Source organism: Bidens hawaiensis, unplaced genomic scaffold, assembly GCF_021521415.1.
Source record: "Bidens hawaiensis isolate Kalapana, Puna unplaced genomic scaffold, B.hawaiensis_p1.1 tig00053109_1, whole genome shotgun sequence".
Lineage (NCBI taxonomy): Eukaryota > Viridiplantae > Streptophyta > Magnoliopsida > Asterales > Asteraceae > Bidens > Bidens hawaiensis.
In genome coordinates this window covers 1,410-73,498 of record NW_027506245.1, presented here as the reverse complement: position 1 = coordinate 73,498, position 72,089 = coordinate 1,410, and the positions used below count along the sequence as shown (strand labels likewise).

The 72,089-nt window shown below is 37.3% G+C and overlaps 2 protein-coding genes and 1 pseudogene across 2 annotated transcripts; all 3 read right to left on the bottom strand.

The window, feature by feature from the left end:
• Positions 1–31,234: 31,234 nt before the first annotated feature.
• LOC143617219 (RGG repeats nuclear RNA binding protein A-like) lies at positions 31,235–32,302 on the bottom strand. Its single transcript, XM_077089847.1, has 5 exons — positions 32,275–32,302; positions 31,863–32,171; positions 31,719–31,764; positions 31,482–31,614; positions 31,235–31,276 (listed from the first exon to the last, which is right to left on the bottom strand). Exons 1-5 carry the CDS (start codon positions 32,300–32,302, stop codon positions 31,235–31,237), a joined length of 558 nt encoding a protein of 185 aa, XP_076945962.1.
• A 10,992-nt stretch (positions 32,303–43,294) lies between these two features.
• Positions 43,295–47,639, bottom strand: LOC143617217 (RGG repeats nuclear RNA binding protein A-like). The gene is made up of 7 exons (XM_077089845.1): positions 47,443–47,639; positions 45,605–45,920; positions 45,447–45,512; positions 45,230–45,362; positions 44,422–44,580; positions 44,285–44,341; positions 43,295–43,707 (listed from the first exon to the last, which is right to left on the bottom strand). The coding sequence occupies exons 1-7, from the start codon at positions 47,612–47,614 to the stop codon at positions 43,522–43,524; spliced, it is 1,089 nt and encodes a 362-aa protein (XP_076945960.1). The 5' UTR covers positions 47,615–47,639; the 3' UTR covers positions 43,295–43,521.
• Positions 47,640–57,775: 10,136 nt separating this feature from the next.
• LOC143617218 (THO complex subunit 6-like) lies at positions 57,776–60,548 on the bottom strand (annotated as a pseudogene).
• Between the last annotated feature and the right edge of the window lie 11,541 nt (positions 60,549–72,089).

Sequence of the window (72,089 nt, the reverse complement as noted above, 5' to 3'; positions counted from 1 at the left end):
CTTAACCCAAAAAAAAACCTCTAGGTTCCTTTTCACATAGCTCTAAAGAACAGAGTTTAGCCTCTCATCAGGTTTAAATTTGAACTTGTCAATCTGTTGCTTCAATCTATCTTTCTTAATCTCATTTAGGTCAACATTCCCCTCAAACATATCAATTATTGCATCATACATTGCTTATGCTGAAGTGTGATGCTGAACACTTGTCAAAAACTCCATGGTAAACCCAACTTTAACATTGAAAGATCTTTCTCAGCTCTTCTTCTCATGGTTCTTTCATCTTCTTGGTTTGAAGTTTGTCAGTTGCATGTGTATATGGACCCTCTTTGATTGATAGCCAGATATCAGGATCATTATAATTCATAGCTGCCTCAAACATGAATTTCCATTTGATTTAATTTGACTATCCAATCAATCTAGGAATTTTGTTAATAGACACCTCTTGATCTAAATCCATTTTGTTTGATTTTTGTGAACTTTGATAATAAATTAAACAATATTTTTATTTTTTTGATTTTTAATTTTGGAAACAGAAATTAAACTAAAAACTACTGAAACTTTTAAATATCAACGAAATTTGTTCTGAAAATTTGTAGATCTGACCAGAAAAAGTCAGATATGTGCCAAACAAGTAGTTCAAAGGATTTAAAGCAAGATCTAAACAAAATGATAGTCAAACACAATGTAGATCTAAGATTAGAACTGCTTTCAACCTCAAATTTGCAGATCTGAAGCAAATAAACATAGAACAGCGATGTCACTAATCAATGGAACAACATTTAGTTGACGTCATCATTATGACATTCGTGACAAAACCAGGTATACCTTAACTATTGTGTAACGAGTAAACCATTAACTGGATGATACTGGTTGTGACTCGGATATATCATGGAGGGCATATATAAGTGATATATGTATAATAGTAACTAGCATGTTGATATTATAGCCCTACTATATGGAAAAACCAGTTAAAAGAAAAGACTTCCAAGTTAACAATATGCTATATTATTAAACGCAAACGCTAGTAACAAAACAAGCATGTTACCATCTGTCAAGCCGAAAAAAATTTATAAGATACTAATTTGAGATGTTTTAAGCAACTTATGAAAATATTTTTGATTTTTACAAGAAGTTAGTACGTTTTCTTTAATTTGCAAAATTAGGCCAAAAAAAAACACTTGTTTTTGCGTTGTTTATCGCACCCGAACTATTTTTCTTGCCAAAAACTAAACCCAAACTTAAAATGGACTCAGGAATTATCGTACGTACACACAAAACGAAGAAAAAGAAGGAAAAAAAGGGGCTTAGGCCCCCCTCCCCCAAATTCCGATCGAAATGAATGGTCCCACCCCCTTTGTTTCCTTACCGTATTAAACTTCCCTAAATCCCATATGATCAAAGTATCTTGCATTTTCATCTATTCAAGCTTTCTCTCTACCATTTTTATCAAAAATTTAAGGTAACCACTTGATCTAGTATGTTTTAAACATGATTATAATCAAAAGATTATAGTTTGATTAAGGAAAATGCTGATTAACCATGAAAAACTTTCAAAATGGAACAAAAACAGTTTTTGATGCTAAACATTTGTACTAATCTGAATCATGAACTTCTTTGGTGAAAAAAACGAATTAGAAGGTTTAAATCGCGTGTTTACAGATTAAAAACCTGGTTTAGATCCCTAACCAAAACCATATGTTATAAGGCTTGATTATTGATGTAACATGCTTGATGTTGTTGTACATAACTTGTAAATATATTATCTAGCTAGCCAAGAACCCGGAAATGCAAGAAAATGGCTTGAACAAACGAAAAACGCTAAGGTATTAACCGAAAAACTCGTTTAGGGGTTGTTTGGGTCTAGAATGTGACATGCTTATTGTTAGATCATGAAAATTTTCAGAGACATCAGTTGTTATATGAATTAGTCCCTGTTCAAATTTGAGAATGTTTTGATAAACTGGGAACATTTGGTGAATTTGTAACTATTTATTGAGATTTTATTATGAAAAATAACAAACTTTCTTGGAGAATTCTCAAAATTTTGTGAAGAACTCAGGTAAACTATATAAATTCACATATAAATTTTGGGGTCACTTTAAGAACCCTAGCTATAGTTTTTGGATTCTCATTTAATCGAATTTTATGGATTGTTTATTGCTCAAAAAGGTATTTTAGCTAAATAGTTTGGTTTTGGAAATTTTACAGGGATTTTATGAAGTTATTTAACCACTTAGAAAAATAATCGGATTTTTTAGGTATCGTTTGGTTTAAACGGATGAATTATTGATTAAAAATAACGTTTAGAATGAATTTTTATAAATTAATAAATAAGTTAATATTTTTAAAAATGCTCAGATAAAAAGTTGTGCTAATTTAAAGATGTTCAGATAAAAAGTTGTGCTAATTTGAAAGTTTAACAAATATAAATTTTGATAAAACCGGCAACTTTCTGATTAATGAACCTGCTAGGATATCAAAACAACAAAAGTGGTCAAATATCATAGTTTAGGATAAATTTAGTTAAACCCAACCTTCTGAAAGGAATTGGGACATGGAGGTGAATTGTGCGTGTTTTCCTCAACCCAGTCTTCAAAAAACGGAAACGAGCCCTGTAGCAAATTGGGACACCTAAACACTAATTTCTCTTTATAGTTTGAGTCATTTTATCAAACAACACATTTATTCAAGTTTGTGTGATCTTACCTATTTTTGAAACTGAAATGACCTATGATCTTGATGTAGATTACAATTAGGATCTCTGATTGTTACAGCTTGAATCTCAAAGTGTGAAATTAATTGAGATTGAACACACACAAGTAAACATTAAGCTCCATTTCATATATACCATGAAAGATTACAATATATGACAATTTGCACACTTTCTCTCTCTAGCCTCTCACTCTGACAATGATGTCAGGATCGTCAATCAGGTTTAAACCTTAGGAAGGTTGACAAAAACAAACAGATCTAACAACCCGAAGACCTATCGAATATTTCAGTGGAATCAGAATAATCAACCGATGGGAACGAAGGTGTGATAAAATGATTACGAAAAAATGGTAGTCGTTAATAACACAATCAAAGACAAGATTCACTGCATTTAATATGTCATTTAATGTAAGAGTGAAAGGAATGTCTAGGGATTCGTGACGGCGGCGGCGGTATGAGGAAACAAAGAGAATATTCTTTTGGAAATTTTTTCTCGTATTGAGTGCGCCTGTCGTCGTGCCCTACATGGAAACCTTGGATACTATTTATTGACCCTTACATTCCTTCTAAAATCCCTAATCATTACATAGTGAAAGACAAATAGAAATACAAGTGTAAGAGTCTTCGAGCATGATTTCTATCTTGCTTGAGTAGACTCAATATGAATTATATGCTCGATGAGTGTCTTCGAGCATACTTTACGTAGAATATTTTCACATAGAAAATATTCTCCTCTAGCATGCCTCATTCTTCTTGACTTATCCTTGCTTTGCTCGAACTTGTCCATCGAGCAAGCCTATTCTTCGTTATGTCTTCAGTTATGTCTTGGACTTATTAGCAATCTTCAGCATGCTCGGATGTAAAGCTTGCTCGGAACTGAACCATGCTCGAAGTCTATACTTCACAACATATGACATCTTCTTATTGCATCCATGCTCTTCACCATTGTGCTCGGACATCCTGTGCTCGGATCACTTTGGCTAAAACTTTAATGATTAAGTTGTTTGCTCGATTGGCAATCCATGCTCAATAGGAGAATACTCTTGCTCGGAGAAGTGTAGCTTGCTCGAAGCCTTCAACACTTAGAAGATTACACTAAAAGACCATGCTCGAGGTAGTAAACCATGTTCGATGATCTAAGCATGCTCGTAGTCCATACTTAGCTGATTTCTGTAGTAGGTTGAGAAGATTCCAATCTCCCTTGCTCAAATCCGACTCAACAATCTCCCCCTAGATTGGAATAAGCTTAGATGCACCAAAACATACCTGCATATAGTTACACATGTATCAGCTTTCCAAAGATAGTCAATTTTAAGCATAAGAGTCATTTCATTACACAAAGGAATTATGCCGTGTAGGCATTACACATCAAATTCATAAATTTTTCAAATTTCAAAACAAAATACATAATGACAAACAAAATAAAGATAAACATGAATAAATTCGATTATCCTTAAGCTCCATCCTGCTATCTTCTACTTAGACTCCTTTCAGCAGTTTTTTCTTTCTTGAGTTTTACAAAGGCAGCCTTTTGTTTGAATATTTCTAGCTCCACTCAATGTCTTGTAAGTCCTGGATGTGTATGAAGTGTAGATCTTCATCATACTCAACTACTGCAATCGTTCCTCCTGATGCATTTCTTAGTGATATTGAGTCTTTGTTTTTTTTTGTAGGTGAGATGGACTATATTGCTATTCTATTGCACTTGTGAGTTTGGCTCCACATGGCCAAGCACTCTTTCAAATTTTTTCGTTTACCACTAGAGCTGCTTGCCTGTGAATCTTTCTTTTCTTTGAGTCCCATAGAGAGAGCTCTGAAGTGTGAACTTCATTGATTCTTTTTCTTCTCCTCTCTCTTTCGACCTCACTGTGGGTTTCTCTACTCTTTTGTTTCAGAAATGGAAACCCTCATTCTGATTGTTCTTTTAAGAATTTTGAGAGGTCATTTCTTTGTTGTCCAGCAAATTGGCTTCTGTGTTGATTATCATAGAGGTCCAGTCATCCATTTTCTTCAATTGTTATTTTGAAAATTTCTCAAATCATCCCTAAAGATAATTAGAGTCCCTTCATTATCTTCGGTAATCACTCTTAAGGTCTTTGATCTTTTGTCAAAGTAGAGATGTGTGGGCAAGTTTAAATTCTTTGAAGATTCAGGCCTCACGATCTCTGACCTTACAGCAGTTCTGCTTGTTCTGATAGGTTGATTTTTCTTTGCTTCTTCAATCTCTGACTCTCCAAACCATTGTTTTATGGTATCATCTGTTTGCATCATTAATCTCCCTACATTTGCACCTCTTTTGCAGAGTATGCTTATCATATACGCCCTTTCTTCTTCTTGCTGTTTCAGTTTGGCTTCCCTAAGTTTTCTTTCAGTTTCTAGAAATAACCTCTGTTCTATATGATAGATTTCAAGGATTTGATCATGAGGCATATTGTCAAACTCATCTTCGGCCATCCCCTTCTCCATCATAATATCCTTCAATGTTTGCACCCTCTGTGGATCTTTAAACCATTCTCTAACCTCTGCTTCTTTCTTTTCAGCCTCTTCCTTTTCTTTTTGCATCTGCATTTTCAATTTTCTTTCCCTTTCACAATCGGCAATGCATTTTTTATCCTTGTGAGAATCCTTGACCATTTGTACCTTTTTCTTCAATTCTTCCAGGGATAAATTAATTAAGGAGTTCTACTCAAAACCATGTAATTGCAGAAATTTGATGTCTTTGTGTTTGCCTTTGAGTGATTCATATTCCTCTTCATCTCTTACCTTCTTTTCAATTCTTTCTTGTTGCTGTCAGATTCTTTCAACACTTTCTCTACCTTCTCCTTCTTCTTGGTTACTTCTTCTACAAAATTTGCAACATCATCTACAATGGAATTTTTGGTCCTTCGTCTCTTTTGGGTTCTTCTCTGACTCACAGACTGTAACAGCCCAGCTACCACCGCACCATAATATTGTCCGCTTTGGCCGGGACGTACCACCATCGCCTCACGGATTTGCTATTGGTTGCCCAAGTGGAGACTTCCCAGGAGGTCACCCATCCTGCTACTACTCCCACCTGAGCATGCTTAACTGTGGAGTTCTCCTCTCATCCACTACCATTAAGCGTCCAAAACGCGTTATGATGGGGAAGGTATCCACCTCCTTATAAAGAAGGCTTAGTTCTCCTCCCCAACCGATGTGGGATGTTACAATCCACCCCCATTAGGGGTCCAGCGTCCTCGCGGGACCTGGCACCACCGGTCCCGCCCTGTCTCTGATACCATCTGTAACAGCCCAGCTACCGCCGCACCATAATATTGTCCGCTTTGGCCGGGACGTACCACCATCGCCTCACGGATTTGCTTTTGGTTGCCCAAGTGGAGACTTTCCAGGAGGTCACCCATCCTGCTACTACTCCCACCTGAGCACACTCAACTGTGGAGTTCTCCTCTCATCCACTACCATTAAGCGTCCAAAACGCATTATGATGGGAAAGGTATCCACCTCCTTATAAAGAAGGCTTAGTTCTCCTCCCCAACCGATGTGGCACCTGTTAATTTCCGGTTTAAAGAATTAAAACATGTAAAGTATGTATGTTTCTCGGGAGTTATCCGGCATATTTCATCGGCCTTCTCATCAACCCGGTACGTTAAAATATGTAACTTTTCCACCAAGATGCTAACACTTTAAAACTTGAAGGGCCGAATGTGAAAATTGTTTATATCATAAACAATCTAACCCTAACCCACTCCACACTTCCGATCGGCAGCTTCCAAGACCCCCCCCCCTGTGATTTTTTCTTTTTCTGGCCAAGTCGTGAGTGTAAAACATCAATTAAAGGTTAGTCTAATGTCCATGCAAGTCTTTTTCACCATTAAACCCGTTATCGAACACGTTAGGGTTGAGTTTTGATAATAACAGTTTGCTGACAGATTCGTATACGTTTATTGTAGGGTCTGTAACGCGATGATAATCCATTTTTTTTATCGATTCTTAATTCCATCATGTTCTACTTTGAGTATAGTTTCCAGAAAGGTATAATACGTAATTTTTGGACGAGATTTGAATGGTTTTTATGAATTTATAAAATCGAGTGTCAAAGCTGATGCGGGATGACGGATTCTGGTCTGTCTTCCCGACGTCATAACCCTTTTTCGACAGGTCGAAATTGGTTGGTTCCACTTCTGGAAGTTAGTATTTTGAGTTAGGAACCAATCCCACTGGAATCATTTAATTTGACCGGGTAATGATTTTTATAAAAATAAAACCATTTTGTTGCGCACTGAAATAGCTGCACATAACTTTCTGTGTTGGAGGAATTTTTATGAATTTTGTGTCCACTAGAAAAATATAATAAAAATATTTTTATAAACCTAAGACAATTATTAAAGTCTGGTAAAAATTTAATAATTTATTTCAAAGGTTATCCTATATAATTAAATCCATCTTCGCATGCTAAAATCTGCACGTTTTACTTGTTATTGATCGGTAAGTTCGTTTTAGGCTTAACCGGTGGATGTTCTATTGTGTTCTTGTCTGGGCTGTTTGAACTGAGTTTTTGCACCGAAATCTTCCTAGGTATGTCCCATATATCATACATTAAAATCATGTTCATTGGTGTTCGTTAGATTGGTCAACTAGTTGTAGTTTGCACCGAAGTTTCCTATATATATATATATATATATATATATATATATATAGGAATGCACGTATAGAGATGCTCATACGTAAGAATGACTATTTATTGAATGTGGTGACCTAACCGATGTATTTCCGTTTACCGTTTTAAAACCGTTGGAATGATTATTTAAGACTTTTGTTACTTATTTAAAACTTGAACTCACTCAGCTTAAGCTGACTTTGTGTGCATGTTAGTGTGAGTTTCAAGTTAGGAAGAGGATGCCTTATCGCTTGGACGTGCACGAAGCTACTTGGACGGTGAAGGGCATACGGGAATTGAAGATTTTATTATTAAAAATTTATTTTTAAAAGTTTTTATTTAAAGATAATATGTTGATTTTGGGAAAAATTCCCGGGTTTTGGGAACTCATTTACTTATTTACGTTTTCCACCGAATTATACTCTGTGATGCTTATTTTAATGAAAAGAATTGGTTTTAAGATTAATTATTTTCACGAGTGTTTTGAATGATTACCAACTGTGGGGTTCCCGGGGTTCGGGGCCTTACAAGTTGGTATCAGAGCCTTGGTTCGAGGGATCCGAGCATCCCCGAATACTTGGACTCGAACTGTAAGAAAAAAGACCAGTATGCCCACCGCGAGTAGCTGCACGCCAAGAGGTAACTTAATTATTTAGTCATTTCTTTAAATTTAAAAGTTCCCGGTATGTGATTAACTGTTTAAGTGTTATATGGAAGGCTAACGAGGTTAGGGGCAAGGGGTGGTTAGGACGGGCGGGTAAAGTAAACGACTAATTACACTTGATCAACATCATTAGCAGTTTACCCTTACCTTACATGTTCTAATTACCACTTGTACTTGACCGTGTTAAAATTCTGTCTTTGTAGGGATAAGTCATGGTTAATACTCGAGCTGCTAAGAGAGGTGGTCCTAGTGTTCGCGGTCATGGTCGTAAGCCACGTGCCGATGCCGAGAGAGAGATTCCTACTCCCCAGCGGGAGGAGACCCCGATTCTTGAGAAGGGGGATAACCCCGCCTTAGATCCTGCTTTAAGCGCGGCTATCGCGGATGAGATTTACCAGGTGCTCCATAGCGCCATTCCTGATATCGTTGCTGAGGCCGTCAGGGCCATGGAGGAGTCACTGGTTGGTAAAGGTTCGGATAGGGGAAGGAAGAGTATAAGGAGGTGCAGGTCGAAGAGGAAGAGGAAGTGTATGTGCAGAGTGGGGATGAAGATGAGGTGCGGACTGTTAGTGTATCGACCCGAGGTTGCTCGTATGGTGACTTTAAGAAGTGCGACCCCCCTTCCTTCGATGGTACTAAAGACGCTTTAGCAGCGCATCAGTGGGTGAGAGAGATGGAGGCTGTTCTGAGGGTTAGTAAGTGTAAGGGAGATGTCATGGTCACTTATGCTACCCGCCTCGTTTCGTTCCGAGGCATTATGTTGGTGGGATAATCTGGTGCAGGCTATGGGTGATCGATCGATTAGGAGGATGACATGGGATGGATTGAAGAAGTTGGTTCTTGATCAGTTTTGTCCTCCGCACGAATTGGATAAAAAATTGAACAGGAATTCTTGACCTTGGAGGCGGGCAGTATGACACATCGGGAATACACCACAAAGTTCAACAAGATGGCTCGCTTATGTCCTGATCTGGTTATCCCTTAGGCAAAAAGGATTAAGAAGTATGTGAAGGGCCTCCCGGTGGATATTCGTAGGGGTGTGGTGACCACCGACATGAACTCCTTTCACTCGGTAGTTACCTTGGCAGGTACATTGTATGATCAGAGGGAGAAGTTGCCGCCGATCGAGGCTAGGAAGACTTGGAACACTAATTCGTATGGTAAGCGGCCTGGGGGAAACAATTTTAGTTCATCTGGCAAGAGGGTGAAGACTGAAACTTCTGAGTTTAGTAGGGATGCAGCTTTCGGTAATTGCAAGAAGTGCGGCAAACTACACAAGGGGGAGTGTAAGAGTGGGTCCGGCACCTGTTTTCGTTGCGATAAGGTTGGGCACCCCCATTACGAGTGTCCGACTCTGACTTGTTTCCACTGTAGGGGTTCCGGTCACTTGTCATCAAACTGTCCTACCAGTAAGGTGGGGGGGTCCGGTCAGGGGACTTCCTCAAGAGAGAAGATGGAAGAGAAGCCGAAGGCCAGGGCGAGGGCCTTCAACATCTCCAAGAAGGAAGCGAAAGAGGATGCGGATGTCGTTTCAGGTACTTTTTCCTTATTTAGCTTTCATTCCACCGTTATAATTTCTTGTTCCTTTGAAATCGTATGTGTTGATCGTGTAGCTAAGCAGTAGTATAATATCGTCCCAGGTACTTTCCTACTTGATGAGTTACAGACGTCAGTTTTATTTGATTCGGGCGCCAGTAGAAGTTTTGTGTCTACCGCTTTCTGTTCCTCGTTGAATAAATCACCCGAGCGCGTAGTCGATGTGTTTGAGGTTGAGGTCGCCGTAGGAAAATCCGTGTCCGAGTCTAGGGCTATTCAGGGTTGTTCCATCGAGTTGTCCGGGTATAGATTTCCGGTGCGATTGAATTTGATGCCGCTTGGTTGTTTCGATGTGGTGCTCGGGATGGATTGGCTCGCAAATGTTAATGCTCAGATCATTTGTGGTCAGAAACTTGTTCGTCTAAGGGCCCCGGATGGGACTCAAATTACGGTCTTCGGTGATCGGAATGTTGCGACGCCACATATTATATCCATGCTTAAGGCGGGAAGGTTGATGCAGCGGGGGTGCGGGGCGTATCTGGCGTATGCTATGAATGTGAATACCGAGGTGGCTACCGTCGGTGATGTTCCTATTGTTCGGGATTTCCCGGATGTATTTCTAGATGATTTTTCAGATGTGCCGCCGGATCGCGAGGTCGAGTTTCAGATAGACCTTATACCGGGCGCCAAACCCGATGCCCGAGCTCCCTACCGCCTAGCGCCGAATGAAATGAAGGAACTTATGGCTCAGTTGGAAGACTTTCTCGATAAGGGCTTTATTCGACCGAGCATCTCGCCTTAGGGTGCCCCGGTCTTGTTCGTAAAGAAGAAGGACGGTGGCATGCGAATGTGCATTGACTACCGTGAGTTGAATAAGCTCACTGTTAAAAATCGGTACCCGCTCCCGAGGATCGACGACTTATTTGATCAGCTCCAAGGGGCTAGTTGGTTCTCGAAGATCGACCTTAGGTCTGGGTGTCATCAGCTGAAGATTCGGGAGGAAGATATTCCTAAGACTGCCTTCCGCACTCGTTATGGACATTTTGAATTTCTGTTGATGTCTTTCGGTTTGACCAACGCACCGGCTGCGTTCATGGATCTTATGAACCGGGTGTGTAGACCGATGCTCGATCGTTCGGTTATTGTGTTCATCGACGACATTCTTGTGTACTCTAAAAGTGAATCCGATCACGCCGATCATCTCAGGGAAGTGTTGGAGGCTCTGTGGAAGAACAAAATGTATGCGAAATTTTCTAAGTGTTTCTTCTAGTTGCATGAGGTTCAATTCTTGGGTCATGTTATTAACCCGAGTGGTATTCTGGTTGACCCTGCAAAGGTGGAAGCCGTGAATGAATGGGAGTCTCCTAAGTCTCCTTCTGAAATCCCTAGTTTTCTGGGTTTGGCGGGGTATTACCGCCGCTTTATTCCCGATTTTTCGAAAATTGCTTCTTCACTGACCAATAAAAAGAGTGTTAAGTTAGTTTGGGGTACGGAACAGGAGGAGGCTTTTCTCGAGTTGAAGAACAGATTAACGCATGCCCTGATTTTAGCTTTACCTGATGACACCGATCATTTGGTAGTGTATTCTGATGCCTTTTATCAGGGGCTTGGGTGTGTTTGATGCAGCGAGGTCGAGTCATCGCTTATGCCTCACGGCAGTGGAAGCCTCACGAGGTGAATTATCCTACTCACGATTTGGAGCTTGCGGCCGTTGTGTTTGCGCTTAAGTTGTGGCGGCATTATTTGTACGGTGTTCCCTGCGTTATCTATACCGATCATAAGAGTTTAAAATACTTCTTTGAACAAAAGGAACTGAATATGTGCCAACGTCGATGGTTGGAGTTGATTAAGGATTATGATTTGGATATTATGTACCACCCCGGTAAGGCTAACGTGGTGGCTGATGCGTTGAGCCGGAAGGAGAGACCGAAGCCAATCCGTGTAAAATCTTACCAGCTCATCCTGAAACCCAATATTTTGAAGCAAATATCTAGCGTTCAAAATGAGGCTTTGCAGGTGGAATGGATTATGTCAGAACGTGTTTGGGGTCAGGAGAAATTGTTGGAAGACGTCGGTGACGGGGTGAAGTATAAGGATGGTCGTTTATGGGTACCGAAGTATGGGGGATTCAGAGATAAAATTTTGGATGAGGCACACAAGTCGCGCTATTCTATTCACCCGGGAGCGACCAAGATGTACCAAGACTTGAAGAAAAATTAGTGGTGGCCTGCGATGAAATTTGAGGTGGCTCAGTACGTGAGTAAGTGTTTGACGTGTCTGCAAGTTAAGGCCGAGCATCAGAAGCCGTTTGGGAAACTTCAGCCTTTGGAAATACTTGAGTGGAAATGGGAGCATCTTACTATGGATTTCGTGACTAAACTGCCTCGTACTCCTAGGGGTAATTACGACATTTGGGTAATCGTGGATAGACTGACCAAGAGCGCTCACTTCTTGCCGATTTGAGAGACTTTTAATTCTGAGCAGCTGGCCGATGTGTTTATTCGTGAGATCGTCTCTAGGCACGGGGTTCCGGTATCTATTGTTTCAGATAGGGATACGCGTTTCACCTCCAGGTTTTGGAAAAGGTTTCACGAGGAGATGGGCACCAAACTCCTCATCAGTACTGCTTATCACCCGCAGACGGATAGTCAGTCCGAGAGGACCATTCAGACTCTCAAGGATAAGTTGCGGGCTTGTGTTATCGACTTTGGTGGTAGTTGGGACCGTCACTTACCATTGAGAGAGTTCTCGTATAATAACAGTTATCACGCCACGATTGGGATGCCACCGTTTGAGATGTTGTATGGTAGGAGGCGTAGGACTCCAGTCTGTTGGGGTTCCATTGGTCAAAAGCAGTTGGGTAGTTTGGAGGTGGTCTAGGCTACGACTGAGAAGACAAGATTAAAGCATTTATGAAGGCCGCGCAGGATCGTCAGAAGTCTTATGCAGATAAAAGGCGAAGTCCTATTGTGTTTGAGGCTGGGGATCGGGTTATGTTATAAGTTTCTCCCTGGAAGGGCATTATTCGTTTTCGTAAGAGGGGGAAGCTCAGTCCGAGGTTTATTGGCCCGTTCCGTATATTGGAGGCTATAGGCTGGAATTGCCCGAGGAGCTCGCGGGGATTCATCTTACTTTTCACGTGTCCCATCTAAGGAAATGCTTAGCGGATGAAGAGGCCCATGTGCCTCTCGATGATATTGAACTCGATAGTAAACTGAACTACGTTGAACAACCGATTGCTATTCTTGACCGTCAGGAGAGGCGTTTGAGGAATAAGGTGGATAGACAGTTGAAGGTGCAGTGGAAACACCGTAGGGGTTCTGAGGCCACTTGGGAGACCGAAGACGATATGATGAAGCATTATCCGCAGTTGTTCCTGTTGCATCGGGATTCGGGGATGAATCCCATCGTAACGGGGGTGGACTTGTAAAGCCCGTTAATTCCGGTTTCAAGAATTAAAGCTTGTAGAGTATGTATAATTCTCGGGATTTACCCGACGTTTCTCGAAAGCCTTTACGTCATCCCGGTACGTCTAATCGCTTAATATTTCTTCCAAGTTGCATTATTATTAAATTCCGAGGGCTAGAATGAAAATGTCTTATAATATAACATTACTAAAAAAACCCTAAACCCCTACCCATGCAGCAGCGATCGGCCGAAGGTAGCCCCTCCCCCCCCCCCTTCATTTCTTTGACTTTTTGATCAATTCCAAGCTCCTAGAAGTAGTTCAAGGTATGTACTACAATCCCCAACACTCTTTTTGTTCACCCCTAATCGTGTTGATGCTCAATTTTGCCGAAACTTTTCGTTGGACAGATTTTCGGCCAAGGTGTAATTGACCCACTTTCCGTGGATAAAAATTAGACTTTCCGGTGTAGAACGATCCCCAGGTATGGCATTTACATCATATTAAAATTTCGTGGCCATTGGAGGTGTTTAGGTTGGTCAATCCATTTTAGTTCGAAAACTAGGGTTTATCGGGTGTAGAATTGCAAATTGTTGAGTTTGATGCGTTAATCGGTTGGATGACCAACCAAATCAGTTTGTATGGCCCTAGGGGAGTCTAAGGGCTGTGGGAAAATTATTTTTTTTGATGCTCGGGGCTGTTTTGGTTGGTGCTTGGTCAATCGAGTCGGATGTGCGCGAATTTTTGTTAAAATGTTAAATTGAGAGTTGTAAAAAGGAACAGTCAACCCTATCAACTCGGGTGACATAATTATGATGAATGAAAAGATTAAAATGGGAATTTGGCCCATTTGGGGCTGATTCGTTTAACAATTTGTTTTAAGGTTTATTACGCGCGTATTTGTCTCGATTTGATTGCCGATGGGCGAGTGGTGCATCATGGTTAGCCCCGACCTTAATCGTAGGGTGGATTTGGTTAATTGAAAGTTGTTGGGCCTCGGGCCAAGTGTTGGGTCTTGGGCCAAGTTGTTGGGCCTTGGGCCTAGTTGTTAGGCCTTAGGCCAAGTGTTGGGCCTTGGGCCAAGTTGTTTGGCTTGAAAGGCCCATTAGGCAAGAGTGTTCTTACGGTCTAGTTTAGTAACACGTTGTGTATACTTTACAGGCCCTTGCTTGTGATTGTGCACTTAGGGATTTCCTAGCTCGTTGTAGGTGTTCGATTGATTTTAGGTGAGTTCTTGATGCTCCGTTTAACTCTTTTTATGTTTTGGGCTAGCATGCACACCTAAGTGTTTTCTTACTGGATGAAATGTTTTAAATTATTTTGCATAGGCTTGCTAGTATTGGTAGGCCTTGGAATGTTGTAGAATGTGTGTATGTGTATATATATATATATATATATATATATTAGAATGGCCAATATTTGGCGAATGTTGTAGTCGTCTCGACTACTGAATGTTGCGTATGCCTACTTTGTGATTGCATGCGCCGAATGTTACGTGTTTGGGTTGTACATTTTCTCGGCCCTGAAAGTTATTATTGAATGTTTTATATATATATATATATATATATATATATATATATATATATATATATATATATATATATATATATATATAGGAATGCACGTATAGAGATGCTCATACGTAAGAATGACTATTTATTGAATGTGGTGACCTAACCGATGTATTTCCGTTTACCGTTTTAAAACCGTTGGAATGATTATTTAAGACTTTTTTTACTTATTTAAAACTTGAACTCACTCAGCTTAAGCTGACTTTGTGTGCGTGTTAGTGTGAGTTTCAGGTTAGGAAGAGGATGTCTTATCGCTTGGACGTGCACGAAGCTACTTGGACGGTGAAGGGCATACGGGAATTGAAGATTTTATTATTAAACATTTATTTTTAAAAGTTTTTATTTAAAGATAATATGTTGATTTTGGGCAAAATTCCCGGGTTTTGGGAACTCATTTACTTATTTACATTTTCCGCCGAATTACACTCTGTGATACTTATTTTAATGAAAAGAATTGTTTTTAAGATTAATTATTTTTACGAGTGTTTTGAATGATTACCAACTGTGGGTTCCCGGGATTCGGGGCCTTACAGTAAGTTAACTTTAAATTAGATTTTATGATAATATGAATCTTGAGGGGCCAAACTATAAAAGATATAATAAATCAATCCCATCCATACCCAGCCCGTCACCCACCCCGTTTTCCTGGCCAGCGACACCTCCGGCGACGGCGCCGATTTTCCGATGACCTCCATTACACCCCGAAATCCTCGTTCCTTGACCCGTATGTTTAGTATAACAAATTTAGACGACCATAACAAGCGTTAATCAATCTTCTAATTATATTATAACGTCCTAATCACGGAAATAATTTCGTTAACCTCGCTGGAAATTACGGGATATATCATTAACGAACATTGAGCGACATACGATCAAATTGTTAGTATAAACAGGGCCTTTACCTTCTTCTAAACCCGTCCCTCATATCAAAACTCTAATACACTTTATATTGCTTAATTAATCCATCCAAGTTCATTACTCCGGCCACCGTCGTTCATCGTCAACTCCTCACGTCTAGAGGTAATTAGTATATGGTTCCAATTTGTTTTTTAGTGATTAACAAAACCCCTAGGTCAATTCCATCGATCATGAAACGGATTAACAGTTTGAAGACCTAGGGTTTTGTTTATGGAGAAGATGAACAAGTTAATATGATATTTATATTTTGTTTTTTGGTTCATGATCAACTTCCCCTCCTGGTCTGATGGTTAGACCTGTTTGTAACTAAACCATAGACCCGGGTGCGAACTGTGACATTTGAGCCAAAACGAGGTACACCTCAGCTCGTATTTACCGTTTAAGTAAATAAACGCCTTTTGAGTAACAAACGAACGATTAACCGAACGGGTCGGGTTATGACCCAGATATCTCGGGGGGCCATTTATAAGTGATATACGATCTATACAAGCTAAAATATTAGAAATATGGTCTTAGTTTGATAGCAAACAAGTTAAACGAAAACATGCTCGTTTAACCACCCGCTATAGATTTAAAGGCGAAAGATAGTTACAAACCAAGCATTGTATCATCCGTTAAGCCGAAAAAGACTTACCAAACACTTATTTGAAATGTATTAAGCGATCCGTGAAAATATTTTTGATTTTTACAAACATATAGTATGTTTTTATAATTTTATACAAAACTAGCCGAAAAACACTCGTTTTCGCGCTGTTTAATGCACCCGATAAGTTTTTCGCGCCAAAAACCGAACCCGAACTAAATTTGGACCGGGCTTTTCGTATTTGGGCTGGAGAAACCAGATTAATGGGCCAAAACAGCCCATCATGGGCCCAAAGGGAGTTCCGGCTGCAGCCGCCACCCCCCCCCCCCCCCCCCTTATTTTTCTTTCACATTTAAACTAGATTCAAGCCATTTCCAACACTAATTCTTGAAAATTCTGGACATAAACTTTACTCCAGCCAGAAAACTTCCAAAACCCTAAGGTAAGAGCTTAAATAAGTAGTTTTTTTACTTGTTTGAACTTGTTTAATACCATAAAAACATGTCTTGTTTACTAAAAATCATTCCTAACCGTGTAAAAATCCTAAAATGGCCCATAAACATGTTTTGATCATACACATGGTAAGGAACCTGTTTTGATAGTTTTTTTGGCCATAAACACGGATTAAAGGGTTGAAACGACGTTTTTACGGTTCAAAAGTTCGTTTTTGTACACTAGCCGAAACCCTAACTTAAGAGCTGTTATGTTGATAAAATATTGCTTGGTTTGTGATATAGGACTTGTACCTAGCTTTCATAGAAGCACAAGAACCTGAAAACTTGATTAAAAGGTCGGAAACGAGCCAAACCCGCTGAGGTAATGCCGAAACACTCGCTTACGGGCTATTAGGTTAAGGTTGTGATGTACATATTTTTAGGACTTGAAATTTTGCAGGGATATCACGGATCATGTCAGTGAGTCCCTGTTTAAATTTGGTAATTTTTCGACCATCCGAGAATATTTGGCGAATTTATTACCGAATTGGGACATTTATTTGGGAAAAATAGCTAAAATACTTCAAAAATTATGAAATTTTTCTGGGAACTCAGATTTGATGTATTTTGGTCACATATAAATTTTGGGATCATTTGAAGAAGTTTAAAGGTGTTTTGTTTAATTGCGTTCGTGTGAATTTTTACAGCCGAAATTGGGCCGAAAAGAATATCGCACGAGTTTTTTTACATTCTGGAATTGATACAGGTTGTTTTGGAACATGATTTGAGTATTCAGGAATTTTTGGTGAATTTTTGGAAATTGTTTGGGGTAAACGGACGATTTTCAGACGAAATATAGCTGATAAAATGAATTTTTATAAATTAATAAATCAGTAAATAAATTCCAGAAATATTTTTATAAAAATCTACATATTTTAATTGATAAGTGGTTAAATTTTCATAATTTAATGATTAACGATTAATTAATTATGCTAATCTAAATATTAAACAAATTCAGTTTTTATAAAAACCGGCAAGTTCGCGACTAGTGAATCTGCGGGAATATCAAAACACCAAGAGTGATCAAAAATCATATTTTTGGACTAGTTAAGTGAAAATGAACTTTTCTATGAGAAACCTGGACAATCCGGGTGGATTGTGCGCTTTTCTTCTTAAATCAAACTGAATAAACGGAAACGGGCCCCGTGGCTAATCCGGGACCCCAGTATGTGATCTTTCTTTATAACTTAATCATTTTATTAACCAATACATTTACCCAAGCGTATTTTCCCATAACTGTTTTCTGAACGAGTAAACGAACAACTTGGCCCATCTGGGAAAACGGGAATCTGAGCCAAGTTCAGTTTTAAGTATTAGACATTGAACAACATCACAACCTAAGCCTATTGCCACTTTCTGGGCGTTCCAGCTACACCCAGATTAGTTATACAGCCCAGTTTAGTATTGAGATTATAATAATATTAAAATATTAATATTATTATAATATTAATTATAGGAACTACTGATAGCGGACTGAACAAACCACGAGTTGATACAGTACGGAATATCTACAAAACCGTGAGTTTCATGACCCCACTTTTAAACTGTTTTACGAACTTTTGGGGTGAAAAGCATGTTTGCTTATATCTATATACATACCTGAAACATGTGATGATGTGAATTATCTAAGTGCTAACACATGAAAGTCCCCACTAACACAGTGATTAACTTCGAGCCGGTGGCTTGTGAATAGTACTATTGGTTTGACAAACCCAGGCGGGGCCAGTACGGTTGCTGAGACATTATCCCGTTTGCACATATCCATATTTTTACGAACCCGCTATGTAGTGTTAGGCATAGCTACCGGGGCATGTTGTGGGCGGAAGGGTGCCACAGTAGTTGATTGAGCGTGGGAAATGGATGCACGCAGCACATACAGTCAAGGCTTCACTGTAAATTAGCATAATTACATTATAAACATACAAACAAACGCACTTGTGAACGTACATACATACATACATCCATACTTATTTCATGATTACAAGGGTTGACTTGCGAATACTCATTACTGTTTTCTTGAAACTCGTGAAACTCACCAACTCCAGTAGTTGACCCTTTTTAAACTGCTTTTCAGGGTTACCGAAGTTAGAAAATCCGTGATTGTGTGCTACCTGTTACTAAATGTGATCGATGCAGTGTGAATAGAGGCAAGGCTACCAGTATGGCTAGAGTAGCTTATGAGTATATCTTGGTGTAACACCTAGTTTGTAATAAAAGATAGACCGATGTAATATAATGTAAATTAGTTGTAATGTTTCTTTATAAACAATGTTGTTGATACCAGAGGTGTCTGTTACATTCCCGTTTTACGCTTCCGCATTATGCTAGTCGGGGTGTGACACGAACCCCGGGTCAAAGCAAATTTTCTGGTATTATTTTTAAAACCTGATTTATTTATATCAAAAATCAAATAAACTAATTATAAATCAAATAAAATTATTTTTTTAAACTAGATAAAATTTTTATAAACTATAACTTATCATTTTATCCAAAAACCCAACTTTCTCATATTCGTAACGCTTCGTGAAATCCGTTAATAATTATTTCCGTGTCGTTAACTTTAACTTTCATTTAAATAATTGTTTCAAGCTAAATTTTCGATAAAACCCGCAATCCATAAAAATCAAATAATAAACTATTAGTTGAGATAATGTTTAAATAATATAGTTCGTTAAAACTTTAATATTAATTACGTTAGTTCTGTTTCCATTAAACTTTAATTCGTTATTAATAATTCATTAAAACATTAGAGATAACTATATTCGGTTAACAATAATAATTCGAGTTAAGACTATCATTAAAATCCATAATTCGCAAATATAACACTTCTCATTATTGTGTTAATCAAATTTTCTAATGTTGGTTAAAATAAAATTTAATTTATCTAAAAACGTTAACATTTTCATTTTCACGATAAAACACATTCAAACTTAGCGTTAAATTGATAATATTTTCGTTAAATCATTAAGATTAGTTTTTCTTTATTATTACGATGCATTAGCATTAACTAGTCAACTTAAATTTGTTCGTTGAACCTTATTTCGTTAACTTAAAGTTTCGTTAAAACCATTAAGACTTAGAATAATATTAAAATAATCGTTGTCTTAAAATAATAAAATAATACTTATTCCTAACAATTAATCAACTTTAATAATTCCGTTAGATTGGTGTTTAAATTTTGCATTTATTTATTTATAGCTCGAGAAGTTCCATCATTTTGGATTCTTTAAACGTACTCTCGGTTGCTTCAGTTTCATTATTGCGCTTTCGATTTTATTCTAAGTTATCTTCAATTTTAAGGTGAGTTTCTCATAACCCCCTTTTAAACGTTTTCATATTTTGGGGTAGCATATGTATCTATTACAAAATTCAAGTATTACGATTTCGATTACAAACTGCAATTTACTATATGGACTTGTGTGTTACTTGATTACTTGCTCGAATTTACTTTCGCGTGGTAGCCTCAATAAGTACGATCATACGCTCCCCTTTGCACTCAGGTCCATTTGTATCGAGTGGTAAAGGGCCTCATTATCCGAGTACGTTGGTTGTTACCCACTAGAAAGGACCTTACTTGCGCGATTACCCGAGTGCATTGGTTGATACCAACTGGAAAGGACTTTACTTGCTCGTTTATCACTTGTCCATGAATTGTAAGGACTTTACTTGCTCGTTTATCACTTGTCCATGAATTGTATGATTTTTACGTATTATATCAAACTGTGGGAATCTCACCAGCTATGTTCATAGCTGAATTTATTTTATACATATGTTACAGGTGTAAAGATACGAGGATGAAAGTTATAAGAAACATAGCATGCCTATAGGATATTCAAAGAACAACTTATCATTTGTTTACTTGTTTGTTACAACTTGTATTATTTGATAAACTTGTGTTACATGAATATTTAAATGATAATGTTATTATGGTCACCTAATAGTGTCACGTGTGTTTGAGCAATCTGTACGTCACACTCAGGCGTGTCCGCTTTAGCCGGGGTGTTACACTTCATTTATCATTTTTAGAGCATCTGAGGTTCCAGCTTCTGCAGTTTCATCACTTGAACTGGCATATATGTTTTCAATCAGTTTCAAGCCACTTTCATCTTCAGTATTCTCCCCCTGTTTTGATGCATCTAAGGTCTTCTCAACCTCAGAGTGCTCCAAGGTTTGAATTTTTAATAGAGCCTGTTGCAGAGCAGTCTCAAGTGCTTTATTCCTTATCTCCAGAACCGCATTTTTCTCTTTCAGCATAATATTTTCTAACTCCAATGCTGCATTTTCAGAAATAATATCATAAATGTTCGGGCTTGATTGTGGTGTTTCTTGAGTGGGTTTAAAGTCTGGTTCTGAGAATGGTTCGGGTGAGGAGGATTCTGGTGAGGGTAGTTTGTAGGATTCAGGTTCTTTAGGGACAGTTTGGGAAGTATGAATGGTCTCAGTAGGTATAGGATCTTGTAGAGGTGAGGTTGGTGGTGTTGAGATATGTGTTTCTTGGGTAGTGTTGGCTGGTGGTGACAAAGGTGGGGATGAGATGATTGGTTGTTGGATAGGAGATGTAGGTGGTGAAGGAATGTGTGTTTTTTGAATTGGTTCAGGCTCTGAATTGAGTGGATCTGTTATGTCAGGAGATGAGGGAATATTATCATGAGCAGGCTCAGAATAAAGGGATTCTGTATCATCTTGGTTTTCTGTAGGGTCTGGTGAATCAGGTGGCGTGATCTTCTAAATAGTTTCAGTCACATTTGAGACCACTTGTGCAATAAAAACATCATCGTCCATTTGAGCAGTTGCTTCTTCACCTGTACCGACCACTGGTTCATTAACCTCATTTGCTGATTCACTATCACCTTCTTGAGTATCCAAATGCGCCCCTGATCCAGTACCTACAAATGCAGTCAACTCATTCCCAACTGGATCAATAACTAGTTCATTGATTTCCGCATTAAGACCCACACCCTCAACATTTTCAGCTTCATGGGCAATTGGTTCATTAATAGGCTCATTAGCATCACCATCACCATCATTTACCTGATCATTATCATCATCATTGCCATCATCGTTGTCACCTTCATCTTCATCATCTCCCGGAGTGAGTGGTACATCAATTACTCCCACACCCGGAAAAAACAACCAAAGCAGAATATCCCAGTCTGCATTATCAGTAAACTTACTCCTTGCATCCTTCATCCCCTAACATATGTTAGGGTTTTGTAATCTGAGAACTTCTCCTGTCAGTTGCAGATTTTGCAGCGATCTGTTAATGAGAATCTAGAGAAATCTTGGGTACATGAGAAATCTTTGATTCACCTCCTTCTCAGCATTTTAAACTAAACCATTGAAGATAAATTTTGAGAAATTGAATGGTTGTTGATACAAGATGGCTACTGTCATGGTGGCAAGTTCTCTGCTTAATAAAGTCCAAGTCCCTCTCCTTGGAGACAGGGACTGGATGGCATGATATATTAGAAATTTGTAGAGCAAGGGAAAGCTTCCTTTCTGAAATTGTCCCTCATTTACACTGCTTGATATCCCATGGTTTCTAGAAAGATTCTTATAAGTCTTGGGACCGAATACAATGGCAACACTTCATGATTGTCATTTAAATGTAGTGCCTCTCTGATCGAAGCCTCAGTGATCTCAATATATTGATTGAGGACAGATGCTTCTATTCTTTTCCCATTTATATAGAGTTCCAGAAATCGGTGATGTGATTTCTATATATCGTTGGGCTCTTTGTCAATGCTACCCTTAAGTTGGAGTTATTTAGGAATTTGATAATTAACTCCAATTCCCTATTGTCATCATTTACTTCCAATAGAGTGCACATATTGTGTCTAGATTCGAACTTCATCGCTCTCAGATCTGCAAAACAATAGAATAGTCGGTATTCAGAAGTGCAAAATCGATAGCGGTGAGTAGTTAGAGAAGAATAGTGTCTTCAGTAACTTGTTCCGTAGTCGTATGCGTACCTAAAAAAATCAAGTAAACAGTCAGTAAATGGTCAAATAGAAACCCTAATTTCGCAACTTGGGGATACGATGACAGTGATGGATATCTTACCAAGATCGAAACAGAGCAAATGGCTATGTTCGAAGTAGTATTGAGAACAAATGGAAAGTCTGAGCGAGCAGGGTTTGCAAGAGCAAGAGGTTTTCTTATTAGGTTTAGAGCAGGAGATTAAATATGTGAAAAAGTTTCTAAGTCCCTTATTTATACCTAACGTTTGGTTAGTACAGTCCTGATTTGTTGTCTAGTGCACTACAGTTGTCATTTAATTCAAATTTGTAACGCCCGTCACTTTCGGTTTAATGATTTAAATCTTGTAAAGTATGTACAAGTCTCGGGAGTTATCCGGCATTGCTCGACGACCTTCTCATCTTTCCGGTACGTTAAATCCATTTACTTTTCTTGCAACTTGCTGCATACTTCCAACTCTAAGGACTAAAGTGTAACATTTTATGTTATAACACAAAAGCCTAGCCCCCCCCCCCTCTCCTACCTGCGATCGTCGACCAGCAGCTCCCCCCACCCCCCGATTTTCTTTTTTGCAGCCATGGTTAGACCATAAAACTTCAATTGAAGGTTAGTCTCATGTTTCCTCAAGTCTTTTACACCTTAATTGGTCATATTAACGCGCTTATTGATCGATAATGGCTTGTTCTAGGCTAACCCGGTGGCTGTCCAATTGAGCAATTTCGGAACTGTTTTGGTGGAGGTTTTTGCCCCAACATCTTCCTAGGTATGTCTAGTATAACATACTTTAAAATCATGTTCATTGGTGTTCGTTTGATTGGTCAACTAGTTGTAGATTGAAAACTAGTTTTCGGTTGTCTAGAATAGTAATTTGTTGCGTTTAACGCGAGGGACGAAGTAAGTAATGACCAATTCAGTTTGGATAGCTTCGGTTTAATGTACGGGCTGTTGGAAAATGATTTTTATAAGTATTGGGGCTGAATTGGTTATCGGTTACTCAAACGGTTCGGTACAACGCGCATTCGCGTTTATTGAATAGTTGGTGCGTTGTGCTTGCCAGTTACCGACCCATTTGACTCGTGTAGCGTCGTGTGGACTTTTTGGCTGTGAATTTATCATATTGGGTCCCCACTGGGCTGATTTGGATGTTAATTGCCTAAACAACTCTTAAACGTGCGTGTTAGTATCACCTAATGCTTCCGGGGGTGATTTGGAAATTCTTTATTCCCGGGAGTACCTAAGGGTCGTGTTGGTAAATGTAAGGCCCCGGGGGCTGTTATGATTGAGTTTGATGAGGTCGAGGCTTTAGGTAACTCGAACCATGTTAGAACGTCTCGTAGGATAAACGAGTCCTTTCGATGTCGTTAGTAATGATTGTATGTAAACCGATAGGCGTTTGAGTTGTGGGGATACTTAGGGGTTCTCTAGCTCGTGGTGAAATCGTGCCTTGTGTTAGGTGAGTTCATGATGCCCCTTTTTACTTTTTTTAAGTTTTTGGGCTAGCATACACCTAAGTGATTTTGCGTGATGAACCGTTTTAATTATTTTGTATGGGCTTACTTGTATAGGGTAGGCTTTGGGATGATATATTGTATTTCTGTAAGTATGTTTATACATGTATTATTGTATGGCCAATAATTGGCGAGGTTAATTAGTCGTTATCGACTAAGGATGTTTACGTATGCCTACTTTGTGTTTGCATACGTTGGATGAGATGATACGTGTTTGGGTTGTACGTGTGCTCGACCCTGATGTTATTACATGGATGATAATTATAGGGATATAGATGTATACATATATGTATGAATACTTATTGTGATGATGGCTTAACTGTTTGTATCCCGTTTTATTATAAAATTCTTTGAATGATTATTATAAATGTCAATTATTAAAACTTGAACTCACTCAGCTCAAGCTAACTTTGTGTGCATGTTAGTGTGAGTTTCAGGTTAGGAGGAGGATGCATTACCACTTGGACATGCAAGAGGCTACTTGGGCGGTGGAGGGCATATTTTGTCGGAAGTTTTATTAATGAACATTGTTCTTTTATATTTTTACTAAATACATTGAAATTTGGTTTTGGGCATAATTCCCGGGTTTTGGGAACTTGTTTTAATAATTTTGATTTTCCGCTGATTTATACTCTGAACTGCTTTTTGAAATGAAATGAATTGTTTTGAGTTTAAGTATTTTGTAAGTTTCTTGTATGAATACCAACTGTGGATTCTCGGGATTCGGGGTCTTACAAGTTGGTATCAGAGCCATGGTTCTAGGGATCCGAGCATCCCCGAATGCTTGGACTCGAACTGTAAGGGAAAAGACTAGTATGCCCATCGCGAGTAGCTCCACGCCAAGAGGTAACTTTAAATGTTTAGTCATTCCTTTGAATTTTTAAAGTTTCCAGTATATGATTAATTGTTTAATTGTTAGATAGAATGCTAATGTTGTTAGGACCAGGGGTGATTAGGACAGGCGGGTAAAGTAAACGACTAATTACACTTGATCAACGTCATTAATAGTTTACCCTTACCTTACATGTTCTAAATGACACTTGTACTTGACCATGTTAAAATTCTGTCTTTGTAATAATAAGTCATGGTTAATACTCGTGCAGCTAAGAGAGGTGGTCCTAGTGTTCGTGGTCGTGGTCATAAGCCACGTGCCGAAGCCGAGAGTGAGATTCCTACTCCCCAATATGAAGAAACCCCGATTCATGAGGAGGGGGATAACCCCGCCTTAGATCCTGCTATGCGCGGGCAATCGCGGATGAGGTTTATCAGGTTCTCCATAGCGCCATTCCCGAGATCGTTGCTAAATCCATTAGAGCCATGGAGGAATCTTTGGTCGGTAAGAGTTCAGATAAGGAAACGAAGGGTAAGGAGACGCAGGTCGAGGAGGAAGAGGTATATGTACCGAGTGAGGATAAAGAGGAGGTTCGTGCTATTAGTGTATCTACCCGGGGTTGCTCGTATGGAGACCTTAAGAAATGTGACCCTCCTTCTTTCGATGGTACTAAGGATGCGTTGGCAGCACATCAGTGGGTGAGGGAGATAGAGGCCGTTTTGAGAGTTAGTAAAATGAGGGGGAGGACATGGTGACTTATGCTACTGCCTCATTTCGTTCCGAGGCACTGTGTTGGTGGGATAATCTGGCACAGGCTATGGGTGATCGTTATATTAGGAGGATGGGTTGAAGAAATTGGTTCTTGATCAGTTTTGTCCTCCACAAGAAATGGATAAGATTGAACAGGAATTCTTGACCTTTGAGGCGGGTAGTACGACGCATCGGGAGTATACCACAATGTTTAATAAGATGGCTCGATTATGTCCCGATCTGGTTACTCCCGAAGCTAAGAGGATTAAGAAATATGTGAAGGGTGGATGTTCGTAGGGGTGTGGTGACCACCGACATGAGCTCGTTTTACTCAGTGGTTACCCTAGTGGGCACATTGTATGATCAGAGGGAGAAGTTACTGCCAACTGAGACTAGGAAGACATGGAACTTAAATTCGTACGGTAAGCGACTAGGTGGAAGCAATTTTAATTCGACTGAGAAGAGGGTAAAGACTGAGACTTCAGAATTTAAGAGGGATGCGGCGTTTGGTAATTGCAAAAAGTGCGGGAAACCGCACATGGGGTATGTAAAATCGGGTCTGGTTCCTGTTTTCGATGTGATAAGGTTGGACACCCCCATTTCGAGTGTCCGACGTTGACTTGTTTCCGCTGTAAGGGTGCCGGCCACTTGGCATCAAACTGTCCTACCAGAAAGGCGGGGGGGTCCGGTCAGGGGACTTCCTTGAGGGGGAAGGTGGAAGAGAAGCCGAAGGGGGTAAGGGCCTTCAACATCTCCAAGAGATAGGCAAAGGATGATGCGAACGTTGTTTCAGGTACTTTTTCCTTATTCGTCTTTATATTCTACCGTTATAATTTCTCATTCTTTCGGAATCGTATATGTGATAGTGTAGCACCGAATGAAACCGGATCGCGAGGTCGAGTTCCAGATAGACCTTGTGCCGGGCGCAAAACCTGTTGCTCGAGCCCCTTACCGTCTAGCACCGAATGAAATGAAAGAACTTATGGCTCAATTGGAGGACTTGCTCGATAAGGGATTCATTCGACCGAGCATCTCACCTTGGAATGCCCCGGTCCTGTTCGTCAAGAAGAAGGACGTTAGCATGCGAATGTGCATCGACTACCGTTAATTGAATAAACTCACTAGGACGAATCGGTACCCTCTACCAAGGATCGACGACTTATTTGATCAGCTCCAAGGAGCTAGTTGGTTCACGAAGATCGACCATAGGTCCGGGTATCATCAGTTGAAAATTTGGGAGGAGGATATCCCTAAGACTGCCTTCCGCACTCGTTATGGACATTATGAATTCCTAGTGATGTCATTCGGTTTGACCAACGCACCGGCTGCATTCTTGGATCTTATGAACCGGGTGTGTAGGCCGATGCTCGATCGTTCGGTTATTCTGTTCATCGACGACATTCTTGTGTATTCCAAAAGTGAATCCGATCACGCCGGTCATCTCACGGAAGTTTTGGAAGCTCTGCGAAAGAACAAGTTGTACGTGAAATTTTCTAAGTGTTCTTTTTGGTTACGCGAGGTTCAGTTCTTGGGTCATGTTATTAACCCGAGTGGTATTTTGGTTGACCCTGCAAAGATGGAAGCTGTAAACGAATGGGAATCTCCTAAGTCTCCGTCCGAAATCCATAGCTTTCTGGGCTTGGCGGGGTATTACCGCCGCTTCATTCTCGACTTTTCGAAGATTGCATCATCATTGACCAAGTTGACCAAGAAGAGCATTAAGTTATTTTGGGATACCGAGCAGGAGGAGGCTATTTTCGAATTAAAGAACAGGTTGACGCATGCTCCGATTTTAGCATTACCCGATGGCACTGACGATCTAGTTGTTTATTCTGATGCCTCTTACCAGGGGCTTGGGTGTGTTCTGATGCAACGAGGCCGAGTCATCGCTTATGCCTCACAGCAGTTAAAGCCTCATGAGGCGAATTATCCTACTCACGATTTGGAGCTGGCGGCGATTGTGTTTTCGCTTAAGTTGTGGAGGCATTATTTGTACGGTGTCCCTTGTGTTATCTATACCAATCATAAGAGCTTAAAGTATTTCTTCGAGCAAAAGGAACTGAATATGCGTTAGCGCCGATGGCTGGAATTAAATAAGGATTATGATTTGGAGATTATGTACCATCCCGGTAAGGCTAACGCGGTAACAGACACGTTGAGCCAGAAAGAGAGACCGAAACCTATTCGTGTGAGATCTTACCAGCTTATTCTCAAACCCAATATTTTGTAACGGATAGCCAACGTTCAGAATGAGGCTTTACAGGTGGAGTGGATTGCGTTAGAGTGTATCTGGGATCAGGAAAAATTGTTGGAGAACGTCGGTGACGGGGTGAAGTATAAGGATGGTCGTTTATGGGTACCCAGGTATGGGGGATTCAGGGGTAAAATATTGGACGAAGCACACAAGTCGCGCTATTCCATTCATCCAGGCGCGACTAAGATGTACCAAGACCTGAAGAAAAATTACTGGTGGTGTAAGGCCCCGAACCCCGGGAACCCCACAGTTGGTAATCATTCAGAACGCTTGTAAAATAATTAAGCTTAAAAACAATTCTTTTCATTAAAACCAACATCTCAGAGTATAATTCAGCGGAAAACATAAATAATAAAATAAGTTCCCAAACCCAGGAATTTTGCCCAAAATCAACATAGTTATCTTTAAATAAAAACGTTTAAAAATAAATGTTTAATAGTGAAACTTCAATTCCCGTATGCCCTTCACCGTCCAAGTAGCTTCGTGCACGTCCAAGCGATAAGGCATCCTCTTCCTAACCTAAAACTCACACTAACATGCACACAAAGTCAGCTTGAGCTGAGTGAGTTCAAGTTTTAAGTAAATAATATCATTAAATAATAGTTATGATAGTCATACCAAAAGTTTTAAAGCGTAAAAGGGTACATTCATCAAATCATCATTACCGAACTAAACATCCTCATACATGCATATACAAAATGTATATGTTTACATATACATTTTGTATATGCATGTATGAGGATGTTTAGTTCGGTAATGATGATTTGATGAATGTACCCTTTTACGCTTTAAAACTTTTGGTATGACTCACATGCATATACAAAATGTATATGTAAACATCCTTTCAATTACATCTCTATATATATCACAGTATATATATATAACATCCACGTATAACATCAGGGTCGAGCAAACGTACAACCCAAACACGTAACATCAGTGCATGCAAACACAAAGTAGGCATACACAACATCAGTAGTCGAAACAACTACAACATCGCCAGATATAGGCCAAGAAATAATGTATATACATATATATATATATATATATTTAACATCCCAAGGTCTACCATATACTAGCAGGCCTATATAAACTCGTTTAAAACCTTTCCACATGTAAGAAAACACTTAGGTGTGCATGCTAGCCCAAAAGTAAAAAGAGTAAAAAGGGCATCATGAACTCACTTGAAATCAATCGAACACCTGCAACGAGCTAGGAGAATCCTAAGTACACGATCACAATCAAGGGCCTGTAAATTATACACAACACATTACTAGACTGGACCGTAAGAGCACTATTGCCTAATGGGCCGTTCAAGCCCAACACTCTGGCCCAAGGCCCAACACTTGGCCCGAGGCCCAACAACTTGGCCCAAGGCCCAACACTTGGCCCAAGGCTCAACCACTTGGCCCAAGGCCCAACAACTTGGCCCAAGGCCCAACACTTGGCCCAAGGCCCAACAACTTGGCCCAAGGACAATCAAATCGGGTCGAATGCGCGTGTAATAAACCTTAAAACCATTTATTAACGAATCAGCCCCGAATGGACCAAATTCCATTTTAAATCTTTTCATCATCAAGATTATGTCACCCGAGTTGATAGGGTTGACGGTTCCTTTTTACAACTCTTACTTTAACGTTTAAACGAAAATTCGCGCACCGCCGACTCGATTGACAAAGCACTAACCACAACAGCCCCGAGCATCAAAAAAATAATTTTTCCACAGCCCTTAAACCCCCCTAGGGCTGTACAACTGATTCGGTCGGTCACCCGATCAATTAACGCATCAAACTCAACAATTTGCAATTCTACACCCGATAAACCCTAGTTTTCGAATTAAAATCGATTGACCGACCTAAACACCTCCAATGACCACGAAATTTTAATATGATGTAAATGCCATACCTGGGGATCTTTCTACATCGGAAACTCTAATTTTTATCCACGGGAAGTGGGTCAATGACACCTTGGCCGAAATCTGTCCAACGAAAAGTTTCGGCAAAATTGAGCATCAAAACGATCAGGGGTGAACAAAAAGAGTGTTGGGGATTGTAGTACATACCTTGAACTACTTCTTGGAGCTTGGAATCGATCAAAAAGCCGAAGCAATGAAAGGGGGGAGGTGCTGGAAGTGGCCGATCGGATAGGAGGCTGCACTAGGGTTTATTTTTTTTTTGTTTAGTGTTATATCATAAAACTTTTTCATTCTAGCCCTCGTAAAATAATAATAATGCAAATTGGAAGAAATTTTAAGCAATTAGACGCACCGGGATGACGTAAAGGCTTCCGAGAAACGTCGGATAAATCCCGAGAATTATACATACTCTACAATCTTTAATCCTTGAAATCGGAATTAACGGGCGTTACAGGTGGCCAGCAGTATGAGGTGGCTCAGTACGTGAGTAAGTGTTTGACATGTCTACAAGTTAAGGCTGAGCACCAGAAGCCTTTCGGGAAACTTCTACCCTGGAAATACCTGAGTGGAAGTGGGAGCATCTTACGATGGATTTTGTGACTAAACTGCCTCGTACTCCTAGGGGTAATTATGACACCATTTGGGTAATAGTTGATAGATTGACTAAGAGCGCTCATTTCTTGCCGATTCGATAAACTTTTAATTCCGAGCAGTTGGCCGATGTATTCATTCGTGAGATTGTTTCTAGGCACAAGGTGCCTATGTCTATTGTTTCGGATAGAGATACTCGTTTCACCTCTAGGTTTTGGAAAAAAATTCATGAGGAGATGGGTACCAAACTCCTCATTAGTACCGCTTATCACCCGCAAACAGATGGTCAGTCCGAGAGGACTATACAGACTCTTGAGGATATGTTGCGGGCTTGTGTTATCGATTTTGGTGGTAGTTGGGATCGTCATTTACCATTGGTCGAATTTTCTAATAATAACAGTTACCACGCCACTATTGGGATGCCGCCGTTTGAGATGTTGTATGGGCGTAGGTGTAGGACCCTGGTCTGTTAGGGCTCCATTGGTCAGAAACAGTTGGGTAGTTTGGAGGTGGTTGAGGCTACAACTGAGAAGCTCGATAAGATTAATGATTTTATGAAGGCCGCTCGTGATCGTCAAAAGTCCTATGCGGACAAAAGGCGGAGGCCTATTGTGTTCGAGGCTGGTGATCGGGTAATGCTAAAAGTTTCTCCTTGGAAGGGTATCATTCGTTTTCGTAAGAGGGGGAAGCTTAGTCCGAGGTTTATTGGTCTATTCCGCATCTTGTCACGGGTTGGTGAGGTAGCGTATAGACTGGATTTGCCCGATGAGCTCGCGGGGATTCATCCTACTTTCACGCGTCTCATTTGAGGAAATGTTTAGCAGATGAGGAGGCCCATGTGCCTCTCGGTGATATTGAGCTTGATAGTAAGTTGAACAAAATAAGTCACATGCATAATGCATACGCATCACACATTTCAAAACCAAACTAAAATGCAAAATATAACAATTTAATATGTTTATTTCATGCATAACCAATTTAAGCATTAAGTCTGATAAAAAAAAATGGTAGAGATAAAAAAAATGTATAATACTAAAAAAACAGGTTCAGTCCAGTTTTATTGTCATCAAAAAGAAGTGTTTACGGTTGCAGATGAAAATAACGCCTAAACCTACAGAAAACAAAGATTCACCTTTTCCTCGGGCTCCTTCTCTTTTACCTTCTCCTCGGGATTTTCCTTATTAGCATCAACTCCATCTTCCTGTCCAGCTGGCTTCTCAGCATCCCCATTCTTCTCAACTTCAACAACAAATTCTTCAGGCTCCCTATATCAAATTTTTTAAATCAAACATAAAAAACAATAAAATAATAAAAACACTACTTAATGTTTCAAATTTGTGAAAACTTACACTGCAATCTCATCAGTTACAGTACCCTAATTTCCATGTCCAGCACCTTCACGCTTAACCTCATTGCTGCAAACCAAATAATAAGATAATTAAAACATGTGACAAGATAGTAATATGTTTTCATTTTACAAAAAGCGTTAGATGAAAATGGGCTCACCCACAACCAGTGCCACTGTGGCGTTCATGCACCCTTTTGAGACGTTCACCATTTGCCGCATCACCATTAGTGTAACCACCTCGGCGGCCGCCACGGTAGCCACCGCGGGGCCCACCATACCTACCACGTCTTTCAGAGGCTTTCTTAACCTCCCCGTCTTCTGATGGTCTGTAACTTCCATTAAAGCCATTGTTGTTTCCATAAGAATTCTCATTGTCAGCAGAATCACGATTGAACCCACGTCCACCACGACCACCACGTCCATCACGACCGCCAAACCGGCCGCCTCTCTGACCATCATTTTTGGCCTCTTGCACTACAAATAAAACCAGAATCTCAATAAAACCAGAAATTGTTCTGAAAATATGATATGAATACAGTTTCTATACTCAAGCTGTTTAGAGAAAAACTGCAAATACATACAGCAAGTTGGATATCAAACCACATTTTAAACATGCTTATCAGAAATTGGATATCAAATACATACAACAAATTGGATATCAAACCACATTTTAAACATGCTTATCAGAAAAACTGCAAATACATACAGAAATTCATCTTTCTTGTCAAATAATTGGAGTGAATAATACTCATCAGAAAAATGGAAAAGCTGGTTTAAGATATGTTGAGATTACTCCTCCATTTCTTAATGATTATACAGCCATTCCAGACATAGGAAACTTACAAAAAGTGGATATTGATAGTCCTTTGACTATAGATCCTCCTATGACTGTGAATGAGGGTATTAAAAGGAGAAATCTAACATAAGTGAACCATTAAAAGTTGCTAATCCTTAATCAACTCCAAAATCTCAAATTCAAAGCAATGTGGTTTTTACTGAAACTGATCATGGTGTGTTAGTAAAAGACATTGTTGAGCCAAATGTGATTCACAAATATGAGAGCATTCCACTTGAAAATCATATTCTTTGTGAACTACATGACTTTGTGGGAAGTAAATTTGGTTTTAATTCTAAATGTATGAAGCACGTTTCATATGAAAAGAAAGTGATTTCGGATGAGGATTTAATGAAATTAATAACTCATGTGAAACATGATAACATAAAAAGTGGAAGGGTTTTTAAGATCAAGGGAATAAATCAAGTGTTTAATGATCAAACTGTTCCCTTGTACCTGATAAAACCTGAATTGGTAGAGACTGTATTTATTGATAAGACATCAAGATTAACTAAACTTGAGAAGGAGTTCGAAAAATCAAAATTGATTAACAAATCTCAAGAGAAAGTTAATACAAGTTTGTTAAAATCCATTAAATTCGTAAAGTCTTCCGGATTGGATTCACCTCAGAATTTCTCTAGGTGTTCTAATTTAGAGTTTTACAAGAACAAACGTGAAAACAAAATAGGTACTACTAATGTAAAGGTAGCATCTTTTCAACCTGTGGATTCACACGTCAATGCTGGTGTTAATGTCAATGATAATTCACCATAAGGGTTTTTGGATATGAGAACCTGTTTCTCATGTGGTGAAAGAGGACATGTGGCAAAGAAATGTGTCTCTAAGGTAAAATTGAAAACCCTTAATTAAGTAACAAGTTTCGATAGTTAAGAGTAGTTTGAAAAGATAACCTTCGCAAGTTAAGCTTGATGATACTCATATCGTGTTTAGTGAAGTTAACCCTTGGAAGGTCATGAGGGTTAATGTTGAAAGTAAGAATGTAAATGAAAAAAAGGTTGAGCTTGTTAAACCTCTTTATTAAAACGTTGACACTAGTGTAATTCATGATGAATACTTGAAACGAAGTCAAAGGCAACTGTGACTTATAGTCAATTTCATCAATTACACCAGCACAATGTGAAAAATAAAACAAACATGGTTGAGGTTCCTTTTGATGTTCTTCCAATATGGGAACCTAAGGTTAAATTATCTCAAAAGGAACCAAAGGTTCAGCCCAAGACTGAGGCTTGGGCTGCCTTTTTGAACTAAACATTTACTTGCTTGTGCAGAGTTCATCAAAGACTATTTCAGAAGACAAAAGGATCATGGATGGTGGATGCTCTCGGCACATAACCAGCAATCTTAATCTCCTTACAAATGTGAAGGATATTCAAAGGGGTTATGTTTCCTTCGCGAGTAATCAAGGAGGATTAATTACAAAGGAATGAGAAGTATCAAATTTGAGAAAGTAATTTATTGTGACAAAGTTGACCATAATCTGTTGAGTGTTTCACGGATTTGCGATAAAAAGTATACAACTTTGTTCACTGATAAGAGTGTGTAATTCTCAAACTGGGATTTGTTATTCCCGAAAATATGGTTATCATGAGATCACCACGATCTCATGATATTTATGTGCTTGATATGGCAAAAATTGCAGCTTCCTCATTATCAGCAACATGTTTTATCTCTAAAACAACTAAGAAAGACACGATCCTTTGGCACAGAAGGATGGGTCATATCCATATACGCAAGATAAATCATTTGATGGCAAATGATTTAGTTGATGGCGTTTCATTGAAAACTTAAAGAGGACCGATCAATGTGTAGCGTGCAAGAAAGGGAAACAGAAGAAGAAATCACATCCACTAAAATTGATTAACTCAATCAATACTCCTTTGGAACGTCTACACGTGGATCTGTTTAGTCTGTGATCAAACCGAGTATTGCTAGAGATCTATATTGCTTTGTCGTCACTGATGACTATTCTCGATTTTTGTGGGTGTTATTTATGAGCACGAAGGATCAAGCACCCGTTCTCGTGCAAAACTTGGATCACTAAGATCGAATCACTTTACAAGCTGAAAGTGAGGCGTATCCAAAGTGATGACGGCACGGAGTTTAAGAACAGTATGATGGACTTTTCCTGTATTCAAAAGGAAATTCATCATGAATATAGTGCTCCGTATGTGTAACAGAAGAACGAAGTTGCTGAAAGGAAGAATCAGATTATAATTGAGGAGGCTAGAACTATGTTGGCAGACTCTTAAGCTTCCAGTTCAATTTTAGAACAAAGTTGTGAATATTGCATGCTATACTTTGAATAGAGTTCTCACGGTAAAGAAGTTGAAAAAGACAAGTTACGAGCTTCTTAATAACCATAAGCCGAACCTTCAATCCTTTGAACCATTTGGGTGTCCTTGTATGATGTTAAAGAAAGATGCGGGTAAATTTGAAGAGAAGCGATAGAAGGATACTCTCTTGGGTATGCGTCACCTAAGAAACATGTGTTTAACTTCTCTTTTGGGTGTCTTGAAGAATGGTACCATGTGTACTATCAAAGGTACACCACACCACCTATGGGCAACGGACCTTATTGGATGTTTGATTAGGATGGTCTATTAGATTCTTTATATCCCTCGGTTGATGTACAACGGACCCTATGTGCTTATCATGAAGACGAGATTTTATCTAATTCAAGATCTTCTATTTATGAAGATATAGTTGTACCCGATCAACCAGAGATTTCAGATAAAGTTTCTATTTAATCTGATGATGCCAACTTTGAAGATTTTTTCCCTCACCATTTGTTGAATCTCGTGATGTTCCTAAGATACAAGTTGAAAAAAATCTTCCCAAACTTTGAATGCTGAATCGGCTGAAGATAGAATCACCAATCTACAAAACAATGTTGAAGTTCCTGAGAACCCGACTCTTCGTATTCATTCTTATCATTTTCAGGACAACATTATTGGTGACGTAAACGAGGGATTTCGTATGCGACGACAAGTTGCTAATATATGTGATGATAAAGTACTATGTGTGTATGCTGATATGCATGCAACAGGAATCATAAGTATCACCAAGTACACTTGCTTTCTATCCCAAAATAAACCGACGAATGTTTCAATGACACTTCAAGAACCTTCATGGGTAGAAGCAATGCAAGAAGAACCGCAACAGTTTGTGCGATTGCGTGTGTGGGATCTCATTGATTTCGGGTGAAGAAGGAGATCCCAAAGAAGTGGGTATTTAAATGCAAAAAGGACGATCGTTGGGTAATCGTGAGAAATAAAGCACAATTAGTCGTCCAGGGATTTAATTAGCAAGAAGGCATAGATTACACTGAAGTATATAATCCGGTTGCACGACTGGAGGCTATACGAATTTTTTTTGGCCTATGCAGCTTTCAAAAACTTCAAAGTTTATCAAATGGGCGTAAAGAGTGCATTCTTGAATGGGGAAATTCATGAAGAGGTGTATGTGAAGTAGCCTCCTGGTTTTGAAGATCCTGATTATACCGAGCGTGTTTACCGATTAAAGAAGGCTTTATACGGTCTACACCAAGCCCCGAGAGCTTGGTACAGCACGTTGGCCATCTTATCAATAGCGGATTCAAACGATGGACTGTGATTGTATCCTTTTCAACAAGACTGTGGAAGAAGATCTCTTCCTTGTCCAGATATACGTCGACGATATTATTTTTAGCTCAGCAAATGGCAAGTTATGTAAGGATTTTGAGAAGACAATGCAGACCAAGTTTGAGATGAGTTCGATGGGAGAGATGAATTTATTTTTGGGGTTGCAGGTTCACCAGTCTGATTCTGGAATTTTCATTCATCATACCAAATACATATGATGTCTTGAGACGATTCAAGATTACTTCTGGAAAATCCCCTCGACACCTCTTCCTGTGGGTCACAATTTTTCACCAGACAAATTGGAGGACACTGTTGATCCGACCCTCTATTGATCTATGATTGGTTCTTTGAAGTACTTAACTGCTTCTCGTCCTGATATAATGTTTGCTATTTGTTTATGTGTCATGTATCAATCGAGTCCCCGAGTGACTCATCTGGCGGCTGTTAATCATATTTTTCACTATCTAAGGGGGTAATCCTGACATCGGGTTATGGTATCCCAAGGATGGCAGCTTTCATCTTACTGCGTACACAGATTCAGACTATGGAGGGTACAAGATTAACTTCAAGTCTACCAAGCAGGATATCAATTCTTAGGAAATCGGCTTATTTCGTGGCAGTGTAAGAAGCAGACAACGGTCTCTACTTAAACCGCTAAACCCGAATACGTGGCAACCTCGATTTGCTGTTCACAGGTTTTATAGATCCAGCAGCATTTGCAAGATTACGGTTGGAAGTTTCTTACTACTCCAATCTTTATTGATAATTCTGTTTTGATAAGTATAACTAAAAATCCCATTCACCACTCAAAAACGAAACATATTGAAATTAGATATCATATTATCCATGACTACTATGAGAAGAAAGTAGAAACTAATAAATATTGAAAAGATTCACACGGATTTTCAGAAAGCTAACTTTTTTACCAAGCATTTGACAAAACGAGATTTAACTATTTGCTTGGTATAAATGGTTTAAAACTTTAAAAGAAATTAAAGGCTCGGTTATTCATTTTTATGTTTTGTACAGTTTTTCATTTATTTTCTTTCTTAATGTTTTTAATTTTAGGGGGAGAATATATGAAAAAATACAAAAAATATTGTAATTTCAGTTTGTATAAATAAAAACCAAAAACATTCAAATATGATAAGAAGCCTTAAACATTGAAAAATGCTCCTCAAAAAATGAGTTTTTGAAGCAAAAAAGGGAAAATGATTGTACATTGACTTAGCAGACCTAGCACATGGATGTGCATGTGCTACGTGTTAAAAATGTGCATATATGTACAACTTATAAACAAAATGACAAATTATGTGATTGGATAGAAAAATGATAATGTATGATGTATACAAATTATAAAATTCTGTCAATTGAGAAGAAAATAATTATGTACATAGGTGTATAAAGAATAATGTGTATGTAAATACATGTTTACAATTAAAAAATAAGTATTAGACATATATGTATAAATTAATAAAATTAACAAGTTATGTGATTGGTATGAAAATGATAATGTATTTATGTATATAAATTAACAAATTATGTAAATAGAGAGAGAAATGATAATGTACATGTATACAATTAAGAAAAATGATAATATACATATGTGTAGATTATGTTAAAATACATATGTGTAGACTAAAAAACCTATTCCTAAATCGAGAAAGTTTTTTTTTTTAACGATGGACGCTAGATAAATGTTTTGATATTTCAACTTTTTTTTGCGTTTTTTTGTTTTATGTTTAATTATTTTAATTTTATTTGTTTTAGGGGTTTTTAAGTAGTTTAAAATGGTTCTCAAAGTTCTCGATACTCAAAAAGTTTTCACACGATCCCAATCCTATGTGTGTACATTAGCGACCGATTGGATTAGTTTAGGGTTTAGGATTTGTTAATTATGTGTTAGATGTTAAATGTAGGTTATGTTGATATTAGTTTTAGATTAGTTACAAATATAAATGTAACTAGGTGTAATTCGTGTATTTATGCATTGTTTTTATAGGCTTACGGGGATATATCATAAGACCAATAAGTTGATTTGAGATCTCGCTATCAACATCTTGACCTTAAAAAAAAGTAATCTTTCTCGATAAAGTCGGTTGATTAGGGTCAAATTGTATCCCTTAAGAACCGTACAAGCGTCTTTTAAAGCATACGGTTCAAAAAAAATCAATGTGTATATTCCTATATTTTTTTTCTTTTTTCGTAGCAAGTTCCTTCTAACTTATAATAGAAGATTTTTTTTTTCACTAAATATGAGTTTCTCTTCCTTTTCTTAAACTTATCCAATTAACTTCTCATTATTGGATTGTTTCATCGAGATCCAATCCAAATCACGATGTCATTTTCTTATTCTTAAATAGGCCTCTTTAATCTTTTTAAGTTTATGCTCTACTCCGGGTAAAGATCCGTCCGATTTTGATTTTCATATATAGTACAAATGCTCCCTATACACTTGTATTAGCCTATATTTAAGTTTAATGAGGTGTTTTGGGTGTTTGATTTAGTTGGTTACTCGTGTTGCACTCTTCATTAAAATATTGGTATGTGTACTCCTTTTATATGTTGTTGATTAGCTCACTTTAGAGTTTATGTTAAATGCATTGCCCATGCATTAAGATTTAAGAACTTGTTACGATATTGTTTCATGTATCACCAATGACTGTATTTGCCAGGTGTTCTGTGTGAATCACTAGTTCATAAAGTTGTCAAATTACGTGTAGTATAAAAGTGCATAATGTTAATATGTTTGGTTTTGCTAGACTTTAATGACATAATAATGTATGAAATTAAGTCTTAACAGGAAATTAAAAATACATAAACACGATTAGGGCTGTACGAATATTGACCTGGAATATTGATTGTCACAATTAATGATCTCTACTAATAACTGTCATGTGGTGCAATTGTCTTCTAATCCAATGGTATTGGGGTGATGGTTAAGACTTGTGATCTTTGAAGTCTTAGGTTTGAAACCTAGCTCAAGGGGGTTATCCCACGATTTCCTCCTCAATGGTGTTTCTAGTTGAGTCAGGAATGTTGCGTCAAAATCAGTATAGATGGTTTGCATCCCGTCTCAAAAGGACTTACTCGGGTAATAGGGTGATGGTTATGACTCAGGGGTATCCAAAACGCTGTTAATATAAAATTAAATGTCATATGGTCAATTGAAGACAACAAAGCAAGTTAGAGCCGTGAAAACCCCCAACGTGGATTGTGGAAGGAGTAGAAGACCCAAAGAAGCTTGAGATGGGCATATTAGGAATGAATTAGACTTTGGGCTTGTTTGTTTGTGACTGAATGGCTTCATTCAGATGCCAATGTCTGAATCGCTCAGATGCAAGCATGTTTGGTTTTGTTAAAATAATGCCCCTTAATGGTTCAGAACTCCTCTAAATCATTCAGCTTCAAAATCATGCTGAATCATTCAGCGGCATATTATACTCTTTATGCCCACACTCTTCACCTGCACCATCTCATCTCCCCTTCTTCACCACTAATATCATTTGTCATCATCCCTTCACCTCCGCACCGTCAACCACAACCGCCACTAGATCTTGTGGTGAACATTTGACAATCCCGATCCGAGACTAGTGATCGAAATTACAAGACCCGAACAACAATTAACCAATTCACAAACACAAATCGCTGCGATTCAATCTATCTTCGCCTTTCTCCACCCCTTTTGTTGTTCACCATTTATACATATTTACAGGTAATTTGTTTTATTTTTTTCCATAAATATGTTTTTGTTTTTCCCTTAACGATTAAATTCATGAACTTAGATTTATGAGTTTGTCATTTAGGTCTGATTCTTGTTTAAAATTTTCATTAGGAACTCATATCAATCCAAATTTGTATTTCTGCAATAATTTTGATAAATGCACACCAACTGTTTGATGAAATGTCTAAATGAAGTTACGTTTGAAATCACTTGCTTGATTGATTGTATAATTCAGTTTTCATGATGATTTTATTGTTGTTGGCAATTAACCTTTGAATAGGCAAGCAAGATAAGCACATACCTTTCATTTATTAATTGATTAATGCTTGATATTCGGTCTCGGCAGGGTCAGCTCAGCCGTGTTAGAGGCCTAAAGCTAACTAAAAAATTAAGGCCTTTTTCCAAAAGTCATTTTATGAACACTCTTTTGCCCAGGTTTGAAACTAGTCGTTTTACATTAGTTGGCTAACTTGCTTTTACGTTACCATATAGGCAAAAACAAATCAATAATTGTGAAGCATTACTCAATATATTAAAGGAAATGGTCGGTAGGTATTGTAGCAATCTACAGTAGCCAAGGCGTTTTGATAATTTCGCACAAGATTTTTAAGATTTTATCTGCTAGAACTGGAGCCGGAACTGGGTATGCACTGTTGCACCGTTTTTGCCTTAACTTTGATGTGCATAAAATTTGCAAATTGGATGTGATTCTTGCTAAATTACATTTGTAGATCATTGATTTAGGCTATTAGGAATCTAAGTATAGCTAAGCCAGCTGTCAAAAAAGGTTTGGGTGGTGGCGACTAACAACGGACATGAATCTTGTTAGGTGCGCGCTCATCACTCATTTGTACCCGTTTTAAGCTAGCATATTTTATAAAGTGGCTTGTTTGACCCGTTTTTGTCCAACTTTTGTCTCCGACTGGCGTTTTAGTCCGTTAAACTCATGATCAATTAGAAAAAAAATGGATTTCTATGCTCAATAATCTCGGGCCCAAAGGTATGCCAAGTGCTCTATAACTAGTTCATATTTGATTGGGAAGCATGTGTCCTATTGATTATTTCACAAGAGTGTTGTTTGTATAAATATAATATTATAGCACTTGATTTGTTTCCCATTATAGCACTTGATTTGTTTCCCATTGAAGTTTACCAGTTTGTAGAATGACATCCAACTGTAGATAAATCTTTCAACGGTTTGTAATTCGAATTCAGTTGTTTGTTAATCTTCGAATTATGCTATTATATTAACGAAACAGCAAGCATGTGTGGATGGTTATATGAAGTTGATTTTAGCTCAGTTATCGTATGTTAATTCCAATTTTTCTAGAATGTTGAGTCAAAGTCGGTGTTTGACGTCCCGCACAATGCGCGGGGTGCCTAACTAGTTAGTATCTATGTTTATGTTTTGTAGCCTTTGCATGCGGATATATGAGACGTAACCGATGGGCTAAGTTGAAACAAAGTGACGGTCAATAGAGATATCAAAAGAAGTTATGGTGGTGTTTGGTCATGAGACTTGGTAGCTATAATTAACAAGGGACACACTCTCTAATGTGTAGAGAACATAGAAGCAACTAGATTCGTCGCATCGTGCGGGTGATAACTATAGCTATGAGCATATGATGATTTCTATTATTTTTTATTTGAATATTATGTTTCCATGAATAAAATTCAACTTGTACGCAAACTTTTAATTTCTATTTGAATTTTGGTATGTTTCCATAGATTTTGAAGAAATGCGCACTTTGGACTTTCTCTCACGTTTTGTTATTTCTATTTATAATTATTTATCATTCAAAGTTTTAACCAAACAGATACATTTCATTCAGCACAATACAATTCAGAGGGGTGAGATAATCATTTTGCATAGTTATTCAAATGTCCAACCAAATAGACTTAACCAGTTCAGCACTTGCATTCAGATCTCTTAATCATTTAGCATTTAATAGTTCAGTATGCCCCTTTGTAAAGACATAAGATTCAAGTTAAGGGTTTTTAGGTGATGGTATCATGGTAACTTTCTATCATAGTAAATACTTTTGGTGACTTCACTAATACTATTAAATTTGCATAGTTACTTTTGTTTAGCTTCTAATACTAAATTTGATTAGATGGCTTCTCTAATAGTTACTTTTGCTTGGCTTCTATTAATACTAAGCTTAGTTACTTCTGGCGGATTATGCCAATACAAAATTGTTCGCTCTTGTTTTTGGTTTTCAGCCTGAGAGATGGTTTTAAGGTATGTTTGATTGGAGGTAATGAAATAAAGGAGGAATGAAATAGAAGAAGGAATGAAATGGACAAGGAAATGAAATGAATCATTCCATTCCTTTATCTTGTTTGATTAACCTATGGGAATGAAATGAATTACTACTTATTTTGTTTGGTATCCTAAAAAATTGTATGATTGAAATATAAATAATAAAAACACTCTTATCACAAAATAATAATTTTTACAAAAAAAAAATCTCAATGGCGATGGTGGTGGTGTTAACTCCGGTAACGAAAATGGTGGTGACAATTGCGACGGCGTGGGGATGACGGTGGTAGCATTGGTAGTGATGGCGATGGTAGGGTGGTGGTGATAGTCAGGTGGTGGGGGTGGCGATGATAACATTGGTAGTGATGGCGATAGTAGGGTGACAGCGGTTACAATGTTTTCGTTGGTTACAGCGACAATGGTAGTGACGGCAGTGGCGGTGGTTGCGCTAGTGGTAAGGTGGTGGTGGTGGTGGTGGAGGCGGTGGTGGTGGCGATGGTGACAGTAAGGTGTCGGTGATGGCGATGGTAGTTGTTAGGTGGTGATGGTGTTGTTGAAAAAATAGGGTGAATGAGGAATAGAATGAAAAAAAAGAAGGGGTAGGAAGGAATGATTTTGATGGAATGGATTCCATATGTAATAGATGATTCCATTTCACCGAGCAACCAAACACCACTTTTTTCATTCTTACGTAATAAATCATTCCATTCCCCCTATCATTCATGCATACCAAACGCTACCTTTAGAGTTGAGGCCTCCCTTCAATCAAACTCTCTTCTCATTCGAGATAGTTCTAAAATCTGTCTACAACCTGTCGAAACCTTACCAACAGACTTGCTTTTTTAAGGTGTAGCATGAAACCACAAAGTACAACCTTGCATGAAACATTTAACAGTGTTTCTATAATCACAATGTTCAAAAAATGCACTTAAATAACGAAAGAAATCTAATGCAAAAGCTAAGATGTCAACAAGGCCTTGTGAAGTGAATGCTTTTAAAGTCATGTCTCACAGCCAAGCTTTGTCACCTAACAGGTAAATTGCACGAATATAAAGGTCATCCAAAGTCTTACAGAAGCTCTATGATTTTAAACCAACAGTAAATAACAAACAAAAGAAAAAAAATTAAAATTCTAAATTCAAAACTGATGATTGAGTAGCAACTCAAATACTTCAAGGCGCTAAAAATGATAATATCCTCAAAATGCCTATGATTTGGACATTAAGAACAAAGCAACCCAAGGCCATACTAGGCAATTTACACACCTCAAAACATAACTCCATTTAAGTTTATAAAACCTTAAAAATAAAATAAAATAAGTAACCCGCTGACAACCCAAAGCAAGATATATAAAATATAACTCACTTAACACCCAATGAAGGGAACTGACCAACATCACCAATAGCAGGTGCAGCAACATCATTCAGTCGGTGTCCACCACTGTATCCTCCACGGGGCCCACGTCCACGACCCCGGCCGCCTCGTCCACCTGGACTGTAGTACCTTTCTCCGTCAGCAGGCTTCAGAAATTCATTGATGCTGAGTGACTGTGAGTACAATTATGACAAACATGTTAAAAAACTCAAAAGCGCTCAAAAGAGAGTATGCTAATAATTTGGTTCCGAAGGGTTGTCATGCATGATTAACCCTTTTGTCTAAATAACAATTTGGTTGCTAAAGTTTACATTTTGTAACCCTAACTCCATTAGATTTATCTGTGACGTGGACTTCTATCATTTAACATTTAAGTGTCATTTAACATTTAAGTGATTAATAGTTATCAGGGTCATTTGTGTAGTCAACTTAAAATAATATAGTAAAATAAAATCCCTATTTTCTTATATAATTTAATGGGTTGTTTGTAAATATTAAAATAATCACTATGTTCTGTATAAATTATCAAAATTTAAAGCTATACTGATGATAATCAGTTAGTAAAATAACTAATATTACCCTTCATCATAACAGAAAAATAAAAGCAGTTCAAAAAGCAAACCTTAAAACCAAAATAGTTAAAAGATTCCTTTTTGGACTAATAAAGTAAAATATGTCAAACCCCATATACCAAACTAATAAATTTACCCAATGCAAAAAGTGTTTTTAGCCATGTTTAAAAAAACTTGCCTTTTTAGCTTTCTCTTCTTTGTCTGCAGCCTCTTTGCGCTTATCCTTCTCGGATCCCTGTAAGCAACAGAACAATAAAACTGCATATACGAATTTTTTTATTAATAGCCAAATTAAGGGATATGAAGAGTTTATACCAGTTTAACAAAAATGTCCTCTTCACTTTTTTTGTTTGAAAGCAGCTGCATTTTAGCAAAATCTTTGTCAAGATCAACCTTTCTTTCCTCAGACTTGAGTGCCAGCAATGCTTTTCTTTTTTCTTCTAGAACCTTCTCATACTCCTCCAGTGTCATTTCCTGCATGAAAAACATATCTAAATAGCTCGCAAAAAACATATAGAACCTTTTTTTTTCAAATTAAAAATCTGACAAATTACAGAAGAACAATATAACGCTTGGTTTTTAAAATTCATGCACGATGCATGATGCACTGTGTTTCCTTGATACACTCTAAATCGTGCAAAAAAATCAGATGTGCACATTTCTGTGTTATAGATCCTGATAAGTTTCCTGTAGCTTATGCATATACTACTTGTGCAGACAGAGTTAAACATTTATTTGAGTTACACGTTAACATCTCATTGATACTATATCTTTTTTTCTTTAATCTTTTTAATTTAATCACTTGTTATTTTAGTGTTCAAAAGTCAACTTAAATATCAACTAAAAATAATTTTTCAACTTTTAGTAACAAAATAAGTCACATAAGTAATGCATACGCATCACACATTTCAAAACCAAACTAAAATGGAAAATATAACATCTTAATATGTTTATTTCATGCATAACCAATTTAAGCATTAAGTCTGATAAAAAAAATGGTAGAGATAAAAAAATGTATAATACTAAAAAAAACAGGTTCAGTCCAGTTTTATTGTCATCAAAAAGAAGTGTTTACGGTTGCAGATAAAAATAATGCCTAAACCTACAGCAAACAAAGATTCACCTTTTCCTCGGGCTCCTTCTCTTCTACCTTCTCCTCGGGATTTTCCTTATTAGCATCAACTCCATCTTCCTGTCCAGCTGGCTTCTCAGCATCTCCTTTCTTCTCAACTTCAACAACAGATTCTTCAGGCTCCCTATATCAAATTTTTTAAATCAAACATAAAAAACAAAAAAATAATAAAAACACAACTTAATGCTTCAAATTTGTGAAAACTTACACTGCAATCTCATCAGTTACAGTACCCCAATTTCCACGTCCAGCACCTTCACGCTTAACCTCATTACTGCAAACCAAATAATAAGATAATTAAAACATGTGACAAGATACTAATATGTTTTCATTTTACAAAAAGCGTTAAGATGAAAATGGGCTCACCCACGACCAGTGCCATTGTGGCGTTCATGCACCCTTTTGAAACGTTCACCATCTGCCGCATCACCATTAGTGTAACCACCTCGGCGGCCGCCACGGTAGCCACCACGGGGCCCACCATACCCACCACGTCTTTCAGAGGCTTTCTCAACCTCCCCATCTTCTGATGGTCTGTAACTTCCATTAAAGCCATTGTTGTTTCCATAAGAATTCTCATTGTCAGCAGAATCACGATTGAACCCACGTCCACCACGACCACCACGTCCACCACGAGTGCCAAACCGGCCGTCTCTCTGACCATCATTTTTGGCCTCTTGCACTACAAATAAAACCAGAATCTCAATAAAACGAGAAATTGTTCTGAAAATATGATATAAATACAGTTTCTATACTCAAGCTGTTTAGAGAAAACTGCAAATACATACAGCAAATTGGATATCAAACCACATTTTAAACATGCTTATGTTAACTAATAAAGCAGTTTAATCAGATCAATGACTGTAAATTACCATTGTAAACTAAAACTAAACCTGTTAAACTACATTCTGTCAACAGTATGCTTATGTTATCAAAAATTCAAATAAACCATGAGGTTAACCACGTTACAAACTGTCATCTTGACAAAAATATCATCATTTAGATTTTCAAAAACACAAACTTGATAAAGCTCACACTGTAAAACTACAACATTTTAACTGCATTCTAATGTTATCAATAATAAAATTAAACAGCTAAGTTAACCATTTTAAAATTGCTTGTTATCTAGCCAAAAAACGGTTCTTCATTTAAGTTTTCAAAAACAAACTTGATAATGCCCACACTGTAAAACTACAAACTGTTACCTGTAATCATGGAGATGGAAATAAGGATGTGCTGCAAATGCTGAGAGCATTCTAAAATCATTTTCACATTTAAGTTTTAAAAAGCACAAACTTGATAAAAAGTAAAACTGTAAAACTACAAACTATCAACTGTATTCTTATGTTATAAATAATCCAAATAAACTGATAGAATAACCATATTTGAAAATTGTTATCTATATAAAAAATCATTTCTTCATTTAAGTTTTCAAACACACAAACTTGATAAAACTCCCACTGTAAAACTACAAACTGTCAACTGTATTATTATGTTATCAATAATACAAATAAACTGTTAAACCATATTAAAAGTTGTCTTCTCAACAATAATGATTTCTTTATTAAACTTTCCAAAACACATGCATGGCAAAGCTCACACTGTAAAACTACAACATGTGAATAATTCAATAAAATGTTATATTAACCAAATTAAAAACTATTTTCCAGACAAAAATCATTTCTTCATTTAGGTTTTCAAAAGCAGAAACTTGATAAAACTCAAACTGTAAAACAACAGTTAATAGTGTTCTTATGTAATCCATAATAATCCAATTAAACTGTTACATTAATCATATTGAAAATGTTTTCTTCACAAAAATCATTTCTTCATTTAAGTTTTCAAAAACACAAACTTGATTGTTAACTGAATTCTTATGCTATCAAAATCCAAATAAACCGTTAGATTAACCATATTAAAAACTTGTTTTCTTGAGAAAATCATTTCTTCATTCAAGTTTTCAAAAGCAAACACTTGATAAAGCTCACAATGTAAAAATACAAATGTTATTAAGAAATCCGAGATTAACCATATTAAAAACAAAAACCAGTTCTTCATTTAAATTCTGAAAATCACAAATATAACAAATAATAATAACAATAACAGCAAGCCAGACAGATATTCACTGACTAACCAAACAATTATATAGATTCAACAAACAGATACATAACAAGAAATAAAAACAAAAAACAATAATAATTTACCAGCTTGAGCAGGCAGAAGTGCCTTGGACGGAAGCTTGGCGGCTGGCTTAACAGCAGCCGGCGCCTTCTTAGCCGGAGGCGCGGCAGCAATCGCCGGAAGCTTAGCGATGAGCTGGTTAGGGTCATCGTTATCATCATCGACCAACAGATCGAACGGATTCATTGTCGCCATTTTTGAGCACCCGAAATGAAAATATATGTAATAAAAGATGAAGACGAATTCAAACCCTAGAGATTGCTCATCAATTAAGAGGAATAGAGAGAGTGAGGGGTGTGTGTGAAACCCTAGCCGTAGCGGCTGATAAAACTGAGAGTCGGCGTCAATCTTGGTTTTTAAAACCCTACAGGGTTTTGGTTGTATGTGGCTTGGGCTTTGGGCTAACCTTCTTATTATTGGGCACAGATGATGATAAGCTTTGGCCCATTCTTTGTATAGAATTTTACTTATTACTATTTTAAGGGTGCACTGGGTTCAAGATCTCACCTCTTATGAAAGATACGGGTTTTGGATTAGGCTATGTTGTCTTTCCGGTGGTCTTCAAGTTGAGACTGATGAACTAGCTTTTTTTTAGGGTGTGGTCAACCTAGCACTCCACGGTTCCTTTAACTTGGGAACGGAGATGATCAGGTGGGCTTAGGCATGTAAACGAATGCGAACAAAGCGCATATTCATGTTCGTTTCTTTAACTTTAAACCAACACGAAGACTTAATCGTACAAATATTTTGTCCATGTTTGTTCGTTTAAAAAATGAGCATGTTCGTGTTTGTTTATGTTAGTTATTTTAAAATCTAAACGAATAGTTCACGTAAATAAATGAACATAACCGAACAAAACTAAACGAATAGTGGAGTGTATATGAACAAACGTAAATGAATAAAAACAAACTTAAATGAAAACAAACGAACAAATATAAAAACAACTAAGTAGATGACTCACCCTGATAATATTTAATTATTTTCTAGATGTAAACGAACATAAATAAACAGGCATAAACAAACATAAATAAATGAACATAACGAATGTTCACGAACATAAATGAGTGAACGAAACATGTGTTCTTGTTTGTTTGTTTAATTAAGAGGATACAACTTTTTGTTCATATCCGTTTATTTATTAAATAAACGAACTTCCTGATGAATGGTTCATGTCACACCCCAACCTAAGACGGAAATGTTGGGGCGTGATCCGATTGCTCACAGCTCGAATATACTATCATAATATAAAAGTGACAATATCTATTTAATTATTTTATTCAAAGAATACACACGTTATCCAATTATGACAAAATATTCCAAATAAATAAATATGATCCAAACGAGCTTAAACAATGATTCTCTTTGTTAAATCCTAAGGTATTGTCTAAGTGTCCAAACTTCAATCTTAAATACAAGCAACCTGCATAGGCGTAGAAAACAGAGTTTGTCAACATAAAGTTGAGTGAGATTATCACCAGTTTTGCATGTTAATATAAATAAGCATAACATAGTAAATGCGGTAAATGAATCAAACCATAAACAAGTAAGTAATACCGTTGCCAAGCGAATCGGGCGTTGGTATATAATATGTGAACCCAATACATGAGAGTATGCTAGACCCCTCCGAATTATACGAATGAATGAATATTAATACAAGTAAGCATGCAACACGTATATTTGATTAAGTCACACACAATTACACGTATGCTATTGTTTGATATATATATATATATAGTATGAAATACGAATAGTACTCATATGTCTCCAAAACGTTTAGAAAACTTAGTAAAATAGGGGAATGATAAAACTCACCTTATATTAATGACAAACGAATATAAATACGATTAAGCGAGTTAACGAATAAGCGAGTCGTCCACTACACGTCAAACGATATAAACAATCAGAATCTGAAACTTTGAGATATGATAATATAAGTAAAAACGAACTCGTTGCCGTTGAAATCACTCCAAACGGACGTGTAGAACTCAAGTTATGTTATATTTAAGATTTAAGCGAGCTGGTACTGACCAGAATCCGAACCGCGAGTCTGGAGTTGGGTTTTGGTTAGTAGCCTTAAAATTTCGTTTTGAGAATAAAAGTCTTCTTGACTGAATGTTGAATCCGATCAGAAGTCTGAGAAAACGTTAAGTCAAACAAGTTGACTATTTTGCCCTTTATCGAGTTTTAAAGCAATTGACCAGTCAACACCCTTCAATCTCAGAAATTGATTGAAGGTTATTGACTAGGGAATGTTTATGAATGAAAACTCAGTTTACAACTTACCCAGAAAGTGAAAGAATAGGGAGATATGACGAGTCAATGATCCACACGCATGCAAAGTCAAACGAACAAGCTTGTATCTTCAACAAATAAGCAAAAACCAAAGAGTATTATGAAAGGCGGAGAGGGTGACGGCTGAGAAGGCTTCTCTAGGGTTTGTGTGAAGTCTTATGGCAGGAGATTAGAGGTTGTTTAGATAGTAACTAAGTACGATATTAGTGACCAAATCAATGAAATAAGCCAGAGATTTCGTGCTTGATTGTTAAGCTAAGAGTATGGACTTGTATTTTGGCTAATATCCTTTTCTGTACCTTAATTCACTCGATTTATGCCTAAAATAAGAGATTTTGTACCAAAAACGAGCAAGGTAACGAAATCGGCTAACAAATCTGTGCAGATAGACCACCGTGCTGCGCGATGGTGATGGTGGAGCCGGCCACGCGGCACTCCGGCCTCCAGGAGGAGGAATATTCATTTTTTACACAATTGGTCCTTGTACTTTGACTAATGATTGATTATTGAATTTTCATGTTATAATTATGGAACGGACATTTACATAAAGTATGAGGGGTGAAATGTGAACATTAGAAACTTAGATATAAATAATCGTAAACGAATACAGGTTTGGAAAATCCGAAATGTTACAGTTCATGACCAGTTCATTGAACATTTGATTTGTTTACAGACCTAGGTTGACCAATGGCCCGTCAATGATCCAAATGACTGTTAAAAAAAACTTAATAAAACTTTTTGTGACATAATTATAAATGAAAAGCAGCTGATTCGGTAAGCTGTGTGCGCAAACTGGTATTGGCAAACGAGCATTGGTCGTAACAGCATGAAACTATAACAAACAGAGCAATACACTTAACTACGTCCGCAAGTAAAAAAGTCAGTGAGCAATATAAATATTTGTATCTTGAAAGTGGTTTTACTTTAGTATAAAAGTCATTCTATCATCATCATCATCATATTTTTTCTGTTAGTTTTAATGGAACTTCTTGACGTATGATACAAGAGTTAACTTCCCACTCCTTTTATAATTGTTTGTTTTTCTTCAACATCTTGCAAATTGTAATGAACCTAATAGCAATATAGAGTGAATGGGAATGATTTCTTATTCATCTTACATATGGAATACAAAGCCATTATTTATAGGCTCCTTATATTAACACAAAAGTAAATAAAGAGGAGTTAAATATATAAAAAGTCAGCAATTTATGGCAAATATTAGATGGATAGTCACTAAGATGAATAATAATTCCTAACGCTCCCTCTTAACTATCCACATGATGAAATATGTTTGTTGATGTCGCTTCATTAAAAACTTTGTTAGGAAAACCCAATGAGATAAAACCATTGTTAAGAAAAAAAGAGTGCAACACATATTATTCTCCCCCTGATGATTTTAGCTCCACGAGTCGATGCATCCCGATCCCGTGAACTAATTTCTTGAATGTTAGGGTCGGAAGTGATTTAGTAAACAAGTGTGCCAAAGTTTTGCTGGAGTGAATTTGTTGAATGATAATATCTCCAGTCTTTTGAAAATCATGTGTGAAAAAGAGCTTTAGCGAAATATGTTTGGTTCTGTTTCCTTTGATGTATACTTCCTTAGTTGTGCAATTCATACCCTCGTTTCTAGAAGAAATACCAAAAGATCCATGAACATGTTGTATTATAGTTCTCAACCAAACACATTCTCGACTAGCTTCATGGATTGCCAATATTTTTGCATGGTTAGATGAAATGACTGTGATTGTTTGCTTCACATATTGCCATGATATTGTAGTGCCTCCATGTGCGAATAAATATTCCATTTGTGACCGGCCAGTATGAGGATCTAACAAATACCCTGCGTTGGCAAAACTAACCAAACTTGTTTTCGATTGGTTAGTAAAATACAACCCCATATCTTTAGTTCCTTGTGGATATCGAAGTATTTGTTTTTGTTGGACTCGGTCTGCCCAAGACACATATTATAATTGATGTGGCTAGTACGTTATGATCCAAGTCGGGTCATACCCAATAACAAGCTAGACAAACACCAATTATATTTGTTTATATATGATATGATCATAAGTAAATAAATATTGACACTTATGTTATTTGGAAAAGGGTTTCTAAATACAATGTACTTGTGAAATGAATAAATCATATGGATGATTTATATTTTGAGAGAGAACATTCCATAGTGTTATTTAAGATGATTAAATAACAATATGTGAAAATGGTTACCTAGCATGTTGCCTATATGTTGTGTTACACTTATAAGTAATAAGTTTTATAACACAAATATATAAATGGAAGGTATAAAAAAAATAATAATAATAACAAGGAATCTCTTTCTCTCTTATTATTTTATTGTTATTTCAAATGTTAGTGGAGACATGCAAGGTTTCTAATTGGTGTCATGCGTGGTGCCAAAAGATACACACTTACTTCCTCTTTCACTCTCATTTTTTTTGCAAGTAACAAAAAAGTTTTCTACCCTCTCTCTCTCTCTTTTCTCTTTAATTTTCGGCCAAAAGGAGGAGCCAAGGGAGGAAGAAAATTTTTGAGTGCAAATCCTAGATACAAGGTGTTTGCTTGAAGGCTTGAAGGGTATACAAGCTTGAGGAACTCTTATCTTGAAGTTCTAGCCTACCATTCATCATCCCTTTCACATTTCTTTGGTTTTGAAAGGTAGTCTTAACATGCATGGACTTATAGTGACATGCATGTGTTTGATAGTATGTATTTCGTATTTGGATCCGGGTTTGGGTTTTGCATGTATAAAATTGGTTTTATACACTATAAACTAACAAGATTTAAAACATTTATCCGCTGCGTTTTTGGTAAAAGTAAGGTTTTATCACTTTGATAATCTTGTTAAAACCCAACAGTTTTACCCCATTCCAAAGCCTCTTCCTGAGGCATGAGCTATATCTTGCCAACAAATTTAGTGAAAATTGAGAGAGCATATAAGGATCTAGATCCTGTGATTACATCGATGTTCATGTTGATTCGTTATACGATTAGGCTTGATAAACGTTAGTAGGTGTAGTGTGTGTATTGAGATGGCAGTCGGACAGAGTAACGAGAGGATAGATGGAAATAATCAGAACTGTTATAATGAAATACATTACAGGGGTTTATATAAACAATGACCCTTATTCGTTAAGATAAGCTTAACGAATAAGTCATTCGTTATAACAACTTAACGAATAAACATGCTTATTCATTAATACTTTAAATGATAGCGAATGGCCCTCATTCGTTATCTCATTCGTTAAACAAGGTTAACGAATGAGCTTACATTTAGACGAATGTGTTACATTCGTTACGGGGTAATGAATGTAACTTACAGTTGAGCAAATGGCATTTTTACCATATTTACATTATAACCCCTATACTTTTAACCTATTACATTAAAGTCCCGATAAAGATCGAGACGGACAAAATATGCATCAACAAACTCCCCCTCGTCTCGAGCTCTTTATCTTTCATCTTTGGAACATCTTGGTCTTCCAGTCAACACAACTGTGAATCTTGTATGCGTAACAGACTCTAACAACCTTCTGAAACTGCATAGCAAGCTCGTAGTCGCATACGTTAGCAAACCTGATTTGACTTGTTAATAACGCATCATTGTCAGACTCAGATAAGTTAACCAGCCACATCGGATCAATAGCACGTATCGTCTTTGTGTTTGAACCATGACAGAATACAATAACCGCTTCACTTGTATGATTGTCGTAGTACCAATAATTAAACGAGGTGAACAGACTCTGAGGAAAGATCTTCATTGGAGCCCTCTTCATCGTCTTTGGCGGCTTCACTTGCAATATCATTTTCCTCCAGCCCGTGCGTGTATCAATCTCATCTATATACTTATGAGTCGGCACCTGTGGCTTGAAGAACTTAAAACCGAAACGGGTTTCATGTAATAACTGCTTATAGAACCACCCAGCCCGCTGATCGTTCCCATGATTCATGAACGGTCTGTTTGCTAGTGTTCTCACATCCCATCTGGGCATAGATAAGATATCGTGTGGGCGCTTGAAGTAATAAATACCGTGTTCCCATTTCACGATATATACCTTAAGATCTGAGTCATACTGCCATGCCACCAAATCACCTCTTACATCTTTAGTTGGCTTGTACTTCTTCATTTGGTATGCTGATGCTCGAGCTTTTTCCACTTTGACTTCTTCTCGTTCATGATAACGAAAAGTCTCGATCATCTTGTTCATCTTTGCAACATTATGTTCAAACATACCATCCAAAGCACGTTCACGCTTTTTCTCAATAGCAGAGACGTGACTTGTTCCAGCAACTTTAAATTTATCTTTCTCTTCTTCCAAAAGACGTTCTGCTGCATCAAAATGCTCAGTAGTGAAAAACGGAATACCTGAGTCGTTGTTGTTGTCGGTGTAGAACTCAGGGTACTCCTCAGCAGTTACGTCTTCAACCTCTACCTCCTCAAAATCAGGCACATTCCCGCGTGGAATACCTGTATTAGTACTTTCCTCTATTTCAATATCCACATCCACACTCTTTCCCAACACATCCACCTCTTCTTCATTTAGATCCAAAAGCAAGGCAATTTGTTCTTTTGTTAACGAATGATCAACAAATTCACCTTCTTCGATCTCATCCACATTCACCATACTATACACAACTCCATCCATTCCCACAAATAAAATCATGTTTGTTGGAATGACATCACTCGGTTTAGCTCTCGTGTAATCCTTGTATGGCACAATCTGCAACTGACTATCTCCAGATCCACCACCAGCACTCGCATCAGTCTTATTTCCTACCGACGGTGTGGAACTTCCGCCCAGTTGCTGATCTACCCCACCACCTGTACCATGTTGATCATCTTCATTGTTCTTTAACTTCTTTAACTCATCTTCTTTACATGTCAAATGAAGAATGATCTCATCCTATTTATCCAATCTCTCCCCCTAAGTAGTAATAAGGGCTCGAAGTCCCTGTTTTCACGTTGAGTGAACTGAATATGACGCAACAAATTTCATTGTGCTAACTCATGGGCTGCTCTATCAGCTTGCATTTGAGTCTGTTGAAGGTGCAACAGATTCATCATATGAAACCATTGAGTCTGAAGATTCAAGCCGAAGAATTTTGGATGAACTAGTTGCAATGGACCCTGAGGACGAGTAAATGTTATAAACGAATGCTCAGGTCTCGGAAACTGTGTCGGTGTAACAGGAGTAGCAGGAGTAGCAGGCTGCGGTGTAGGCATACTTGCTAAAACCATCTGAAGAATATCACCAAATACAGGATCTGGTCGTGTAGTTGTCATCAAGGTCATAGACGGAGGTACCGGAGACACTGGCATATGAATCGGTGTCGGTGACTTTGGAATCTGTTGAGGTGCAGGAGAAGTAGGAATAGGATCTGAAAGAGATACCGGAGGAGTAGAACTAACAAACGGTTGAATAGGAATCTCAATTCCTAATCTACGTCGAACCCGTTGCTTCTTTACCTTATCACTTTTCTCTACCATCGGTTCTTTTCCTTTACGTTTACATTTCTGCTCATAACTTAAAGTAGCTTGTGGTCCTGGACCACCATCACCATCATCATCGTCATTTCCACCATCACCACCTTCACGTTCAGAGTCGGAGTCATCATGAATCCAACTATCATTAGGCGGTGCAACATAATCAATATTTGCTAAATGACCAATCAATCGTTTAAACTTTGGTCTATCTGCCAGACTCTGCCCTCTATAAGATCTCAACCGTTTCATAGTTTCTTCATTCATGTGTTCAAGCTTCATAACATCAGCTTGATCTTTCTCCAAATCTGGTACCAAATCATTGATCATCATTTACAGAAATCGAGGATACATTAGAAATTTATGACGGCTCGAAATGTTCTCTTTCAGATGATAACAAACCAATTCTGAGATGTTGAATGGTTTATTCAAAACAAGGGCAACAAAAGCGGACTGAAGCATTACTTGGCACTCGTCAAATCCACCCTTACGTCCACCGAGACAGTGAATCAATACATTAAGCAAATTCTTGTATTGTTCACACAAGTTTGCTTTGTTCACACAAGTTTGCTTTGTTATACATAGATCTTCCCAGATCCCCATTATACTTTACACGTCCAAATAATCCACGTATCAACTCCCTATCAAACTCGCACTTGTCATCGATCGTATCACGAAATCCTAACGAATCTCGGATTACCCCAACATCAATCACTACTCGTTTATTCTGAATCATTGCCTCAATATGATTTTCTGTCTCATTGAATCTCGCAGTATTCCAGAATTCTCTGATTATCGTCTGATAAACCACCGTACGAGTCGAAATAGCCTTTTAAATTCTTAAGCGTATCAGAAAGCTAATCATACCCCCGAATATCGGAGAGTCTTCAAAATTCAGCTCAAGATAAGCACAGATGTTGTGGCTTTTGTTCCATGATAGCATCATAGGAGCTTGTTCAGGTACTAGATTATCTGCGGGTTATGGCTCGGGAACAGGATTTTGAATATTCTCGTCAGCCATATCTGTTTAATCAAACAATCATTAGTAAAATATCCAAAAATATAATACTGATTAACAAATATCTATCTTATTCGTTAAGATGATTTAAACGAATAAGACATTCGTTAAACATGATCTATTTTTCATTTGTTACACATAACGAATCACATTCATACGTTAAAGATTACGAATATGATATTATTATATTAACGAATCACTTCTGATTCGTTATCCTATTCGCTATCAGAAGAATACCTTATTCGTTACTTCTAACGAATCAAATAGTCATTCGTTACTAGAATTAATGAATCAGACCATCATTCGTTAAAACAATAACGAATTTGAATTCATTAATCACTTTGACTAAAAATAGTCAAGTTTACACTTAATTTTGACCAATCTCAGTCAAAGACGACGATGAGCATTGAAAACCGTTTGATCTTCTAAATTGTTCACTAATTAACCATAACAAAGATGATCGAAAATCGTTTTAATACACCCAACACTGATCATCTATCCTAACATTGATTCGACTATTAGGTTTGTAAAATGTTAATTAGTTTGGTGAAAATGCAATAAAACTTTTATCAGTGATCCCGTAAACATCCGATGAATCTCCAAACAAATTATATCATTGTAATCGCTCCTACCTGTAGAATACAAATTGGTTAATCAATTGCGATTATGAGCAGGTATAGGATTTTTAGAAAATTTTGCAAGAGCTCTGTTAGAGAAACAATGAAATAGGAAATGGCAAATGAACAGCCATTCGTTTAACCTTGGGATTATAAACCCCAATAATTTCACACTTTCCAAGGACATTTGTTTAAAATTTGAACTAACGAATGACCTTATTCGTTAAATTATGAACCTGATACGTTAAAGATTTTAAACGAATAGGATTCTAATTCGTTAAGACTTTAACGAATTTTACATTAATTCCTCTTACTCGTTATCCTTTTAACGAATAAAAGAAGTCATTCGTTAACTCTTAACGAATAATACATTAAAACATTCCATTCATTAAATGTTTAGACGAATGTCATCCATTCGTTATGCACAACGGAAGCGAATGTCTGGATAACGAATGAGAAACTCATTCGTTATGTTTTAGTAACGAAAGGCTTTACATTCGTTAACACTTAGGGGGTGTTTGGTACAGAGAATGGAATTGTAGAGAAATGGAATAGAGAAATGGAATTGCAGAGAAAGGGAATTGGTCTGGAGAATGAGAATTGACTGTTCTGTTTGGTAGTACAGAGATTTCAGTAGAGAAATATAGCTGAGAATCATTTCTCTTGTTTGGTACATAGAAAATAAACAGAGAATTATATTAACTTTATCATTAGCACAAGTATTTTTTTCATAACAAATATTTATTAAAAAATAAAAAACATATAAAAAGATGCATAAATTCCAACCAAAATATGCATTGATCAAACCAATTCACATACAAAACATAATTTTTAAGCAAAAACCATCAACCATAGTTAAAACCAATTCACATACAAAACATACTTCAACCATACACAACTATCCCATTGAACCATCGGTATACAACTCGACCATCTCAATGGTTAAAAATAGTTAAAAATCTTTTCGGAGTTGAATACAAAAAAGGAACTGGAAACGAGGAACATACACCCGATAAATGCAAGGAAACAGAAAATGTTGACCGAGGTACGCATTGTATCTGAGACAGCATAACACCGTTTATGTCATAACGACTCAAAACTGGTTCTGCACCCACAGCTAAAATCTGGAAATGATCGAAACAACATAAGTAAAATAAACAAAGGGAAGATAACTTTCACATAGAGTATATGGCCCACAAACTAAAATAAATAAAAGTAGTTACTTGATTATCATCAAAGCATATATCTTGGATGCAAGCACGTGTCGTGATCCCTGAAATTCTTTCAGAAGCTGAAAGATTCCACACTGATAAATTTCGCCCAGACCCACATGCCTACAAATATATGTTCAGTATTACTTAAAAACTAAAACAGAAACACATGTGAAGGCATGTGGTCACAAAAAACTAGAATATATATAAAGATTGTTGCCTTACCAGCCACTTTTCATTAGCATCAAGAGCAATGCAATTGACATATGAAAAGAACTCTTTAGATTTCTTATCTTTTCCTGGCTCAATAACATTAGTACACTTTCCACTTCTGCAATCTGCAATAAACTAACCAAATTAAGAGTTGGCCGGTCGATAACTAATACCTATAATTCGATTGCAGAAACTATAAAAAATAGCAATCTAATTATTTAACCAAAGTGTTTTGGGATACGTACCCCAAATTCTGGCTGTTCCATCCTCTGAGCCAGTTATAATCTACAAACAGAGCAGTGGAAAACAAGATTAACTAACAGAATACATTAACTGAAAACAAAATTAAGTGTTAAGAGAAAAAAAAAACGTATCAGCATATACCTGATTACAAGAATTTCGGGCAACAACAGAATGTAGATAACCAGAATGCCCTTTGAAAGTCAGTTTGATTTTAGATTTCTCCTGAATGCCGACAAATGTTTTTTTTAAGGAAAAGCTTACAGACCTGAGTATCAACAGCAATAGCATTAGTTTCAGGGATAGGAGAAAGTGCACCCCAAGGACCTCTGAGGAGAAGAAAAAAAACATTACTTAGAACTAAACTAACACACTCATAATTTATCATCGTTTTAAGTTTATGTGACTAACTTATGTTGAGGATTTGCTAAGTCAAGTTGCGGCTTCAAAAGGCCACCTGCAAGAATAATGTGTAGAGTGAATAAAAAGTGTATCAAGATTTTGTCAAAGAACGAATATATCACATTTATTGGACTGTAACTCAAAACTTAATAAAATGATAATGAATAGAATTTCGCGTGACAAACCATTCTGCTTTGCTTCAAACATATCCATCCACTTCCATCCTCGAATCCGACCATCATCACCACAACTAAATAAAAACATAAGTTAACAGATATAAGACGATGTTAATCCAACATAAATTGTTTACAGAACGAGCATGAGAAAGACATTATCTTAATAACAACTAGTTCTAAGTAATTCTACAGCGTTCATCAATTTATCTTTTCCGACCAAGGGAACATATCATCAATCCGGGAATATGGTCCACTTTAGGAAATAATAGTTTGTATTGTTCTCAAAGTAAAATAGTTATACTTTTTCTTACAAACTAGACTCGATTGTTGAATGGATACTATGAAAACTAAACAAGTCTAAACAAACAAGCAAACAAAAAGGAATTGCCGACACATAATAAGTATATAACTAGCAAGCATCATTAGATGTTTACCTCAACAGCAAGGAATCTTCAGCATCGCCATAGAACTTGACATCATAAGTAGGCCCATCGTGTCCATTAATTAAACAATCTGGTTCAGCTACAAATAAACTAAAGAAAACTACCATAAGCAAGCCGCAAATACACACCCTCATTAAGGGGGTGTTTGGAATCACAATTTTAAAATTTGAAAGTGATCATGTGTAAGGACTAATCAAAATCAGATACTCAATCATGATCATAGAACATGAAGCTGTAACAATAATAATAATCACATATTCAACAAACACAATCTAAATGCATCCTCAAAAGGCTTTGTATAATCACTTTCAATTCATAAACTATGCAGTCGATATAGGTGATATATCACCTATATCAGTTATCGGTCCCTTGGTAAAATATTGGCCAGAATATCAGTACCGATTATATCGGCGATATTGATTGATATATCACCGATATTCCCTATATCAGTGTTTAAATTCTTCATTATCCATTTTTAGTGCTCAATGTTAGTATTTTAAGTCTTAATTAGTTCCTACTTGCCACAATGGTTAGTGTTTTGGCAGTTGCAAAAGGTTAATCTGTTAATAGTAAGAGAATATATTGAATTTTACATGATATTAGAATTAGCGAAATCCCATCGCGATGATCGATATCTCAAATATCAATCCTTGACCGATATCCGATATTTATCAGCATTCACTACTTAATTCATAAATAAACAATCATAAAATATAAACTACTTACTTTTGAGCCCTAGAACTCCCAACAGCTGGTGACTGTAAACAAAATCAAAGAAATGCATATAAAATTGGTTGGGAAGTATAAAAAAATTAGAGAGTAATAGCAGATTGATGTAACTACAACATACGACGGAGGATATTAGAGAGGATAGCGAATACGATGCGATTGAACCGTCGCTAGAGGCGGCGACGATGTAATTAGGGTTTCGGTCATCAGTAGTAGACGGAGGAGAGAAGACCGTACGGAAGATGGTGAGTGAACTGGATTCCAGGTCATCTAGTATGCTGTCTCTGTAGGCATCTTAAAAATGGCCGTGGAGGAGTTGAGACTGAATGAAAGATGGGAGAAATGAAGGAGGAAAATGGGAGAAATGAAAGCAGAGAAATCCAATTCTCCGCTTTTTTTAGAGAAACAAAATCAGAGAAATGGTAATGGTTTATTTCCATTTCTCACCTCTTTCTTTCATAAACAAACAAGAGAATTCTTTCCAATTCCATTTCTCACCCCTCAATTCCCTCTACCAAACACCCCCTTAATGAATCACCAAAACATCCTTAACGAATGTGAAATAAATTCTCATTAAGCAATTAAATAATTATTAAAACCAATTAGGGTTTTAATGATTTAAATATTCAATTAAATCCAATTTAGGGTTTAATTGCATACATTAAAGATACCCAATCATCCACGGATCGGTAATATTTAACTTAAACGGATTTTTACGTTAAAATCACAACTGATACCAGTTGTAAGTTACGTTAAGCACGATTAACTTAAAAATTTTGGGGATCAATCTTTTTCTTTTTCTTTTGAATTATTCGCTAGCTTGGTAAATCGAAACTAAAGCAGAAATGAAAAAGAAATAAAATCTTTTTGGATTTTCAAAAATTTTAAATTAACAAATGACAAACAAGAATATAAAACTATACTAATAAAGCAGTACATATTTTTGTGAGTTGAGCAGGGAATCATATTGACAAAAATATCACTAAGTAACACTTCAATTTCGATGATTATTATACACGTAACCCAACGATGATTGCAGATATAACTGTCCTCTTAAACTTTTCACAGATTTGTCGGAAACTTTACGATATGCTTTAATTTGGTTCAATTAGGCACAAAACAATATGTGGACCCCATCAATCAGATATAACATTTCTATCTCTTATACAGTGAATATCACATGTACGTTTTTCTTTGATTTTCCAAATTTTAATTAACTGTGACTCATGCAAAAATAATAAAAGGAAAATAAAGCAGAACGTCAAAATTTTCCCTTAAGATCGGTATTACTACACACAGATAAGGTTCCATTTCAACAAAATAAAAAGATAAAAATAAGTTGAAGTCGCATAAAATCTTAACTCACAATTCGGATAATCTCGTATTATCGCGCGGAGAAAGTCCAAGATTTTATACGAAACACCAAGAAAATAAAGCAGAATACTCAAATATTAACATCCACGTATAACCTCAGGTATATATATATATACTCATATATATATATATATATATATATATATATATATATATATATATAACATCCACGTATAACATCAGGGTCGAGCAAACGTACAACCCAAACACGTAACATCAGTGCATGCAAACACAAAGTAGGCATACACAACATCAGTAGTCGAAACGACTACAACATCGCCAAATATAGGCCAAGCAATAATGTGTGTATATATATATATATAACATCCCAAGGCTTACCATACACTAGCAATCCTATATACAATCGTTTAAAACATTTCCTCATGTAAGAAAACACTTAGGTGTGCATACTAGCCCAAAAGTAAAAAGAGTAAAAAGGGCATCATGAACTCACCTGAAATCAATCGAACACCTGCAACGAGCTAGGAAATCCCTAAGTGCACAATCACAAGTAAGGGCCTGTAAATTATACACAACGCGTTACTAAACTAGACCGTAAGGACATTCTTGCCTAATGGGCCGTTCAAGCCCAACACTTTGGCCCAAGGCCCAACACTTGGCCCAAGGCCCACCTACTTGGTCCAAGGCCCAACACTTGGCCCAAGGCGCAACAACTTAGCCAAAGGCCCAACACGTTGGCCAAAGGCCCAACACTTGGCCCAAGGCCCAACACGTTGGCCAAAGGCCCAACAACTTGGCCCAAGGCCCAACACTTGGCCCAAGGCTCAACTCTTGGCCCAAGGCCCAACACTTTACCTCAGCCCCTAAAACCTTTCAACAAACCAAATCCACCGGTTAAGCCTAAAACGAACTTATCGATTAATAACGAGTAAAACGTGTAGATTTTAGCATGCGAAGATGCATTTAATTACATAGGATAACCTTTGAAATAAATTATTAAATTTTTACCAGACTTTAGTAAATGTCTTAGGTTTATAAAAATATTTTTATTATATTTTTCTATTGGACACAAAAATTAAAAAAATTCCTCCAACACAGCAAGGTACGTGCAGCTATTTCAATGCGCAACAAAATGGTTTTATTTTTATAAAATTCATTACCGAACCAAATTAAATGATTCCAATTGGGTTTGGTTCCTAACTCAAATTACTAACTTCCAGAAGTGGAACCAACCAATTTGGACATGTCGAAAAAAGGTTATGACGTTGGGAAGACAGACCAGAATCCGTCATCCCGCATCAGCTTTGACACTCGATTTTATAAATTCATAAAAACCATTCAAATCTTGTCCAAAAATTACATATTATACCTTTCTGGAAACTAGAATCAAAGTAGAAAATCATGGAATCAAGAATCGATCAAAAAAAGTGGATTATCATCGCGTTAAAGACCCTACAATAAACGTATACTAATCTATCAGCAAACTGTTATCATCAAAACTCAACCTTAACGACCAATAAGCGCGTTGATATGATCAATTAAGGTGTAAAAACATGGGGAATCGTTAAACCGACCTTGAATTGGAGTTTTCACGGCTGAAACTTGACTGGGCAGAAGAAAAACGAGCAGGGGGGGAGTCTTAGCTGCGATCGGCTGCTGAAATAGGGTTTAGGGTTTTTTTGTTTAGTGTTATATTATAAAACATTTTCATTCTAGCCCCCGGAATTTAATAATGATGCAACTTGGAAGAAATGTTAAGCGATTAGACGTACCGGGATGACGTAAAGGCTTCCGAGAAGCGTCGGATAAATCCCGAGAATTATACATACTCTACAAGCTTTAATTCCTGAAACCGGAATTGACGGGCGTTACAAGTCCACCCCCCTTACAATGGGATTCGTCCCCGAATCCCGATGCGACAGGAACAACTGCAGATAATGTCTCATCATCTCGTCTTCGGACTCCCAAGTGGCCTCGGAACCCCTACGGTGTTTCCACTGCACCTTCACCTGTCTAACCACCTTATTCCTCAAACGCCTCTCCTGACGGTCAAGAATAGCAATCAGTTGTTCGACGTAGTTCAGCTTACTATCGAGTTCAATATCATCGAGAGGCACATGGACGTCTTCATCTGCTAAGCATTTCCTCAGATGGGACACGTGAAAAGTAGGATGAACCCCCGCGAGCTCCTCGGCAATTCCAGCCTATATGCTACCTCACCGACTCGGGCCAATATACGGAACGGACCAATAAACCTCGGACTGAGCTTCCCCCTCTTACGAAAACGAATAATGCCCTTCCAAGGAGAAACTTTCAACATAACCCGATCTCCAGCCTCGAACATAATAGGTCTTCGCCTTTTATCCGCGTAAGACTTTTGTCGGCACTGGGCGGCCTTCATAAACGCCTAAATTTTATCGAGCTTCTCAGTCTTAGCCTCAACTACCTCTAACTACCCAACTGTTTATGTCCAATGGAACCCCAACAGACTGGAGTCCTACACCTCCTACCATACAGCATCTCAAACGGTGGCATCCCAATCCTGGCGTGATAACTGTTATTATACGAGAACTCTACCAACGGTAAGTGACGATCCCAACTACCACCAAAGTCGATAACACAAGCCCGCAACATATCCTCGAGAGTCTGAATGGTACTTCTCAGTGTGGACCTAATCCTATCCTATACACTCGTTTTCAAACAGTGAACTAAACAATTTGTCGTTTGTCTCTCCACTTTCGTTTTTTCGAAAACAAACACTATTCCTAGGAAAGTACCTAGTGATGAGTCCGATTTATCAAACTAAAAATACAATAACTATTTTATTGAGTCGCCAATTCTATAACATACGTGACTACCAGTACTTATAATATACTAATGATATTTCAAAAAGAAATATTAATAATAATAATTTCCTTTACATATCACCAGTACAACTAACTCTGATGAACCTCCCTAACTAGCAAACTCTTTAAACCATCTATGTACGAGAACCTTCAACCTCTCTTATATTTTTGCCATCCCAATTGCTTATTATAAGAGAGAAACCTCATGCTCATGAATTGATGACGTGCTTGACTGGAATGGGACATACTTACCCCACCAGTAAATCACCACTTTTAGTAAACCCAGCATGTTTGCGTGTACCGAATGACCCGGCGAAGGAATACATTCTATAGTTATAATTAACAACCTCTAAGGGTCTAGTGGAGTACACGAGTGCATTCCTATTATAACATATTGATTAATCATATAACGGCCAGATGCCTACATACGGTAGAGACCAGACAAAAGCAATTACCCAATGAGGGGTTTGTACCGAGATAATTGTTGTGTAAGTGTGAAAGGTTCATGATTGTATAATGTGTACTTGGATAGATAAGGAAAGTACGATATTTTTATATATATCCCTCGATACGCCATGCAAGCATCGGGTAGTGTGCTATGTTGGTATGGGTGACGAATTGGATATTTCATTACGAACACTGACCCTTACTGGATTAAAATTACTTGTCATTAGGTGACAACTTTCAATATATATACAAACTTTGGTCTTTGTTAGGCTAACTTTACATATTATCCTTAGTATAAAGACTCAAGAACAGATTCATATGATACATACGTGTTAATGGAAATACCTGATTGCTTGTTAATGTGATTCATTTTGTGATTAGTTGCATAAGTGAATTTTGTTAATTGTGGGATAACTAGTTATTGTTCCTGAATGGCCCCGAAGAAAGTAAACACGTTGTCTGAGGTAGATGTAGCCGAGATGATCGCTCGATAACAACAAGCAGTACTTCCGACTATAGCAGCACAATATGCTGCCGATATTAATACAACTATGAATACAAATCAAGTGCCGAACATTAACGCGGCCGTAAATGCTAATCCCCCGACAAATACTAATACAACCACAAATGCTCCCCAATAAATACTGATACTGTCACAACTAATACTCCCTCGTTGAATACTAATATTACTCTCAATAGTGATAATCCCCCACAGAACTTGCACATAGTCGTAACAACCAAAATCCCCCGCAACACGGTTATCAACTTAAGAATTTCATGCTATGTAAACCTATGGAATTTAGCGGTACTGAAGGACCAAATGGACTGGTAAAGTGGATCGAAAAGACTGAATCCATCATTAATATCACTAACTGTCCACCAGATTGTATTGTCAAATTTGCTACCTCTATGTTTGTGGACCACGCGCTAATGTGGTGGAATACTGTTGTCCATATTCGGGGACAAGAGGCAACCAATTGTATGTCTTGGACATAACTTAAAAATTTTATGATAGAACACTTTTGTCCAATAAACGAAATTCAGAAATTAGAACAAGAACTTTGGAATCTAGAAATGAAGAGTGCAGATCACTTGGAGTATACCCTCGCTTTAACGAACTGGCTCGTCTACTCCCATGGTTAGTTACCCCAGAATATAAACGTACTGAATGCTACATTTGGGGTTTAGCCCCCGAAGTCAGGAGTTTGGTTAATTCAACTGGCCCTGTAACTTTCGAAAATGCCATGTTACATGCCGGCATTGTAACTTCTGATTTGGTTAGAAATGGTACGCTAAGAGTGCCTGGAGAATCGTCTGGTACAAAACGGATCGAGTATGAGGCGAAGGTACAAGGAAGACAACAGAATACACGTGCACACACCACGATACAAACTTACGCCATTACTAGTTCTGGGGTGAAACAAGAGAAGTATAAAGGGCTTTTGCCAAAGTGTGAAGAATGTGGTTATTATCATATAGGTGAATGTCTAACAAACGGATGTTATAGATGTGGCAAGGTTGGACACTATGTCCGTGACTGTAAAACCATTGTAAACACTATGAACCAGCAATCTCAAATACCACAACCACACCATCCACAACTACCCTAACCACAACCAATACAATTCACCCAACCTATCCTAAATCACCCTACTTGCTACGAATGCGGCAGTACAAAGCATTTCAAAAGAAATTGCCCCAAAATAAGTGGAGAACAACCATCGATGATTAACCAGACTAGTGGTCGCTTTCGTGATTGACTCGAGTGGAGCACGAACAGATTCGAAAGTAATAACAGGTACATTCATAAATTCTCACTAGTGTGCTTCAAAGTAAATAACACGTGTACCAATAGACGTTTCATTTTGTTAACTTCCTATCATTAGAAAAATTTATTGATTCGTAAATTAATAAACCCTTATGACATAAAACTCTCTAATGGTATATCTATAACCCGATTAACCAAATAAACCGAAACCATTCTTTTATCCTAAACAACCAACTATTCCTTATTAACACACTCTCGGTAGATTTAAGAAGTTCTAGTGTAATAAACATGGACTAATTATTTGAGATCAGAAATGAAAATCGTATGTAAAGACAAGACTTTAGAATACCTCTTTAAAGGGACGAAATGATCGAAGTACAAGAAAGAGGCCCCAGAACCAAAAATGCCTTTCACGTCACATCTTAAACTAGATATTAAAACGGTTACATCAATGAGTTCATGTAAACCACAGCGAGATGAAAAATTTTTCAGTGTTACTTAAATCTGTCCTCCTAATTTAAACAGGATCGAGATTATGAAAGGAAAATGAAACGAAGTAATAGCATATAACCCCAATGACTAAACACGAAGGAAAAGAACTATACTATCCGTTACCGGAAATATGTTATACCCACGATCTAGAGGCATTACTTGTATACTACCAACGGTACGAGTTACACAAACCTCAAAAATCTACGATCTATAAGTAACTAAAAGAAGTTAAATATGAGGTAAGGGATGGGTGGGGTTATTAAACAATTATAACGGTGAAACCAAAGAGATTCCTTACTACCAGGACTGAAACTTGAACTTCAAGCTTTTAAAGCCTCAATAACCGGGTGATGAACGAACAAAAGCCATGCAAGATGTTTTGTTAGACTGAGTACTAGTATAAAGATGTAAGGGAAATTTATGGAGGAACTGGTATGAGAAAGATCATAGGCACATGTGTTGTAAAGTTGTGCACTATAATAAGATAAGGTGGAATACTAAAAATCCTCGGGAACGTTACAACAGTTTGAAATACCCCATTGGAAGAGGGGAACAAACTACAATGGACCTCTTATCACGTGTTCCTAAAATATCCCGGGAAAGCAATGCAAGCTGAATGATAGTTCCCTAACAAATACACTCCAAATACTTTCTTTTGATTTGTAAACAACTACACAACTGAAAAACTTGCCTTAACAAAAATCTTATCCTTGGTGAGTTGTGTATGAAACTTTAGATCCCTAATCGACCTGTGCACGATATGTAATCCTCTAATAAACAATCAAACCTAATAAACTATTCAAACATTAGAGGAAAGTGAGACCGGTAATTTTCAATCCTTATACATTAACAGTCATCGTAACATTATACAAGAGGTTATATATTATATTATGCGAGTAAGAATGTAAACCGCCACCTCATTCAATTGAAAAATGGCGACCCCCAAAATACAAAATTCGATTCAATTTCGGGAATCATAGATAAAGCTCGTAATATTAATAACAAACTGACAGTGACTTGAGGCTAACAAGAGTACTGTACCGATGTATGTGAGAAGGTGATGATTCTATAAAGGTGTTAGTTGAGTTAACTTGAAAATACATGGAATTGTGCAAAATTGCCTCGAAGGTTAACCCCGTAATGTATTAAACAAAATTATCTCATTCCTGATATTTTATATATACCAAATCAGAACGAGCGCCTTAATGACAGGGCGGATGTAGTACCACCTGAACACTTGTATACAATTAAACTCTATAAGGAACCCATGAAAACATTGAACGGGGAAAATCAAACAGTTACGACACATAAATAAAGTTCGGTGGAATCCACAACAGGAAACCAAATACATTTGGAAACGAATGAATAAATTCCAAAAAAAATGATTATAAACTTTTCCCCTAAAGGGCATAATTGGCATATTGAATTTCGGGGACGAAATTTCTTAACTGGGGGAGAATGTGACATTCGCGACGAAATCGAGTATTCCTTAGTATTCGTATATCGAATAATCGATTAACTACTTATTGCGTAACGAAAAAACGATTAACTGAACGGTTCTGGTTTTGACCCAGATATCCCGAGGGGCCATCCATAAGTGATATACGTCTATTACAAGCCAACATATTGATATTAAGGCCTTAGTATGATAGCAAACTAGTTAAACGAGAACCTGCTCGTTTAACTATCCGCTATGGATTTTAACACGGAAGATAGTTACGAAACAAGCATTGTATCATCCTTTAAGCCAAAAAAGACTTACCAAACACTTGTTGGGGATGTTTTAAGCAATCCGTGAAAACATTATTGATTTTTACAAACAAAATGTTATATTTTTCTAAATTTGTACAAAAATGGCCGAAAAACACTCGTTTTCGCACTGTTTGTCGTACCCGATAAATTTTTCGTGCCAAAAATCAAACCCGAATTAAATTTGAACTTGGTTTTCACGGCGGGCACGCATAACGAGGCATGCGGACAAAAAACGGCCTAAGAGGGGGCCCTTTGACTCCCGTATGCAAGGGGGAAAACCCACACTTAAGCTTTCTTTTTTTTTTATATCTTGAAAGATATTTAATAACTTTTTCTCATCACCTACATCCACTAAAAACTTCTGGCCATTTCCTACAAGCTCCAAACTTGGTAAAATTTCTTCATTTTAGTTAATTTTTCAACTATTTAATCATGTTTAATCATATATAAACATAGTTTGATTGCCAAAAATAATTTCTAACCATAAAAAACCCTAAAAATTGTCCAAAAACATGTTTTAATCCTACACATGGTTAGGAATCTGAATTGATAATTTTTTTTGGCCATAAACACGAATTAGAGGGGTTAAATCGCGTTTTTACGGTTCAAAAGTTCAGTTTAGAACCCTAACCGAAACCCTAAGTTTCTAGGCTGTTTGGTTGATGATATATGCCTTGTTTGTGATATAGGACATGTACCTATTTTACATAGAAGCACAAGAACCCGGAAACTTGATTCAGAAAGCGAAAACGAACCAAAACCGCAAAGGTAATACCGATTTACTCGATTACGGACTGTTTAGGATTCGATTGTGATGTGCATATTTTGAGGCTATAAAATTTTTCAGGGACATCAGGGACCAAATCATTGAGTCCCTGTTCAAATTTGGTAATTTTTTTACCATCCGAGAATATTTGGCGAATTTATTACCGAATTGGAGCGTTTATTTTGGAAAAATAGTTAAAATGCTTGAAAAATTATGAAATTTTTTTGGAAACTCAGATTTGGTATATTATGATCACAAATGAAATTTGGGGTCATTTGGAAAATGGGATTTCGCAAGATTGTTAGATTTTGAAAGTGCTACAGGTTATTTTGGGAAGTGTTTTGATCACTCAAGCATTTTGGCAGATTTTTCGGAAATCATTTGGTATAAACGGATGATTTTCAGGCTAAATATAGGATATAAAGTGATTTTTTATAAATTTATAATTCAGTAAATAATTCCAGAAATATTTTTATAAAAATATACATATTTTATTTAATAAATGTCTAAATTTTCATGATCTAATGATTAACAGATAATTAATTTATGCTAATTTGAAGATTAAACAAATTCAATTCTAATGAAAACCGGCAAGTTTGTGATTAACGAACCTGTTGAAATATCAGAACCTCAAAAACGATCAAGAAGCATATTTTCGGATTAATTATGTAAAAACGAACTTTCTGTGAGAAATCCAGACAATTTGGATAGATTGTGCGCGTTTTTCTCCAAATCAAACTGAATAAACGGAAACGAGCCTCATAGCGAATCCAGACCCCTAAATTGTGATATTTCTTTATAACTTAATGTAACGCCCGTTAATTCCGGTTCCAAAAGTTAAAGCTTGTAGAGTATGTATAATTCTCGGGATTTATCCGACGTTTCTCGGAAGCCTTTACGTCATTCCGGTATGTTAAAGAACCTAACTTTTCCTTCCATTTTGCCTTGCACTTCAACTTGGAGGGACCTGGATGTAACTATTTTATTTATATCATAAAACAATTAACCTAACCCTAGCCCCCCCCCCCAGCAGCGATCGGCCGAAGAGCAGCCCTCCCCCTTCCTTGCTTCGACTTTTTGATCAATTCCAAGCTTCTAGAAGTAGTTCAAGGTATGTACTACAATCCCCAACACCCTTTTCGTTCACCCCTAATCGTTTTGATGCTCAATTTTGCCGATACTTTTCGTTGGACAGATTTCGCCAAAGTGCAATTGACCCACTTCCCGTGGATAAAAATTAGAGTTTTAGGTGTAGAAAGATTCCCAGGTATGGCATTTACATCATATTAAAATTTCATGGCCATTGGAGGTGTTTAGGTCGGTCAATCGATTTTAGTTCGAAAACTAGGGTTTATCGGGTGTAGAATTGTCAATTGTTGAGTTTTGATGCGTTGATCGATTAAATGACCAACCGAATCAGTTTTCATGGCCCTAGGGGAGTCTAAGGGCTGTGGGAAAATTATTTTTTTGATACTCGGGGCTGTTTTGGTTGGTGATTGGTCAATCGAGTCGGCGGTGCGCGAATTTTCGTTTAAATGTTAAATTGAGAGTTGTAAAAAGGAACCATCAACACTATCAACTCGGGTAACGTAATTGTGATGTATGAAAAGGTTTAGATGGGAATTTGGTCCATTTGGGGCTAATTTGTTTGACAATTGGTTTTAAGATTTATTGTGAGCGTTTTCGACTCGATTTGATTACCGAGCGAGTGAGTTGTGCATCATGGTTATCCCCGACCATAATGGTAGGGTGGGTTTGGTTAAATGAAAGGTTTTAGGGGATGAGTAAAGTAATTGGGTATGGGTTGGGCCTCGGGCCAAGTTGTTGGGCCTCGGTCCAAAGTGTTGGGCTTGAACGGCCCATTAGGTAAGTGTGTTCTTACGGTCTAGTTTAGTAACGCGTTGGGTACAATTTACAGGCCCTTACTTGTGAGTGTGCACTTAGGGACTTCCTAGCCCGTTGCAGGTGTTCGGTTGATTGCAGGTGAGTTCTCGATGCCCCGTTTTACCCTTTTTAAGTTTTGGGCTAGCATGCACACCTAAGCTACTTTGCTTGATGAAATGTTTTAAACGATTTTACATAGGCTTGCTAGTATTGGTAGGCCCTTGGAATGTTAAAGAATGTATGTATGTATATATATTATAGAATGGCCAATATTTGGCGAATGTTGTAGTCGTCTCGACTACTGAATGTTGCGTATGCCTACTTTGTGTTTGCATGCGCTGAATGTTACGTGTTTGGGTTGTACGTTTGCTCGACCCTGAATGTTATATATATATTTATATATATTGGAATGTACGTGTAGAGATGTTCATACGTAAGGATGATATTTATTAAACGTGATGACCTAACTGACGTAATTCCGTTTACAGTTTTAAAAACGTTGGAATGATTATTAAGACTTTTGTTACTTATTTAAAACTTGAACT

Coding starts and splice junctions, on each gene's coding strand:
- LOC143617219 (XM_077089847.1), bottom strand. CDS start 32,302: ATGTGGTTTGATATCCAACTTGCTGTAT. Junction 31,765..31,862: donor TGAACGCCACAGTGGCACTG/GTTGTGGGTGAG, acceptor TTTGGTTTGCAG/CAATGAGGTTAAGCGTGAAG. Junction 31,615..31,718: donor GACATGGAAATTAGGGTACT/GTAACTGATGAG, acceptor AATTTGATATAG/GGAGCCTGAAGAATTTGTTG.
- LOC143617217 (XM_077089845.1), bottom strand. CDS start 47,614: ATGGCGACAATGAATCCGTTCGATCTGTTGGTCGATGATGATAACGAT. Junction 45,363..45,446: donor GTAACTGATGAGATTGCAGT/GTAAGTTTTCAC, acceptor AATTTGATATAG/GGAGCCTGAAGAATCTGTTG. Junction 44,581..45,229: donor AGAAGGAGCCCGAGGAAAAG/GTGAATCTTTGT, acceptor TTTTTCATGCAG/GAAATGACACTGGAGGAGTA.